Source organism: Quercus robur, chromosome 3 (genome assembly GCF_932294415.1).
Source record: "Quercus robur chromosome 3, dhQueRobu3.1, whole genome shotgun sequence".
NCBI lineage: Eukaryota > Viridiplantae > Streptophyta > Magnoliopsida > Fagales > Fagaceae > Quercus > Quercus robur.
In genome coordinates, this window is record NC_065536.1 from 2,093,621 (window position 1) to 2,154,568 (window position 60,948).

Sequence of the window (60,948 nt, forward strand, 5' to 3'; positions counted from 1 at the left end):
AGTTTTATAATGGACATGTTGTAAATTGTAGGTGATAGTTGAAGTTCCCTATCTCTTCATCGAAACTGTTATATTTGTGATTGTCATATATCCAATGATTTGATATCATGGGTCAGCTTATTAGATTTGCTGATACTTCTATTCTAGACTTTGTTCCCAACTATACTACAATTATTTGGGAATGCTACTTATTTCATTCACACCAAACTTTATGGTAGTTGCAATTTTGTCCTCACCCTACTACATGATATTCAACCATTTTGCTAGTTTTTAGTTTTTGATTCCAGAATTGATAAACTAAGGTTGCAAAACTGTCTCTAGTGAGGCCATAGTGTATTTGTGAATGTGAAAACTTATGAATATATAGTTGAACTTGATTATATATTGTAACACTCTTGCAGCAAATTCCAAAATGGTGGATATAATTGTATAGTTTGACCCTTACATATTGGATGTTGAATGGTTTGTTTACATCGCAATATGGAGCCATAAATAAGGACATTGTGGTATTGGAGTATTTTAAACAATAAACTAGTAAATTTAATGAAAAGACATGGAAGTTTTATACAGTAAATGAGGAGTTAGTGTTTTAGTCAAATTTTGAATCCCCAGTGTGAAGATTTATCGAGTCTAAGTGTAATTTTTCTTTTAACTGTATTCACTAACATTTGGCCTTTGAAAAACCTAAAGTTGTTGTTGCAAGATCTATTGTCGTTGGTGTTCTGAGTTTTCAAGTCCATTTTATGTGCTTTGGGTTCTTCATAGATCATTGAGAGCTATAACATGAATATGCTGATTTTATGTAACTTATTGGAAATTAAGGGTTAACTTATAAGGTTTTCTAGTATTTCTATGCAACATTATCTCTACTTCAATTATCTGGCAATGCTACTTGGTTCATTGATACCAAACTTCATGGTAACTGCAATTTTGTGCAAACCTTTTGCAAGTAATTTGTTGATTGACGTACTAATCAACGATGATAGGAAAATTTGTTGTGTTTAGTAAGATTGGTTGTAATTGATCAAGTTACAATGCAAGCAATCAATCTCAAAATAGACACCAAATTTACGTGGAAAACCCTTTAATGTAGAGGGAAAAATCATGGGAAAAAACCGACCAATCCACTATAAGGAAAATAGAGATTACAGCACTTAAATTTATGCTTACAACTTCGAGTACACAACAAATTGGGAAAATACAAGAATATTAATTCTCTAGGAAAAAATATAATCTCACCACAAAACCTAAGAACTTGGTCAAGTACCTACCCTACCTCACCTTTCATGTTTCACCATGTGATGTGATACGCAAGCTCTAATGCCACTATGAAATGGTGAAGGAGTTTCTTTCGTAGGTATTTCTCAAAAGTGCATCCATGAGTTAAAATTTGCTCAAGTACAAAATATGCTTCACCACATACTAGAATTTGAGTTCTAGTTTAAATCTGGACAAAAGAAAAATTTAACATGAGGGTTTGACATACACAAAAAACAGTATGGAAAAGCATGTTATGATAGAAGGTTAATAAGAATATGATAATTTAGCTTACATTAAAAGAGCACAAATAAATACAAATAAATTGGCCAATTATCTCGTCAAATAGCATCACTTGATAATGATTTTTTGAGAAATTTATAACTAAATTTCTATTCACTAGGCATGAGAGTTATCATAACATGAATAAAATGTGCAAGATTGACCAAAGAGATAAGGGAAGGTAGTTGAGTTGAATTGGAAGGAAGAATCCAAATTCCAACGGGTTGAATATGCAGCAACAGATGCATGTTGATATCTGTCTTAAGAGTTGGCCATGATAGTTTCTTTTTCTTTTTTTTTTTCTTTTTTTTTAGGATAAATGGCAGAATGATAATTTCAAGTTATTCAGTTGCTCAAGGTCCCATGAGAGTACCTTGAAGCCAACGTTGACAAGGAGGCTATCAATCCCTGGAAGAGATTATACAGACCAATATCTGAGGGAATAGGCATTTGCTCATTCTTCAGTCGTAAAGGATCTTGAAGATAGATATGATATTTATGAAAGTTTGTGTAGAAATAATTTGTTCAGAAAGGTATAATATATTGGTGCATGTCAAATTTGCAACTCCCTATGTAAATTCCCAATTACAAAAACTACTAAGATGCTAAAGGTGAGATGCAATCAAGTACTAAAGTCTCCAACTCTGCCTAACTGTGAAGCAAAAGCTGAAGTATGACCCCTCTCAAAAACAGAGGATAATCTTCGAGCAAAATCGATAAGATGGAAAATGTCCTAGGCTGCTATGCATGTCAGAAATGGAAAAAAGCTTATAAAAATGCATTCCATATCCAAATGTCCCAGAGCTGCTAGTTATGTTGGAAATGGAAAATCCAAGTATTTTAGTACAATTACCAACTAGTTGTGCAGATTACCCACTAATGAACTTTGAAAAGCCTAATTTCCACAAGAATAAGAAGAACAATAAGAAAAAAATACCCTAAAAGGGGGAGCGGGGGGGATTTCTTGGCTTTTCTTGAAATTGATTACTTGTAACGAGTAAACTCACACCAGCAATGATTGTGAAGAGGCCAACACCTTTCAACCGGTGACCTTCATGTTGGAACTAGAAAATAGTAACCTGAATATGCATTGCACAGGATCAGAAAATAATGTTAAACAAATGGTACCACAACTGCAGCTTCCAAATGAGCATTTCACCAGCAGGAAATTAACTAACAATATAAAAATGATCATGCCACTATGTTGATTATCAATTCTTTGCAAATTATAATGAATCTTTTGAACTGTTTTAGAATCAAATCCATGGACAGTGGACCAAAAATAGAGCTTGAATTGTACCAGTGGAAAACAAAAATTGGCATTCACTATGCCACAAGACACTACTGCTTTAAAAATTTAAGGGCAAATGCTATGCCAGTTGTTATTTTTACACTTGTTTTGGACTTGACCAGTGCCTTAATCTGCCTTCTTAGAAAAGCTACAGAAAAGCACCTTAAATACAAGGGGTTTTGTTGGGGGGGGGGGGGGGGGGGGGGTGTGTGGGAAAGAAGAGTAAGGAAAAAATAAAGTACATGAGGACACAATGGACAATATTGGCTATAGCAGACCAATATTTTCCGTGCTTAGAACCTTAAACACTGGCTGGCTACTAGCTTAGCGAGGTTCATCTTTGATCTGACCCAAATTAATGTAGAGAACGATAAGAGTTGCAAGCCAGAAAGAGCAGTAATTGAAGGACGAAATTTAGAAGTGGTCATTGGCAATAGTACCATGTAAAAAGGGAAAACTTACTTCCTTTGGCAGTTCAAACTCCATGCTTGCATCCTCAAGTGCTTGCTGAACATATTTTCTCCGTCCTCTGAGATCTCTTGTAAAGTGACTAACTTTTTCCTAGTGGCAGGGATTTGGGGCTTATTCAGGGTAACAAACATCAAGAGAAGCACGAACTTTGCAAAGAAAGCATACTTTTTTAAAGTATTAGAATTATATTACTTTTAATCACAATGAACAACAATGTTAACGGTCTAAAATAAATATATATAGCAGTCTAACGTCTATTGAAAGGAGCTATAACTGTTTCAAAAAAAAAAAAAAAAAAAGGAGCTATAACACATTAAGAGCAATTTCAAAGTATAAGCATTAAACAAGGGATGAGCATCAGGAGCAACACATGAGAAATTAAAAAGTAATCAGAATGACTCGTTATTTTTTTGGTTGTTTTTTTAATATTATTTTTAAAAATTAGGTTCACTAGAAGGACAAACTATTTCCTGCAGCAGAGTATCAATTATATGGTAAACTTTACTACTACGCATCGCAACACATTTAATTCCTAAGAAGATTCAAAGCATAAAAATAACCCAGAAAATATCATTTTAATTCCTATAAAAAATAGAGCTACCAAACACTTTATTTAAATGAGAAGTAGCAATAACTATGGAATTAGAAATTAAACAAACGAAACAGAAGTTAAGGGAAAAATATATTTATCAAAAAAAAATTACGGGAAAAATATAGCATATATGATATTTTGAGTGGCTTTATCTTCCTCACTTTCCTTTGGGAGTGCATGCATAGAGCTCATGCTCATTTTGTTCCGCAGCTAAATCCTCGACCTTCCTGATGGGGTTTTATCTTTGGGTACGGTATATGTTAAATCTAAAAGGCTTTGTTTATGATCTGATCAGGAGTGACAAATAGATGATGATTGTTTTGAGATTTAATCAGAGATTACACTAGGAGATGAGCAAGATATGACATTGTCAGTGATTTTTGGAGGTTCAGCCACAAAAACTTGTGTATTCTGCAAATTTCCTACAGAGAAGAGTACTTTTTTTAACACAAATTTCAAATGTATAGTAAATTATAATTTTGCAGCAACTTCTTGATATTACATAGTCCAGTCCTTTCAAAATTAGGGAACTAAAAAAACTCCAATTTTAACTCCATAACACAAAAAGCTAATAAAAATGGTAAATCAAATTGCAATATCTCGTAAACCACAAAAGCCACTCTTGAGCTATGTGAAAATGATTAGTTATCAAACAGATATATTGGAGCAGTTTCCAAGGTAGAGGCAGCTATTTAAAGTTAAATGTTAAAGTTAATAATGGCAGGGGAGGTCTCTTTAGTAGATTACTGGATCCTGAATGCCGTAGACCGTATCAAAGGTGCCACTAACATCTCACGCTCTCCCAATTATGGTGCCATAGAATAAAATTTCAGTCATTAATATAACAATTCCCTTTGAAGCAAGCTGTGCTTACCATATGGACCAGAGTTTTGAATTAAACCTGCAATAATAAACAAGTTAAAGGAATGAGAAAATAAACAGATAGCATAAAATAATTTATGTAACTAATAAGTAAATTTTCTATTTATGCAATATCTTCATTTTAATTGTTAGCCATAGGCCCAAATAAATCAGACTTCTACTCTTGATACTGTTTGTCTTTATTGTCAATTATAATTAGTCTGTGTCTAACACATAAATATTGAAATTGCAAGGAAATTTTGAATTTTGAATTCTAAAGATTGGTGGAAAAGTAAAGGAAATCATAGATACAATGTAATGGTATATTGTTACATTCAAAAAGTCGAGGGATAAATTGATAATGGTCCTAACCAAAGTGAGGTAATTTGTCATTTACCCTAAAAAAAAAAATATATATATATATATATATATAATAAAAAAAATCTAGAGATGAGCCTTCTATACTCTATAGTATAAGAAACAAGTGAATCATCAATAACACAACAAAGTCTTAATCCCAAAATTTGAGGAGTTTCAGTTTTTAGAAACAATAGAAGGCATCCTTCCAATATAACACACACACAAACAATAACAGAGTCAATCTTGATAAAGGTAGACTTTAGCTTGTTGGAACTGGTTTTTTCATCTTGCAGGGAATAGAGAGTTAAAAATACTGTCACTTGAAAGGGCAAACATGGTCCTCATGAAGAAAGGTGTTCAATCAATTACAGGATGCCTTAAATCTAGCAAAACTTTTCTGCTTTAAATAAAAAAAAAATAAATAAAAAGGCATTTTAGTGTCACATTTTTAACTACAAATATGCAACATTATATTATATCTTCATCAGCTTACCAATTGGTTGAAGTCTAACTGAGTCTATGTGCATCCATTGGTCAGCCATGGTTGGACTTCAGATAAAGGGCAGGTGGTCATGGCCATAGCCAGCCCCTGTAGTATGGAAGCGATGGATCAAGGGGACAGGAGAAATTTTTTGTCACATTCTTTTTAATTCATTATGAAGAAAATATACTAAGATAGAAAGATAGAAGCTAACTACTCCGCCAAGATGCATTATAACTGTTACCAGAAAAACATTTGATAAAGAAGTTTCTTTTGTAGCGCTCTCTAAAATGTGCATCCATGAGTGACAATTGGCTCCATCACAAAATGTACTTCCCGATATCTGATGTTTGGTTGAAATGAGGCCAAAAGAGAATTAAATATTCAGCATGAGGTTTTTATGGATGGAGAAAAGGGTAAGTAAAAACATAAAAAAGATAAAGCAGAAATATTGAGATATGCCTTACAGTAGAAGATTAATCCAACTAACAAAGCCAAGGTAATTTGTCACTTCTTCTTGTCTTATGGTCACCTCATGCATTTCACACACTTCCATGTAACGAAATATTTCACTCCAGCAGCCCCAACTGCTTCATCAAGTCAGCAAACCTAACCTCCAAAGCCGCAAGCTTAGCTTTAGCCCTTGCACTGAACATCAACCAGGCTACCCCATGTAAGTGGTCAAGAAGAAAATCAAAGTCAAAGCCTGCTAACAAAGCCAAGGTATTTTATCGCTTCTTCTTGTCTTATGGTCACCTCGTGTTCTTCACGCACTTCCATGTAACGAAATACTTCAAACTCTAAGACAAGAAACAAGCATTCCATATTACTTTATCAATTGATAACTAGTAAGTACCTAACAATATAATTTTAAAATTTAATAAATAACAAAAAAAAATTTAAGCTTTAAAGAAGTATTACTCATAGAATTGTTGTCACCAATGCACAAGGATCCTGCTTTCGCCCCGACTACACATTGTTTAAGTAGAGGACACTTTCCATGGCACCAAGGTCTGACTTATAGTATTACCAGCATTTTTGAAGTCATAACAGAGCTTTTCACAAAAAGCCCTATGATATGAGGTTGAGATTGAACAAGGGCCAAAGAGTAAGAAATATTCTGCATGATGTCTAGACTGAATGAGAGAAAAATATTCCTAGGACATTAATAGGTTGAAAACAATAATTATTGACTATGAAACAAGATACAAATGCAGCAACTGAAAGGGGGAAAAAAAGGCAGAAGAAGAAAGGACAGAGTTACCTATAGAAGAATTAACATTTAAGTGCCTACATCAAGTAATTTTTGGACTCGTCCTATCTTCTCCTCTCCACTCTTTATGGTGTCCTTTTCACAATGGGCAACTATGGCTTGCAACAAGTAGGAAGTACTTATCAAATTGTCGCCATCTTCATTGACAAGAAACACATCACTAAGACAAGAAGTCTACTTGCATCTAGATTCAAACTTTTAAACCTGTAACACCAACGCCTGATAATTAGCAACTATAATTTCAAGCCCTCAAAATTAAGGATAGAAGGTTGCCATAAGTTACAATGACCACGTTTCTACCTAACCTTTCATGTGTCATACGATAGGCAAGCTTTACTGCCACAATGAAATGAAGGAGTTTCATAGTAACAAAATGGAAGTTACTGGGGGATTAAGAGGTCTACAGACTTTTATTACTTTAGGTAGTAAGTCATAACGTTGCATAGGTGCTTCATTGGCCATCGTCTGAACAACTATCTCTTCTACATCCTTTTTTCCCCCCATATTACCTCTAATGCAATGAAAATCCAATAAATTTTCTTGTACTTCATGCATTAATCAGAACTATTGTTTCGAATCAACATTTGTTTCTTGATCAGAAAAATTCTTTCTTAATAAATCTTAATTGAAGTTATAATTGTCTTAGCCGGCTTCATACACTAAACAATTTAGTAATGAATATTCTGATTACAACCACTATATGTAGACTACTGAATTACACGCTTATATTAGCTTGTGCACAAAAAATTGTATATATATGACATGTGCATCAAAAGTTGGGCTGTTACAACCAACATATTTATAAAATGAGTGTAGCTGAGAGGAGAATGTTCAAATGGATAAGTGAAAATACACATAAAAATAGGATTCAAAATGAGGAAATCTACTTAAAGGTAGGGGTGGCCCCTATTAATAAAAAGATGAGGGAAATTTGTTTGAGATGGTTTGATCATGTGTAAAGTAGAGCGATTAATGCATTGATAAGAAAGAGTGAGTTGATTCAAGTTGAGGGAACCAAAAAAGGTAGAAGAAGACCAAAAATAACATCAGTAGATGTAGTTAAAAAGGACATGTGAATTAAGGAAGTAACAGAGGCTATGACCACAGATAGAATAGAATGTAAGAAAAGAATACACATGGCTATCCCTAACTAATCTTGTTGAGGATTCACGAATGACCCCAAAAAATTTGGGACTAAGGCTTTGTTATTATTGTACATTTGTATCAATACTGGTACAAACCTGCCAATAGCTTGTCATTTCTTTGATTAACTTTGACATTAACACCCAGCTAAGTTTGCTTTCCTTTCCTGCATGTAGATGATGTCCATGAACACAACAATAGGAAGAGAAATACTTGAAAGCCTGGGCTAAACTTTGGTGGATATTTTTATTGGAAATCACTCGTGCACTACTTGGATTTACAATATTATTCAACTTCGGATGTATCTTGGCCTTAAGTTTCTTTAAGTGTAAGTTTGACTGTATTGTTATCATAATTGAGTAAACTGCAATGCAACAATAGATGATGACTCATCCTCATTTAATAAACATTCAGCTCCTGGATCATCTTCTGCCATTATCTCGCACGAAAAGCACCCCAAAATTAAGAGCTGTGAAGATTCATGCAATGGTGCCCATGTGGATGTAGATATAGAAATTCTCCACCACAGACTAGTTTAGAACTAAATAAAGGTTAGATCATTTTCTTGTTCTTAATATTATTTCTCCATATTTTGTTAACCTATATTTCTCCAGTGTTTTAATCAGTGCCATGTCCAATTAACAGGTTGGATGGTTCTACCTTTTACACCCTTGACCTTAGTCTTTCAAGATGTGCAATACTATGTTGACACCACTTTGGTAATCACATTTAAGTTCTTACAAAGTTCTGGCAGTTGCTGGATTGATAGCTGTTTACATGACATTATATTAATTGCTTTCATTACTTTTTGGCTTCCAGGAAATGAGAGAATGGGGAAGCTCCTGCAAAAGACTCCAACTTCTTTCTCATATTACAGGTTCATTGAGGCCTGGTGTTCTAACAGCATTGATGGGTGTCAGTGGATCAGGGAAAACCACTCTTCTAGATGTTTTAGCAGGAAGAAAGACTAGTGGCTATATTGAAGGGCAAATAAAGATTGGAGGTTATCCCAAGGTTCAAGAAACCTTTGTTAGGGTATCTGGTTACTGTGAACAAGCTGATATACATTCTCCTCAAATCACTGTAGAAGAATCAGTCATCTTTTCTGCTTGGCTGCGTTTGTCTCCTGAGATAGATTCAAAAACTAAAGTTGTGCCAACCCCTCCATTATGTTCATGGATGAACCAACAACTGGTTTGGATGCAAGAGCAGCTGCAACAGTCATACAAGCAGTAAAGAATGTAGCTGATACAGGAAGAACAATTTTTCGTACCATCCATCAACCAAGTATTGACATATTTGAAGCATTTGATGAGGTAAAATATATAATATTTGAGCATTTTGAAAGTAAAATTGTAAGTATTGTGAAACCATGAGTGTGTTCCATTGCTTCTTGGAGTGCTGTTAATCTTTATAAAACATGCACGATTGCTTACTGTTAGAATTATAGTTTAAATGATTGTATTCACAATTTCCTAATAGCTTAAGATTTTGGGAGAATCAGTAATTTAACACTTACAAGTTAAAAAAAGGTTTAGGTGGATTGACTTTTGATTGCAACGGAGTAAATAATGTACCCTGATGTGGAGCAACCAGATTATGAATTTGTGAGCTCAATTCCAAAAGAGAATATGAGACCTTGTGTTGGATAGGCAGCATTTTTCTTGTTATTGAATCTAGAAGATTTACATATTCCATACATCCCTTGCTTTTGCAGTTAGTTCTATTAAAAACTGGTGGACGCCTGATATACTCTGGACCATTAGGACAGCATACAAGTAGTGTTATAAAATATTTTGAGGTCATTTTACTATAGCAATTCATTTATCTTTTGCATTTGTTCTGCATTTATTTTCTTTTTAGTAATACTATATTTGCTAAGTTGTTAAGTCTTGTCATTACTAACTTTTATTCTGACAGGGTATTCTGGGAGTTCCAAAGATTAGAAATAATTACAACCCTGCAACATGGATGTTCAAGGTCACTTCTACATCTGTAGAAGCTGCACTTGGTGTAGATTTTGCCCAGAAGTACAGGGAGTCTGCTTTATATATGTGAGTTTGCTGAGTTCAATTAGGATAGTCATTGGTGTCAATATTGTAAATGTCAAATAATGTGGATATTTCAAATTGAACTCTAATGCTGCAGAGTCTCTACCAAAGGTTATTCCTGACATTACATAATAATATCCAAAGATGCAAACCTTTTCTTGGCTTCATTTTTTTTTTTTTTTTTTTTTTCCTTTCCTGAAAAGCATGGAGGAATGTCCTAGCATTATGTTTGTCCTTTCTTACTTGATCTCAGTGGGATCTCTTAGACAAAGGGATCAATTATAAAAACACGCACTATATCTGGGACCTATAAGTTTAGGACATAAAAACGAAATGTAGCAATATGACAGATCTAGGTTTATAAGGAACATTTTTGCATACAAGGATTTTTCTTTTCAAAAACATAGAGGTACCCCAATATGCAATCTGTTATGGTCATTTTCATATGTCCAAAGTGTGACTGATTCTGAGGAAGACAACTGCACAGAAATTATAGTAAAGGCTCATAATGAAAATCCATGCACATCCATATGTCTGAGTTGTGACTGTATGATGTGTAAATTGAGTATCAACTATTTCAAACTAGCTTTTGCTAAAGTCCAGGTCAAAAATTTGGTTTTCTAATTCAGAACCAATTAATATGTGTGAAATCAATTAACAATATTTATTTGGCTTATTTTGTATCTTTAAAACCTTGAATGAACTCCTACTATTGTCCTATTTTCAGGAAAAAACAAAGAGTTTGTAAGGCAGTCTAGTAGTCCACCTCCTGGTTCAAGAGATCTGCATTTTATTACTCGCTTTTCACAGAATACTTGGGGACAGTTGAAATCTTGCCTATGGAAGCAGAATTTGGCTTATTGGAGGAGTCCTGCATACAACTTGATGCGTATCCTGCATTCACTTGCATCATCTTTAATTTTTGGGATACTATATTGGAACCAAGGAAACAGCTTGTAGGTTTCAGTATATTTGGGGATTATACTCTATTTTGAAAAATGTTTATTACATCTGAAATTACTAGTCTAAACTAAACTCGTCCAAATTGAGTTTGCATTGTAATTAAGGGTACAACTAGATTATCCCTTATAAAGTGTCTGTTTAAACATGATTCTTATAGTTCTGGTTCTTTGCTTTGCTTAAGACAGACTACTATCTGTAAGAACAGATTCTTTTTTTTTTTTTTAAATATTTGGAGGATTTTTGCAAGTATCTCACTTTTTTTTTTCTCCTCCAGAAATAACCAACAGGAATTATTAAATATATTTGGTTCAATGGATGCTACCGTGATCGTCTTGGGCATAAATAATTGCTCAGCAGTTGTACAATATGTCGCAACAGAGCGAACTGTTATGTATCGGGAACATTTTGCAGGGATGTACTCTTCATGGGCCTATTCAATTGCGTAGGTATAATATTCTTTGGAACAGACTGAATTTATTATAGACTTGAAAGGAACGTATGAGTGATGCCAAATGAATTCAATTTTATGTACTTTTGAGTTCTTAGTAGATCTTTGAGAATAATAACATGAATATGCAGTGGAATATGGGGCTGCTTAACAACGATGTTCGAGAGAAATCTATCTCATCTTTGTCAACCATTTTCACATGTTCTACTTGTTAATGTTACTTTTGTAGTCCATTATCACCATTTGATCCAAAAAATCAAGAGAGAGGGAGCAGAAGTTAAGCTCTTGATGGGGACCTATTGGTTGCCATTTTCTTCAACTTATATAGTTTAGACACTAATTTTGTAGGTGATAGTGGAAGTTCCCTATTTATTCATCAAAACTGCTATCTTTGTGACAATCACATATCCAATGATTGGATATTATGGATCGGCTTGTAAGGTTTTCTGGTTCTTCTATGCAACATTTTGTTCATTGCTGTACTTCAGTTATCTGGGAATGCTACATGTGTCATTGACACCAAATGCCATGTTAGCTGCCATCTTGTCCTCAGCCTTCTACACAATATTCAACCTATTTGCTGGTTTTTTGATTCCTAAACCGGTAAGCTAAGGCTGCTAACACCTCTCTATCATGGCCATAGAGCATGTTGATAACTTATGAACACATAGTTGAACTGATCATGTTGTACTACTCTTGTAGCAAGTTCCACTTAAATTTTCAAAAAAATTTAAGTAACAAAATATGTATAAAACTTGACATTGTTATTGTCGGGTTCTACTTGTAACTTGATTTTGTTAAAATCGAATTTTAAAAATAGGGTCATTTTGCTAAATACTTTGAAAGATGGATATTTTGTTATATAGTTTTAAAATTAAGAGTATTTACCAATTTTGCTCAAATTTTCTTATAACCCTCATACCAATTGAAAATTATTAGAAATTCTCATAGCATAACGGGATGGTATTCCCTCCTCTAACATGAATAAAAATCTCACCCTAAATTTAATTAGTAGAACTTACTATTATGTAAAAAGAAAATATATGATATATCACATTGCTACAGTGCTATAGTAATATATCACATCATTTTTACTTTTGAAGTGCTAATTATTAATTACTCCATACCATTAGTGAAAGGTAACTCTATGAGAGAATACTTGGGGACACGTAATTAGATTCTCATAGTAATATGTAATTGAATACAAAACGTCCAGGAATGGAAACAACAAAAATTTACAACACTACTTTTTTTTTTTTTTTGAGAGAGAATTTACAACACTACTTGATTTGCCTAACAAATCACAATTGTACCTACCTCAATTTACCATTTAAGAAACAAAAAGTTTATAGGCACAACAAAATCTGAGGGCATTTTCATAACAAGTTTGTTTTGAATTGTGATGGGTCCAAGTGAATCTTATTTTATTTTTTTTCTTATTTTGACTTACATTTTAACTTCTTGTGAGATTTTGTGGTATTCGTGAAATAACTCTTTAACGCAAATTATCAGACAGAACCATGATTTGAACTCTGTGGGGCTGGGGGGGCTGGGGGGGCTGGGGGATGGGGATATTGGGGAAGGAGGGCAGTCAAACATGAACAATAATAAACAAATTCACGCAAATCCAAGCTAGCATCTATTAAATATGAATAAATTTTCGAAAAAACACAAAATAAGTTATTTCTTAATACCTTTCAACTAAATTATCTATCAAAATGGAACTTGATGTTATTTACTTGTCTTAAATTTTAAAGATTATCTATAGTCAACTTTGTATTAAATTTAGTAGAATTTATCTTTCAATGTTAAATAAATTAAGAATACGTGAAAAAATCATCTTCCATTGTTAGTAAGATATCTGTTTAGTATAATCCCACAGAATTAACAAAATTAATCTTGATTAATTTGTTCACATTTCAAGCAATGAAACATTGTTATAAATTTAGGGATTGGCTTACCTCTAGTACTTTTTTAAAATGAATCTCCTTTTATTTTAATAAGAGATTGACACATCACTCACTCATTAAATAAAATGTGGGGATTAACACCACTTCTACTTGTCATTGTATATTTAAAACAAAAGGACATATTTAGTTAAAAAAAGTACTAGAAGTAAGCCAAATCTATAAACTTATATATGTTACTTGTTTTGGTAAGGGGAGGGGGGGTTTTAAAAGGTGACACCAATATTATTTAGTATAGGTTTTTTTTTTTTTTTTTTTTTTTTTTTTTTTTTAATTATTACAACAATGCAATGTATTATGGAAACCTTTAACTCTTTAGTATTTTTGAAGTTCAACAATGTTGTTACATGATATTCATTTCTCTCACATGAATTGCGGGTTCTACTAATAAAATTCACAATGGAATCTACTATTCACTGAGAGGAATGAATATCATATTACTATACTTCAAAAGTACTTAATAATTTTTTATACCCTTAATGATTGATATTTTATTTGTTCTCAAGCTTCATTAAGTACTTATTAATTTAATGGACAAATTCATAGCAACAAAAACTTAAAAATTTATTGAACTCGAAAACAATGATTTTATGAGAGGCCCATATTTTTGCTTGTAAATGATCCAAGTAAAATGATAAGTATAAGTGTATAACAACCACGGAAGGTACTAAAGAAACCCTTGTACCACTAAAGAAACAAGCTGGAGCACAACTATTGACTCATCAACTAATATATTTCTTTTTTTGATACAAGATAGAAATTCTATTCTAACTTAATCTAAGTATATGCGTGTGAAACTCTCTCATAGAGATTTGAACTTTGGCCTTTGCACCCCCCCCCCACACCCCCAGGGGCGGCTTGATGCATTTGGGGGCCTAAGGCGAAAATTGATCATCTTATTTAGATGCAAAATTACTACTAATTAACATGAACTACATAGAATTTTTTTTTTTTTTTGAATTTTTAAGAAAAAAAAAATTTGACAAAATTTTTCATACTTGTTGATGTGGTAGATTGATAGTGGTAAGTAAAACAGTGGTGTTAGTGGTAGATTTAGATGAAAACTAGTAAAAGTTTGCTAATTAAACTCTTATTATTATTCTTTTTTTTTTAGAAGTGCAACATTCACAATATTTTTCACAACAAATCCTAGATTTTAAACTGTTTTTTGTTTTTTATTTGAAAATATCACTATAATTATTTTTTTGCCATCAACAATAGGCTGTAATAACTTGCTACTTAGCATTAGTTGTACAAGTGTTGTGAAAAATATTGTGGACGACGTTGCATTTTTCTCTATTTTTTATTTTTTTTTCATCTAATAAAAAAAATTATTTTATTTATTGATTATAAATAATCCTATTGGTTAAAATTTAGGGGCCTTTTTTTTACTTGGGGCCTTAGGCGGTTGCATTTTTTGCTCCACCATAGAGCCGGCCCTGCACACCCCACACCCCATAAACACTTATATTTGTGGAGTGACTATCGCATTAAGAGTGTAAGGTGTCAACTAATATATTTCTAAAAAGTTGAAAACTAAGTGGTAGGGGTTTTGTGAAATCTTCTAAGAAATTAATGGGCAAAAGGATTGGAGTTGGTTTAATGTATTTCACAAAATAACCTAATCATTTTTTATTAGGACCCGCCTAGAAGTATGCTACTTACGTGAGTAAAACTAAAGCAATAGTAGTATTTATATCATTTGTTGCCATACGTATTTTAATTCACATTACCTTTCTCTTAAAAAAAAAAAAAAAAAAAATCTCATTACTAATTTTATAATTTCACTATGGCTGTTAATGGGCAATCTCTTGCTTGGCAGATAACAACTCTTTGCTGGGACACATCTTTGAGGATATTCATAGCCATATTAATGGGCTGCAATTTGCTTCAATCAGTTGCATTAAAATGGATTGGGGGGGGGGGGGGGGATGAATATGGTAGCACATTCTTTAGCTCAACATGTTAGGAATATCATTGATGAAATGAATTAGTTAGAAGATTCTTCACCACCTAATGTGGATACTTTGTAGCAAGATTAATTATTTACATGTTAATGAATGAACGAATTCTTTGTTTTCAAAAAAAAAAAAAATTTGAGCTTATTTGTATTAGAATCTCTCTCTCTCTCCTGAGTTTGTGTGTTTGTTTCTCATAAAAATTTCATAATTTCAGACTGACTTTATTGCATAAATAAAAGTGAATTTTACCATATTCCTTAGTATTTTACTTAACCAATAAGTTTTCTCCAAAATAATAATAATAATAATAATATTGTGTTTGATTGGAGTGGGAGTAATTAATGCACTACAGCACACGTAAAATTGGAATCATTACCATCATTTTAATACCATACCTGTGCTTTTACCATATTCCGAATCCTAGTTGGACATTAAGCAAACTAGGTAAGTTTTAAATTTTGTGTGTGTGAGTGTGGGGATTTTTTTTTTCTCATACGTTTACAGATTTACAGTTCACAAATGTTGAAAGAAAAGTTTTAAAAGGTGAGAATCTGACGAGATTGTAATCTTGATTCTCTCCTCGTACATATATAAATACCATACCACCCCTCCCTTCTAGTTTCTCTCCTCGTACATATATAAATACCATACCACCCCTCCCTTCTAGTTTCTCTCTTTCTCACTAAATTCACTTTCTTACAAAGTTTAATTTCTAGGAAATTTTTCTCTCTAAGAAGGTTTTCTCAAATCAACCCAAGCTAATTAGGTACTTACTCTTTTCTCTTCACTCTCCCTTCTAATTCTTTTTTACTTCATTGTTTATTTATAGCAGCCAATGCTATGTACTATGTTACAAAGTTTTGATTTTGAAAGGAAAACAAATTAAGGTTTGGTTCTATATATTTACAAAGAAAAATTTGTCCACCAACTTACAATTGAAATAATAATTCAATTTGGTACGTGAGGTCTATTCAATATTACAATGAATAGCCTAATTTCAACGTGCTTTTGTTTTCTGTAAATTATGTTTGAATTTGAATGTATGTTTTATGTTTGTACTTGGGCTTTGTTGATGTGTGTTGGTTGGTCTCCTATATTAAGAAGGAATCTAGTTTTTTTTTTTTTGAATAAAAAAAGTGGGTCCTAGGTATGGACTCATCGACTTCATATTACGTGACAACAATGAATAATAACATGTACCATTGAGAGTCTGTACTTTATAACATCCTATAGTCAAAAATGGATAATATTCAAGTAATCAAGGTTTTTTTATTTTTTATTTATTTTAAATTGTGTAAATTTCACTAACATACTCTGAGATTTGGGTTAATGCCAATTAGATCCAACATTTTTTAAAACTAGTTTTGTTCCCTAAGACCAACTTAGTTCTTAAATACTGTTAAACCTGTTAATCATTTTTCTCAACCGTCTTGGGGACTAAGTTGGCTTTAGGGACTAAGGTAGATTTAGAGACCAAATTGATTAGTTTTGAAAACTTTTGGACCTTATTGGCATTAGCCCCCAAACCTCAGGATATGTTGATAGAATTTAATTACCCTTTTAAATTTTATTGAAGCTCTTGGATTTAATATAGCGGAGTGAAAGGTTGATTATAAAGACCATCATAGCCTTGCTTTTGACTTGAATCTAGGGTGACAATGAATAGACAAACAAGTAAGATAGGGGTAAGATAGTCATTGTCTTAAACAAACAGAAATCTTGCATCAATATTCATCAAAAAACTTTATAATTTTTATTCTTTAAAAAAAAAAAAAAAAAAAAAAAATTTAGGATTTTAATTAGAATCCACTCCATTGGAGAAAAAGGATCATAATACCCTTCTAATCTATGCATAGTAATTGGCAGATGACAAGGTTTCCGGTCTCCCTAGCCCGTTCTATCTAATGACTCAAACACTAATGCAAGTTTTTTTTATTTTTTTTTAATAATTATTGAAACTTTATTTAATCGAAATAAATCTAAGGTATTTGTCTTGCTAACTTTAGCTTTATATTATAAGAGAAAAGCTTTTGGATGACAAAAAAATATGGTACTATAATCTCTAACACTTAACTAAATATGATTTGCTAAGAGTTTTGTAATTCAACTGATTAGTATCTTTTGATAGTTTTAATAGAAAAATCTATGATTTAAATCCTACATCTCTCAACTATTGAATTATAAAAAAAAAAAAAATACTTAGATATATTATTAAATTACCCAAAATACATAGCTCTATTTTTTTTAAAGAAAATATTCTAGTACCCCATTTTTTTATTATTATTATAATTATTAAATTGTCAATATAATTTTGGTAAGTTTATCAATTCTTTTGGTAAGAATTATTGCTATAGGGGTCTTAAAGATTGTCTATTAATGGTGCAAAACTTCACCTGATTTTTTTATTTTATTTTTCTAGGACTCCATTAAATATTTTTTCTTCCAATTTTAGATATATATATATATATATATAATAAAATAAAAAAAGGTCCCACAAAGCAATTGTGGGGCCAGAGAATTTATGGCCCCGGCCCACTTTACATTAAGGCCCAAGTCCCAAGCCGAGAAGAACTATTGCCGAGGACGCATAACAAAAGTCCAAAAAAGGCCTAAGGATATGGCCGAGGACGATCTTTTGCTTGACACCCCACAGAACGCCTAAAGGAAAGGACGAGCTCGGTGCAGGGGTAGGACAAGTGAAAAGTTGCCAAATACTGTAATAAAGAACTCTGTATCTGACAGGTCCATGCTCTTCACCATGCTATTCAGCTTTTACAACCACTCCTAACCACTTTAGGTATGGGCTAATAGGACAAGTCTCCACCCAAAAAAGTGGAACTTCCACGTGAACACTGGAAGGAGGGAAAATGCTAATATAAAAGGGAAAGAGAACCAATGGGGGAGGGGAGGCTCCAGACCAAGAAGTCTGGAAAAAGGAAAAGGAGAAGAACATTAATCTCCTCGGACGAGGTCTGAAGATCGGAACTACCCAAGCCGCACCAGAAGAAGGTTTTGCTAGACAAGCTGAGTTCACCCTCATACAAATTTCCATAGAAACCATGACTAACCATTGTCTGGTGACTGAAGCCTAGCCTTACAAGCCCTCGCTCTACAAATTGTATTGTATGGATCCTATACGTACCAGCCCAATATCATTTGGGGGTCGTTATTAATTGTGTCCTTACAATTGGTGCTGTCTGTGGGAAGGCTTGTGCATTGGCATGGACGGTGGGTCGAACTCCTATCAACCCAGGGCCTGCGAAAGCCCCTCCATTACATCCAGCAGCCTGATGTTGTTGCCCTAGTATAAAGTTCTACTATGGGTTATGCTTCGAAGCACTAGCAACAAGGACAATTCTAGGGGCTTTCACCATCAGTTCGATGCCCCATGCCTTGGCCAAGGGGCTAATTCTCGGTACTTGAAAGAAAAAATACAAGTTTTGGACAGAACCAAGGCCTTGTATGGTCCTCGGACTCAAGCCTATGGGAAAACCAACTACTTAAAAGAAAAAAATACAAGTTTTGGACAGAATCAAGGCCTTGTATGGTCCTCAGACTCAAGCCTATGGGAAAACCAACTACTTAAAAGAAAAAATACAAGTTTTGGACAGAACCAATGCCTTGTATGGTCCTCAGACTCAAGCCTATGGGAAAACCAACTACTTAAAAGAAAAAATACAAGTTCTGGACAGAACCAAGGCCTTGTATGGTCCTCGGACTCAAGCCTATGGGAAAACTCAAGCCTATGGGAAAACCAACTACTTAAAAGAAAAAATACAAGTTTTGGACAGAACCAAGGCTTTGTATGGTCCTCGGACTCAAGCCTATGGGAAAACCAACTACTTAAAAGAAAAAATACAAGTTTTGGACAGAACCAAGGCCTTGTATGGTCCTTGGACTCAAGCCTATGGGAAAACCAACTACTTAAAAGAAAAAATACAAGTTTTGGACAGAACTAAGGCCTTGTATGGTCCTCGGACTCAAGCCTATGGGAAAACCAACTACTTAAAAGAAAAAATACAAGTTTTGGACAGAACCAAGGCCTTGTATGGTCCTCGGACTCAAGCGTATGGGAAAAAAGAAAAAATACAAGTTTTGGACAGAACCAAGGCCTTGTATGGTCCTCAGACTCAAGCCTATGGGAAAACCAAATACTTAAGGGAAAAATTACAAGTTTTGAACACAACCCGGGCGATGTAAGATCCCCAGACTCTGTCCCATGGAGAGGTTAAGTCCTAGACCGAATGGAAGTCCCGGTTTATCCTCGGATCTCCAGTTTTAAGGAAACTAGTGCGAATAAGTGTTTGGGCCCGGTATAACCACACCTCAGTCCTCGGATCAGAGGCCAGGTGTTATTAAGAATGCGGCCAAAGTCCCTCACTACTCGGCAACCCTCTCGGGTGGTTTATTTTGGGTTACTCATTCTCGGATGACTGCCTCATACGCATTACAGAACACTCAACTGTTACCTCGTTTAGTCTCGTAAGTTTAATCTACTGTAAGTTGGTATTATTATGCTTGATAGTCACAATGAGTTCAAAATAATAGCTTTTTGTTACAAGGTTTTCTGCCCTAAGTGTCGTTAAAGAAAAAATACACATGAAATACATCCATTCACAAAGTAACTACTACAGAAAAGAAAAATATTTAAAATGAAACAGAATCATCTTTTATTAAGACAAAGAAATAGTATAACGTACAACGTACAATGAAGGGGCTTAAGTAAGCCTATGCTAAAAGCTAACTGCATAAACAAAAAGAAAAGATACAAGGAAGAGAAGAAGAAGACGAAGAAGAAGAAACAGAAGCAGAAGAAGAAGAAACAGAAGAAGAAGAAGTAGAAACACCAGGGTGGCCCGGGTGATGGGAAAGAAGAAGGGGGGGGGGACAGAAAAGGACACCAGTGAAGGAAGAGAGGAAGAAGCAGGGACACTTAATCCCCGCATCAACCCTGACTCCTAACATGAGGGTGCCATATTAGTAGCGCTCGCGAGAGAGCTGATGATATTGACGACGAGGAACCCCACTGCTGTCACACCAAAAATCTGATGCGACCAGCACCTGCTTCAGATTTTGACTGAAAGAGATGGAGGCGTCGCCCCCACCTTGTGAAATCGGAGAACTGTCTTGAGCCTATGTCTCCCTTGTCCTGACCGCACCATCTTGAGTCTCGGAAGGACCCAGTGCCTCTGGAGTGGGTGTGGTTCCTTCACCCCCATTCGTGTCTCAAATATATCACTCTAAAGTTTGATTGCACTGGAGATGAAGACTTGGAGCACAGTTGAAGGACTAGGAATTTGAAGGGACTAAAGGATCTGCACGTAAAGGGAGTGATTCCCCACCCTGCTTCTTATATGGAAGGCAAGTGAGCGGTATTTAATCTATGCAGATTTCCAAGAAATGCCATAGACGAGACACTTTCTACTCGATTCCCAACACCGTCCACGACCATAGGATTTGGGTGGCCTCGTGAAGGGGACATATTAAAGACGTATCTCGAGCATTGAAACGGCGAGGATGCCGCGTGAGTAAATCTAAAGGAATGTCTCGTGATCCGGCGTACCTCCCAAATAAACGAAGAGACGCCGACATTAATGAAGGGTAGAGCTGGGCCGGCCATGATGTGGGCCGGACATCATCAAAACCCTCCTCCCCAATCAAGAGGTCGGGCAACAGGATTTCGAGGGGTTATTGTGGGGCCAGAGAATTTATGGCCCCGGCCCACTTTACATTAAGACCCAAGTCCCAAGCCGAGGAGAACTATTATCGAGGACGCATAACGAAAGTCCAAAAAAGGCCTAAGGATATGGCCGAGGATGATCTTTTGCTTGACACCCCACAGAACGCCTAAAGGAAAGGACGAGCTCGGTGCAGGGGTAGGACAAGTGAAAAGCTGTCAAATATTGTAATAAAGAACTCTGCGTCTGACAGGTCCATACTCTTCACCATGCTATTCAGCTTTTACAACCACTCCCAACCACTCTAGGTATGGGCTGATAGGACAAGTCTCCACCCAAAAAAGTGGAACTTCCACGTGGACATTGGAAGGAGGGAAAATGTTAATATAAAAGGGAAAGAGAACCAATGGGGGAGGGGAGGCTCTAGACCAAGAAGTCTGGAAAAAGGAAAAGGAGAAGAACATTAATCTCCTCGGACGAGGTCTGAAGATCGGAACTACCCAAGCCGCACCAGAAGAAGGTTTTGCTAGACAAGCTGAGTTCACCCTCATACAAATTTCCATAGAAACCATGATTAACCGCTGTCCGGTGACCGAGGCCTAGCCTTACAAGCCCTCGCTTTACAAATTGTATTGTATGGATCCTATACGTACTAGCCCAATATCATTCGGGGGTCGTTATTAATTGTGTCCTTACAGCAATGTTAAGTGAAAATTTGAAATACGCCTGTTGTTTTATGTTTCCTTTTTCTTAACATCTTTAGGTGGTTCATTTTAATCTTTGGGTGGTTAGTTGAATTAATTGATGCACTTTTATCCCTTGCGTTTTAACTCAACTTTTCTAGTCAATTAAAATCATCCATTTTCAAAGAAAAAAACTGTTAAAAGAGTGAATTATGCATGGTTGATATTGTCTCAACCAAATATATCTGAATGAACACAATTTCTTGTTCGATTCTACCAATTATTCTTGTATCAATTATGAGTCTAGTCTTAGTTTCTTGCTTTTGCTTTGAGCTTGATTTATTTCCTTTCTTTTTTCACTTTTGTTTGATTAGTGTTACAAAATTAACTAACTCAATTTCATTTAACTATGGTATATCGACAACCACCTTAATTTAGGTCCCTTAAGCATGGAATTCAACCCAAAAGAAAGATTTGACGACAGAGATACAATTAATGGTTCTTATGATGTATGGCTGGTAAGCACACACTAAATTTAATGACCAAACCACTCGAGATACCGATAGTTTATCATGTGATGCCTTATGTTACCATTTTGCTATGAATCTTTGATTAAAAATTTTCAAGTTTTCAACTCATTACAAACTATCTTTTATACTTAATTTCTTACTTTATATACCTTTCTCTTTTCATTGGGTATACATTATTGTGTACATTAATTTTTCTTTAAGAAAAAAAAAAAAAACATATTTAGCATATTTGTTTATGCACCATTTCTTAAATGCTCAATTTTTTTTATAGGTACAAATATATTCTTATCAACTTTCAACAAATAAACAAATCAACACACAAAATTAAAAAGCCAACCCAAAAGCACATTAAAACTTTGTTGTTGTAGTAAATTACTAACAAGTTTTTTGTTTGGCTGCTATAGAAAAATCATCCTTCTGCCTTAAGCTCTTTTGATGAAATAAAGAGAGTGGCTCATGAGAAACAGATTGTTGTATTTTTGGATTACGATGGAACCCTCTCACCAATTGTAAACGACCCTAGTCAAGCTTACATGTCTGATGCAGTAAGTACTTTATCGAAAAAAAAGTTAGAACATGCATTAACTGTGACCACACATACATTATTAAAGATTATATTTTTGTAGTAAAAAATCCCCACAAAGTTTATGGAGGAAGAACTAAATTGCCAAATTTTTTTTTTTTAACTGGTTCATGTTTCGTTTGGAATTCATTTGACTGAAATTAAAACATTATAAATTTATGCCTATTACTATGATTTGAACATTTTTTTTCTTACTTTGTTGGTTAATCCTTGTGCTATAGAAGTACATGCATGGCTATAGTATATAAAAAGAAACAGCTAGCTTTTTTTTTTTTTTTTTTTTTTTAAGATAGTTTCAACGTATAAAATCCACTTTTAATAATTTTTTTATTTTTAAAAGTAACTTAAATCAAAACTATTAACATCTTATTTTTTTAATCATTGTTTTTCTTACTCCAACAATACACATTATAAAAACGTTGCAAATTGACAGTTATCATTTTAATATGGTATATGCAAGTTTTTTTTTTTTTTTTTTTTAATGAATGAATTTGTTCCTCCAAAAAAATGTTGTCTTATAACACTATAATGGTGTGCCTATCGATTGACAGATGCGTTCGGCGGTAAGAAAAGTTGGTAAACATTTCCCAACTTCAATTATCTCTGGAAGGTCTAGGGATAAGGTAAATTGCTCTAACAAAATTTTTTATATGAGATAGAAATTTTATTACAGTCGAATCTAAGTCTAATTATATCGGTGTAAAACTTCTTTTTAAAGATTTGAACCCTAACCCTTATGCTCCCACTCTACTTATAATTGTGAAGTGACCTATAGCAATTAGCGCAACAATGAGCTAGATCTTATATACAATTTTTATAAAAAAAAAAACTAATTAACACATTTGTGATATTAACAAGTGTTTTTTTTCTAGGTGTTCCAATTTGTGAGATTAAATAATATCTATTATGCTGGAAGTCATGGGATGGATATATCAACCCCATCAGTTTTTCTCTATTACGGTTACCACAAGCATCAAACTAGGACTATTGATGAAAAGGTATATTTCTCAATTGTTTGTGGTTTATTTTCTATACTTGGTGCTTGTCATGGAAATTGCATTTTTTATATTGTGTTCAAAACCTGTAAATCAAAACTTAAATTGCAATGAAAATATCCTAAACGTTTTCCATTAATTGTTTGATCTTGTAGGGTAATGACATGGTTAACTTCTGCCCAGCACAGGACTTCTTGCCTAGAATTCAAACAGTGAGAAATGATGCACTGTTTACAAACTTTGTATCCTCTTTGTCAAAGATAAAATGGCAAACTGATACGAAAATGCATGGTTATAGTATCAAAAACTCCTCCTTTTGTTCCTAGCTAGGACTTTGTAGTATTAGAATGCAAATAAATTGTCTCTTTTTTTTTTTTTTTTCTTTTTAAATTTCAATAATGCTTTGCTTCTCTTGCAGATAAAGGTTATGTTGCAAGAAATAACAAGAGGCATAAAAGGTGCCATGGTTGAAGACAATAAATTTTGCCTCTCCGTACACTTTCGATGTGTGAATGAAGATGTAATATTATAATGCAATAATGATAATTTGATATGATCAAATAAAAATAAATGCAATATGATAGCAAAGATATTGTTAACACATAAAAAACATGGTAAAATATAGTAGTTCTCAAATTTGTAGATAATAAGATTGCATGTCAAAATTAATATTGCAGAATGTCGGCGTACTTAAGGAGAAGGTGGAATCAGCAATGAAATCCTATAAAGACTTTCGTATATCCGAAGGAAAAGAGGTATAAAATTTTTTTGTTATCTTTATAATAAATTTTAAGATTTCTCCCTTCTTAAAAATATAATTTTCCATTAAGTAGTAGTAAAGTTTGGAATAAATCAATCATGAAATCATATAATTCATCTCTCTCTCTTTTTTCTTTTTTTCTTTTTTTTTTTTTTTGGTGTGGAAGATAGATCATAGTATATGCATGTGTTCGATCCTAATTATTCTGTAAAAAATTTATAACCAACTCCAAAATTTTTTAATTAAGACTTAGTTGTTTTTGTTAATGTTGTTATTTTTGTTATAGGTCATGGAAATCCGACCTAATATAAACTGGGATAAAGGTCTTGCTTTGCAATATTTACTTGATACTCTTGGTTTTGAAAATTCTAGCGAGGTCCTTCCTATATATATAGGAGACGATAAAACTGATGAGGATGCTTTTAAGGTATAGATTATCTACTTGATGGTACTTTATTATTGTTACCAATTTTAAAATGTGGTGATTCTTCTTAAAGCCTAGCAAGATAAACCCAATAAATATTGATCAAACCCCCTCTTCTTCCATTTGCTTGGTGGATGTTGCCAAAACCATTGAAATCATGCATTTAACTCTTTTTGTTAATTTTGATGAATAATCAGGCTTGTATTTAGACCCACACTAATGTAATTTGTGTATCAATGTTTGCAGATGATTAAGAACATTGGAAGAGGATTTCCTATAGTTGTTTCTTCTACTCCAAAGGAGACAGAAGCCCTATACTCTTTACGTGACCCTATAGAGGTCATGTCCTTCCTAATACGTTTAGCAAAGTGGAAAAAGGATTGTGGATATAAAAAAACATCTTTGTTTGGTATGTTTAGGAGGTTAATTAGGTAGAGAGATGCTAACTTCTCAGTATGAGTTATGCTGATTGGGCACAGGTGAATCGGTTCATACTAATTGGATATTGTTACATTGTTATCATTTATAGTCAATTGTTTATAATTATAATTATATATAAGGGCTATTTCTTCTTATTTGCCTTTCCCCTATGCCAAGGTTCTAAAAAGTATGATTTTTATATGTACATCGAGTCTCGATGACTCATGAAAATTATGTTAATTGTTTTATTAAAATCAGTTTTTTTTTTTGGGCACTTAATTTGAAATTGGTCTTCCTTTTTGGTTGATCAGATCGATCATTCTTCTGTTTTTTAGTCCTTCTTTTTCTTCTTTTCTATTTCTCTATTTTTGCTCTTGATATTTGTTTTTTATCATCAGACTAAAAACATCAATTAGTTTTTTTGGTGTAAGGGGTAGATGCAGATCAGAATTAGAGTATCTAAAACTGGTTTTGGGTCATAGTTCTCTTGTAACCAAACAGCCATGAAACTTGTTCACGAACAATTGGAATAGTGCTGTCCACAAATTGGAATAGTGCCTGTCCCTATTTCAGAAGAGTGACATCCAACATGCATGACCAAACAACAATGATGAAATAATGCCATCCCTATTAAAGTACTTATTATATATATATATATATATATATATATATATATAAAACTTATTAACTCACTAGTGAACTTGCGGAAACCCTTATATGCATAGCTCATGGCTTAAATCCATTAGCAAAGTCGTAATTTTTTAGTAACATTTAAGGAATCCAGGCAATTTTAAGATTTTTTTTTTTTTTTTTTTTCAGATAGAAATTCTATTCTAAAATAATCTCACCTAGAGACTTGAATTTCGCCCTTACCCCCCACCTCACAAGAATTTATATTTATAAAGTGATCATTATGTTAAGGTTGTGCGGTAATAATATTACATTTTCAAGATATCACAAAACTTTTTTTTTCTCATAAAAAAATTAAAAGAATTAAATAAATAAAACATAAACCTTAAAGAACAACCAGGCTGTTTATATAGAAATGCCTTATGTTTCCCAAAAAAATAAAAATAAAAAAGAATGAGAAATTCCTTATTATATTTATATATCAAAAACTTTAATAATTTTTTGTCATTGTTTTCGCACCTAGGATGTGCATGCTTCCACATGACTCTATCTCTTTGATTCCAATGCCCAATCTTATATTAATTGTATTATTTAATACATCAATTATATATGTTATTTTTTAGAGTGATGTAAACCCTATGACGTCACGCACGCAGCAAACAATGTTTTGTACACGTCATACACATTTGAGCTTCTTCAATACACCTAAATAAATAAGCATTTTGATGTGTACTATTTTATTTTATTTTATTTTTTTAGATAGTTTCAACTTATGGTGTCCACTCCTGATAATAGCTCTTTATCGTTAGATTAAGATCGATATCAATCGGTTTTTGGTGTAAGCGGGAATTAAATCCTGGATCTTTTATTTAACCATCAGATACTTTACTAGTTGAGTTAACTGGAACTCACATTTTAAATTAATCTTAAAATCTGTCATTATTAGACGTATAAAACACATTATTTACTAAAATACATAGATACATAAGTTGTTTTGCCTTTTTTTGCCTTTTTCAATTATCCATGAAAAACTTGTTCTCTTTTTTCTCCAAATGATTACATGTGTCCCTTTATCAATATATTCGACAATTATAGATGTCATCCTTAGATATAGCTTCAATGTCAATTAATTTTTTTAATATAAAATATAAAGAAATATTAATATCCATACAAATATACAGTATATAGAATGGAGGTTTAGTACTTAATTTTGGTTTATTGACTTTTCATTCTCCCTATCATTCTTCCAACCCCTTTTCTCCCTTTCTTAACTCTTCTTCTTCTCCCATAATTCTTCACCATACTGTTACTCTTTTTCAAACTCTTCATCTCTCTTTTTTAAATCTCCTTATTCCCATCTTTGTTTTTATAAATTTCATATTACTTCTCTCTAATTCATTCCACATTCTTCCTACAAATATATATATATATATATATATTACTCTCTCTCTCTCTATGTTTTCTTCTTTTTTTCTATGTATTTATTATTTTATTTGCCTTTTTTGTAGCATATTTTTTATTCTTTCTTGCAACTTTACTTTAGGTTGATACATTTTAGCGTTTTGAATTCCCATCACAAGCCTTCTTTCTTATGAATTTGGTTTGAACTTTGTTTGGATTAATATATATATATATATATATATATGTGGGGCCCAATAATTTGTGGCCTTGGCCCATTTTTACATTGGGGCCCAAGGCCCGAGCCGAGGAAGGGTATAGCCAAGGATGTGTAATAAAATCCAAATAGTCTTAAAACACAGCCAAGGATGATTCTGTCCTCGGCATATCTGAGGTCCCCCTGGAAGAAAGAGTAAAAACGGTATAGGAACAGTTTTGAAAAAAATCTAAAATATCTATGTCAATAGAGAAGGAGACGCTGGATAGTATAACGACCAAGGACAAAGGGAAAGCTGCCATTATTGTCATTCAATACTCTGCACCTGACAGAGCCATGCTCTTCAGCTTTTACAACCACCCCCAACCACTCTAGGTATGGGCTGACAGGACAAGTCTTAAGTCCTAGGAAATTGAGCTTATACGTGGATGTTGGTGAGAGGATAAATGCCCGTATAAAGGATAAGAGAGGCAGTATGAGAGAGGGGGGGGGGGGGACAATTCGTCCTCTCAGCCATGATGTCCTAGAAACAAGGAGAATAAGAAGAGCATAGAGCTCCCCAGACTCCTCGGACGAGATTCACTGACCGGAGCCAACCCGAACTACCGTCCCGTGACCCAGACTTAGCTTTTCAAACCCACGCTCTCCAAATGATATTGTTTGAGCCCTCTTTACGTACGAGCCCAATATTATCTTGGGGTCGTTACAAATCAAGTCCTTACAATTGGCGTCGTCTGTGGGAAATGCTTGTGTCTTGGCACAGGTGGTGGGTTGAGACAATCTCTCACATCATTTCCAACAGCCGGATGTAGTGTTCTAGCGTAAAGTTCCACTAGGGGCTACGTTTCTTCAATAGGGGCTGCGCTTCGTAGCGTCAGCAGCACAGATGGTTCTAGGGGTTTGGCCGAGGAGCTAATCCCCCTAAACCAAGGTCCCACGCCATAGTCGAGGGGTTAATTCCACCAACTACTTAAAAATCAAGTTTTGGACAGAACCAAGGTATTGCATGGTCCTCGGACTCAAATCTATGGGGAAACCAACTACTTAAAAATCAAGTTTTTGACAGAACCAAGGTATTGCATGGTCCTCGGACTCAAACCTATAGGGAAACCAACTACTTAAAAAATCAAGTTTTGGACAGAACCAAGGTATTGCATGGTCCTCAGACTCAAATCTATGGGGAAACCAACTACTTAAAAAATCAAGTTTTGGACAGAACCAAGGTATTGCATGGTCCTCGGACTCAAACCTATAGGGAAACCAACTATTTAAAAATCAATTTTTGGACAGAACCAAGGTATTGCATGGTCTTCGGACTCAAACCTATGGAGAAACCAACTACTTAAAAATCAAGTTTTGGACAGAACCAAGGTATTGCATCGTCCTCGGACTCAAACCTATGGGGAAACCAACTACTTAAAAAATCAAGTTTTGGACAGAACCAAGGTATTGCATGGTCCTCGGACTCAAACCTATGGGGAAACCAACTACTTAAAAATCAAGTTTTTGACAGAACCAAGGTATTGCATGGTCCTCAGACTCAAACCTATGGGGAAACCAACTACTTAAAAATCAAGTTTTGGACAGAACCAAGGTATTGCATGGTCCTCGGACTCAAACCTATGGGGAAACCAATTACTTAAAAATCAAGTTTTTGATAGAACCAAGGTATTGCATGGTCCTCGGACTCAAACCTATAGGGAAACCAACTACTTAAAAAATCAAGTTTTGGACAAAACCAAGGTATTGCATGGTCCTCGGACTTAAACCTATGGAAAAGTCAGCTATTTAAGAAGAATTCTAAGTCACTTAGTCCTCGGACCAAATACCAGAAAAGGCTAAGGCTATGAAGGTCATTAGGAAGATGGCGAAACACCTTATTTCTCAGCGACCTGCAGGGGCTGTTCATTTTGGGTTATATATCCTCGGATGATTACTTCTTACACGGCATCAAGCATTCGGCCATCATCTCGTTCAAGTTTGGGCTATACAACCCATTTTCAGGTCGGTCTTATTGAACACGATAGCTTCAATAAGTTCATAATAACATCTTTTTTCTTGGTAAGGGATTTCGGCCCTAAGTATTGTTTTCTCAGGTCGGCGTTATTATGCCAGACAGCTCTAATAAGCTCATCATAATATTTTTTTTCTTTTTTCTTAGTAAGGGTTTCTGCCCTAAGTATCATTTGTTCAAATCAGCATTATTATGTCGGATAGTTTCAATAAGCACAGAGCATGGTCTTTTTATTAACTGGGATTTTGGCCCTAAGCATCGTTCAGAATGTAAAAATAAAAAAAGAAGTCATATGGTAGTACGTCTATTCATGGCATAACCATTTCAGAAAGAAGAGGTAGAATATACGAAATAAAGCAATGATGACTTTTATTAATATAAAGAGGTATTGCAGCATACAATGAAGGGCTTAAACAAGCCTATATAGAAAACGAATCACAGAAACAATAAAAATAAAAAAAAAATAAAAAAATAAAAAAAAAACTACAACAACAACAACAACAAAACAAACAAATAGCCAGAAGTCTTTTTAAGCTCTGCTCCGAGGTCTTTCCAGATTCTGCCCCAGTAGCACCCATATTGAGAGGAGGACCTCCCTTAGTGGAAGAGGAGAAGAAGAGGAAGAAGGAAAAGCACCAGGATGGATCTGGTGATGGGAAAGAAGAAGAAGGGGAGGCAAAAGGAGGCACCAGTGAAGGAAGAGAGGAAGAAACAGGGATACTTTGTCCCTGCGTCAGCCCTGACTCCTAACACGCTGGTGCCATGTTAGCTATGCTCATAAGAGAGCGGCTGGTACTGATAATGTGTGACCCCAGCTCAGTCGCACCAAAAGTTTGACGCGACGAGCCCCTGCTTCGGATTTTGGCTGAAGGGAGGATGAGAGGTATCTTGAGTCTCTGCCATCCCTGTCCTGACCGAGCTATCTTAAGCTTCGGAGGGACAGAACGCTTCTGAGAAAGATGTGATCTTTTCATCCCCACTTCTACTTCAAATGTGTCACACTATAAACTATGGTTATGCTGATAAGGAAGGCTTTGAGCACAGCTTGAGGGTTGAGATTTTAGGAAGGTTAAAGAGTCTTTACGCGAAGGGAATACCCTCTCATTTGGCTTCTTATATGGAAGGTGAATTCAGTGGCATTTAATTCGAACATATCTCCAAGAAGATCTGCAAGTAAGGTAGCGTCTGTTCAACTCCCCAATGTCATCTGTAACTGTCAGATTTGATTGGCCTCGTAAAGGAAATTTATTAAAGACACGCTTCGTACTCTGAAACGACGGGAGCGCATCGTGTGTAAATCTAGAAGAATGTCTCGTAACCCGGCGCATTTCCTAAGCAGATGAAGAGACGCCAATATTAATGAAGGGCAGAGCTAAATGAACTGTAATAAAGGCTTGGCATCATCAAAACCCTCCTCTCCGACCAAGAGGTCGGACAGTAGGATTTTGAGGGGCTATTGTGGGGCCTAATAATTTGTGGCCCTGGCTCACTTTTACATTGGGGCCCAAGACCCAAGCCGAGGAAGGGTATAGTCGAGGATGTGTAATAAAATCCAAATAGTCTTGAAACACAGCCGAGGATGATTCTGTCATCGGCATATCCGAGGTCCCCCTAGAAGAAAGGGTAAAAACGGTATAGGAACAGTTTGGAAAAAAATCTAAAATATCTATGTCAATAGAGAAGGAGACGCTGGATAGTATAACGATCAAGGACAAAGGAAAAGCTGCTATTATTACCATTCAATACTCTGCACCTGACAGAGCCATGCTCTTCAGCTTTTACAACCACCCTCAACCACTCTAGGTATGGGCTGACAGGACAAGTCTTAAGTCCTAGGAAATTGAGCTTATACGTGGACGTTGGTGAGAGGATAAATGCCCGTATAAAAGGATAAGAGAGGCAGTATGAGAGAGAGGGGGGGACAATCCATCCTCCCAGCCATGATGTCCTAGAAACAAGGAGAATAAGAAGAGCATAGAGCTCCCTAGACTCCTCGGACGAGATTCACTGATCGGAGCCAACCCGAACTACCGTCCAGTGACCTAGACTTAGCCTTTCAAACCCACGCTCTCCAAATGATATTGTTTGGGCCCTTTTTACGTACGAGCCCAATATTATCTTGGGGTTGTTACGAATCAAGTCCTTACAATATATATATATATATATATATATATATATAAAGTTTGGGTAAATACTTGTTTTGAAAGTGAGAATTTAAGTTTATATTATAACATGCTTGACTTGGCTATGTATTTGAATGTGTTTACCAATTATTTGAATAATTGATTATTGCAAATACTATATCTTATGACATTAATTTCATTTTAATTTTGGTTTGAGATACTTTTTCTTTATTTTCGGACATTGGGGAGAGAAATTTAGAATTTTGATGTTATTTTCGCTTTCATTTTTGTTTCAATTTGTGTTTAGTGTATTTTCAAAAAGCAATTCTAGATTTATAAATTTGTAGATAGGTAACATATTTTTTATGGATATAGGGTGTGAAATTTGGATTTTATGAAATTTTTTTAAAACAATATTAATTGCCAATATCTTGTGAACTTTGATGATGTACAAAATTTTGTAAGTAAATAGTGTTTAGAAATAAATATTTTCTCTACTTACCTTTTGAGTTGTTGAGAAAGTTTGTTTTGTTTTACATATTTTATTTATTTATAGTTACGATAGTATTACAATCTATAACGTCTATTGCTTAATAATTTTTCTTTATCGTCAGACCAAAACACCAATTAGTTTTTTATATAGACGGGATTCAACCCTGATCTCTCTTTTTCGTCGACAAAATGCTTTACTAGCTAAGCTAATTACTGGAACTTATATTTTACTTTTAATCTTCTTAATAAAGAAAATTTTTAATTATAATGTGTTATATATATATATATATATATATATATGTGTGTGTGTATTAACTTGAGGAAAAAACTTTCATGCACATCACATAGTTTACAGCGACTAGCTTCTTCTTAACTCTTAGCATAACCTTTCGTTGTCCCTTTTTTTTTTAATAACAATAACCTTTCCTTGTCTGTTCCTTGCATATGTGTCTCCTAAGATAACTTTGAAAAATCCTTCTCAACTATTATAATCCAAGTGGTGACAACCGACAACCTTGAATACTGATATCAAGGAAGACATAAAGAAACATAGTTTCTTTATGTCTTCCTTGATATCAGTATTCAAGGTTGTCAATATAATTCATGAGTGTACTGTTAATACATGCTAGATTGTATAATAGTTTGAAGTCCATCGCCTATAAAAAGCTTGGTATATTGAGGCAGAGAAGCAAAACTAGAAAGATAATACAGCCCTATCAATATAACTGCACTGTTCATCTTCTTTCTTTTGTTTCAGTTCGGTCATCCCTCTATACCTTGTGTGTTTAAGTGTGTTTATATATACATGTTAAAATGTAATTTGTAATTGAAAGAAAGAAGCAATTGAAATCTAGATGTCAACAAATAAAGAATCCAGCAGCAGCAAAATTGAACAAGCATGCAAATGACACTTCATGGACAAGTGTCAATTAAAGAGAAATGAAGCAAACTTCTGTAGTATTCTTGAAGCTTGTAGTCATCCTAAACTCCTAACATATTTATATAAAGATGTGAGTTGTAAAATGAAGTATGTAACATCTAGAAAAAGAACAATGAAAATTACAATGAAATATTTGTGCTGCAATACTTTGTTTTTCCTTCATGTCTAGCATAACATTAACATCTCTACAAAAGTTAAACACTAAATTCTACTTCTAGCCATATAATTAAGAACTTGCACCCAACAATATATATGGAATCAATCACCGTCCAGCACGTGGCGGTGATACCTTTCCCATGCCAAGGCCACATCAACGCCATGATGGGTGTCTGCAAGTCATTATCTTCAAAACAAGGCCATGGAATTCTCATCACCATCGTTGTCACTGAAGAGTGGCTCAGCTGCATCTGTGGCTCCGACCCCAGCAAGCCAAATGATAACAGTAACAACACTATTCGCTTCGCTACCATCCCTAACGTGGTCGAGCGTGAAAAAATGGGTGACTTTGGGCCCTTCAACGAAGTGGTGAAGGCGAAAATGGAAGCTCCCGTTGAAGAACTCCTGGATCGACTCGACCCTCCGGTGGATAGAATCATAGCTGACTTTGAGCTGCAGTGGCCACTCGACTTTGCGATTCGAAAGGAAATTCCAATTGCCTCGCTTGGGAGCATATCAGCTTTTTTTTTCTCCATGCTTCATCCTTACTATGTTTTCACACAGCATCATCATTTGCCGCTTCACTTTATAGGTACTTCCTTTAGTAATAATGCATTAGTGTGAAATAAAAATAATAGATCACATCTCTCACATTTTTTGCCACAATTTAACAACATATGTGACTGTGATTTAAGATTCATCACTAAGTGTGCATTTGAATGTCTCTTATTTTACTGAAAACTAAAAACTAAAAATAATAAAAAATTATTGTTCATGCTTGAAAGTACTATTCATATACCTGATTGCACTTTTCATTTCCCATGAACAATGCAATAGGCGTTGGTAAAAAAAAAAAAAAAAAGCTGAAAACGCCATACGCGTAAAACGTGGACGCAGACGCGCAAGGCAAATGCACCCTAAACCTACCATTTTTTGTCTTTCACTCACAATCAGCATATATTATGGTTGCACTAAAAATTGTGGAACAAAAATTGTCCTAATCAAGAGTTTTATGGCTCAACTAGGTTTAGCACAATCTGATATTTTCAATAGAAACTTTCAGGATTTAAATGAATTTCTCTTGTTGCAACCATTAAATTTTCAAAAGAAAAAAGGTTGGACCCGTAAACTTTCTCTAAAAATGATATTCCTTCAAACACAAGGTGACATGATATACTCCTTAGGACACAATATTTTGACACAATATTTTTGTAATTCTTTTTTCATATCTACTAACATAGTTTGTTGTGATAGGTACCATTATTAAAATAAATTAAAAATTAACCAAAAAAAAAACCTAATTGGAGTAGTGTAATAATTGTTTTTATGAGGTTGTTTCTATTGAAGATGTTCAAATGTTCAAATTTCTCATTTCCTAATTAACTAACGAATATATATAAAGACCCCGAATATTGAATCAATAAAAAGTCAATCCAATTAAAAACCTACACTATTTTATTAAGAAAACTATTGTAAGTAAAGTATGACAAATTATTATTGACCATAAAGATGATCAATAATTTTTATGCCAAAAAGTAAGAAGAGTGTATTAGTTGTTATCAAATTAAAAGAGAGATACACAAATTTAATTAATAATTTTGTATTTCAAAATCAAGAAGAGTAATTTTTACATTAAAAAATTAAGATATATAAATTTAAATAGATGTTATTTAATTTATATCTAAATATAGATAGGAATTCACTTAAAATCATTGCTTTAGGTGTCAAATTCTATTGGGTTAGCTTTGACAATAATTGGTATATAACATAATAAAAGTAGTGTCAATGATAGACTCAGATAAGAGTAACGTCACTCTAGTCACAATAAGTCATGTCAACATTTTATAAAAATGATGTCCTTAGGAATAAAATCATATGTTTTACCCTTATTCTTATGTTCCAGTTTATACTCTACTATATGTCCATTTTTTTTCATTTTAAACTTTGATTATTATTATTATTATTATTATTATAAACATGTGACAAATTATAATTAGTAGAGCATATATAAAATGGACTATTCAATATGGGACAAAAGATTTTTATTCATGTCCCTGGTATTACTTGAAAAATCTCCACTTCCTTGCTATAATTTTAATATATGTATATGTTTACTAGTTGGACACCTCATAGAAATTAAATTTAATCGGTTTGCATGTTAGTTTCAAATCACAAGAGAGAATCCATTTCACTGTACATTTTATTTCTTAGATCAAACGATATATTTGCCGCATCAGAATTTTAAATGGTAAAGCAATTGATAAACTTTTAAATTTATAATATTTAATCCAAACCATGAAATATGTTCATTTTTAAGTGGAGAGGATTGTTTTCCTGGCTAACTATTCACTTTGTTTTTCAATTAAGCCCACCTATTTCAAGTGCAAAAGATTGATTTGCAATTAGTACATATTAGTCGGTTTCATAAGAGATTATTTTGTCCTTCTTTGGTGTGATAGATGACGAAGACAATCATGTGGAAAACATACCCGGGATTTCTTCAACTCATTTAGAAGACCTACGAATCGTATTTCATGAAAACAACCCAAAGGGAATGGAACAAATCTTGAATTGCTTTTCAATGGTGTCCAAAGCACAATATCTTCTTGTCAATTCCTTCTATGAGCTTGAAGCTCAAGCCTTTGACTCTTTGAAAGCAACATTCCCTTTCCCTGTGTACCCTATTGGTCCTACCAACCGTTACTTGGAACCAAAACTTGATCAACATAGTTCCTTTACAACTACAACAACTATTGAATATCTAAAATGGTTGGATTCCCAGCCTTCAGCCTCTGTCTTGTATGTTTCATTTGGAAGTTTTTTTGAGCTTTCCAGCACTCAAATGGATGAATTCGCAGTCGCGCTTTGTAGTAGTGGTGTTCGGTTCTTGTGGGTGGCGCGTGGGGAAGCTTCTAGGCTGAAAGAAACTTGTGGTGGTGATAAAGGGTTGGTAGTGCCTTGGTGTGACCAACTAAGAGTGTTGTGCCATCCTTCTGTAGGTGGATTTTGGTCCCATTCTGGATGGAATTCAGTCCAAGAAACTATTTATGCAGGCATTCCTATGCTTGCTTTCCCCTTATTTTTGGACTAAGTTCCTAACAGTAGGAAAATTGAGGAAGATTGGAAGATTGGGTGGAGGGTTAAGAGAGCAGAGATAGGAAGTGAAATTTTGGTGGCAACAGAGGATATATTACAACACATACAAAGGCTTATGGATCTTGAAAGCTGTGAGGGAAAAGAAACTAGGAAAAGAGCAAGAGAACTTAAAAATATGTATGATCAAGCGACTGCTAAAGGTGAATCATTTGATTCTCACTTGGATGCATTTGTTAGTGACTTTTTAGAAGGCTATTTGAACCATTAAGAAGTTTCGTTATTATATGCGATTTATGTGGGTTTTTTTTTCTTTTTCTTTTTCTTTTTTTTTCAAAGAAGAGAATATGTATGGCTTGCTGAACATAATTATGGAATTAGTAGTAAATGTATAATACTATTATCTCAATTAAGTTAATGTGTCAATAAATTTGTTGCAAGTGGTTGATCTAGCCAATTCAATGTAATTATGACCTTAAGTTGCTTATGATGATTAATGGAATCATCAATATCTTTGTAACAGTAGTGATAGTTACATACTGTGTATATAAAACACAGCTGAAAATTCATGTTTTGAAAATGTGATTTTAGCTGGAGTGTGTAAACGTGTGTAACAATAATTAGTGTTTTTTTTTTTTTTAAATAGTAATTTTAAGCTTGTATATTTTGATGAATCTCAAGACAAGTGGTTGCCGACAATAGCAAGCAATAGTCAGCAACATTATGTTGATTTGTAGTGGCAAATCATTGATGTTGTTGGTCACTTGGTCCCAAATGGGAATGGCTCATGGCAGTTCAATTAGGAAGTGAAAATTATGTATTCAACCAAAGAGGCGTTCCAAATGGGTTGGATTAGATTCGAGGGGAACTGCTAAATAAAACCGTTTTGACATTTAGTTTAAACTGCAAGTAGTTTACGAAATAAGAGAACGCTGGGTGTCGTTTACATCTCAGCCTTTTAAAACTGAAGGACATGTCATCTCTTCTTTCTTCTTGAAAATAGATGACAGGCTACATGAACGGTCTTGCAGTGTTTCAAACCAAAGGCATTGATTAGGACTTGGGACAAAAGAAGAAATACAAACCGGTAAATTAATGACTCAATATTATAAGATAGAACATGGTAGGTTTTAAAAGCATTGGGAGAAAACCTGACTTTGCAATGACAATGAGCCCTACGGCCTAAATTTTCAAATTCAAAGCCTACTGACTTAAGCCGGTATCACAAATGACTTGAAATGTTTATTTTAAGCCTTGGTTTGAGTGAATCAAAAACCATTGAGAAAGCCATAATAAGAATAAACATATTTAAAACCCTTCGAGGATTTAACTATAATTTCAATATCACCCATTAATGCTTGAAGTGGGAGAACCTTGTGGCCCAAGTTTCCAAAGGGCCTGTGCTGAGTCCCATTCTCCACTTCCTAACGTTTTTGGACACATTATTGTTCTCAATTTCACGCTTAAGAGTGGATCAATAATCAGAATGTCAATGCCAACAAACGAATTCATGATTGCATGAATCAATTGAGGCTGCTCTGCAGCTGATCCTTTCTTCCATGTTGTAATCTAGTAAAGTCCATCCAAATGGAGGCAGCAACATCTACAAGTTTTCATCAGCTATGACTCAAGTTCATATATATTCTTTCACATGGCCAAAGGCATATAAGAAGAAGCGAAGAACATTACAGAAAGGGTAAAAAAATGAAAAGAAAAAGAAACACAATGGCAAGCAAATAATAGGCACCCTTAGATCGGAGAGCAGTTGCAAAGACCAATCATTGGATCATTTGCAAACAACTGGCACTATCTTCACTCTTGTGGCTTTTCCCACTTGAGGGGCTTCACTACCTCCCATGTGAAATCAGCGTCATCTCTTCCAAAGTGGCCATAAGCGGCTGTCTTCAAGAACCTGCCATTTCCACCTCTCTTAAGATCTAGGTTAATGGCAATCATTCCAGGCCTGAAATCAAAGCTCTCCTTAACAATCTTGAGAATCTCCTTGTCTGGAATCTTCCCAGTGCCGTAAGTGTCAACAAATACAGATAATGGCTCAGGAACACCAATGGCATATGAGACTTGCACAATGCACCTCCGAGCAAGCCCATTGGCAACAATGCTCTTTGCAGCCTGCCTAACAACATATGCTCCACTCCTGTCAACCTTGGTAGGGTCCTTTCCAGAGAAGGCACCACCACCATGGGCTCCCCATCCACCATAAGTATCAATGATGATTTTGCGGCCAGTGAGACCTGCATCACCATGAGGTCCACCAATGACAAAGCGCCCTGATGGGTTCAGATGGAAGATTGTCTTCTCATCAAGGTACTTCTCAGGGATGACAGGCTTGATAACATGCTCTTTAAGATCAGCAGCAATCTCATCATTAGTAACAGTTTCATCGTGCTGTGTGGAAATAAGGACAGTGTGTACTCGTACTGGAACCATAGCACCATTGTCATTGTAGTATTCCACGGTGACTTGAGTTTTACCATCAGGTCTCAACCAGGGGCAGGTCCCATTTTTACGAACATCAGTAAGGCGTGCACCAAGCTTGGTAGCCAAAACATGGCTCAGAGGCATAAACTCAGGGGTCTCATCTGTAGCATAGCCAAACATGTGACCCTGGTCACCGGCACCAATTTCCTCAGGCCTCTTAGTCAGATGGCCATGGACACCCTGTGCAATATCAGGGCTTTGTTGCTCAATGTTAACTAGAACCTTGCAGTTGTCAGCATCAAGTCCCACATCATCAGAAACAAATCCAATCGTACGGCATGTGTCGCGTACAATCTTCTCATAGTTTACATTGGCTTTGGTGGTAATCTCACCAAAAACCATAACCATGTTGGTCTTGGTGCATGTCTCACAGGCAACCTTGCTCTCAGGGTCTTGTTCAAGGCAGGCATCAAGCACTGCATCAGAAATCTGATCACAAAGCTTATCTGGGTGACCCTCATTCACAGACTCGGAGGTAAATAGGAAGGTATCCATTATTCCAAAGCTGCAAAGGACAATATAACACACAGATATGTCAGCATAGGGATGAGCAGAAGCCAAGCAGAAAATTGGTATATAATACAGAAGTAAGGGTCAATCTATTACTAAAAATACCTACAACTGAAATGCTCGCTCAATTCATAAGACAGAGCAAGAAAAAAGCATCTGAGATCAGTGCTTAAACGAATTCCCAAAAGCAAATATTCTAAAGGCAAATAATAGTAAAGAAAATAGCATCAAACAAGCTTCCACTACACACCAATTATGGTGTAAAAGTAAAGAAGCACCAACAAGACAAGTATCAAGTAATATTCTCTAATAATTACATTAAAATGAAAGTCTACCAGAAGAAGAATATGATCCTGCAATTCAGAGATTGAGAAAAGCCACTCTTGACACAAATCTAGAAAGCATAAAGACTATGAGTCTGTTTGGCATCAACTTCAGCTTTTATCTTTTATATACATCTTTTTGAAACCTCTTTTTTTTTTCACTTTTTCTCACTTGTTCTAAGGTATAAGTATACTTTAGCACACTTTGGGGAAAAAACTAGATAAGTTGTTCCAGCCAGACACTATATATCCATACTTTCAAATCAAGCAAATCCCAAAGAGTTAAACAGAATCTTCCATGTGAGATAGTAAGAACAAATCTATATGCTAAAGCTGAGTACAGAACAAGGAAAACCCATGAAAGTAATGTCACTTTGAACCCAAGAAATTGTTGCAAACAACTTCAACTGTAAAAGAATCACACTTTTTTTTTTCTTTAAAATTTCCATAGAACAAAATAAGGTATCAAAACTCAAAAGCCTCAAAATTTTTTGGTAATACCTAAGAACAAAAATAAGAGCACAAACAAAAGCACAAGTTTCTCTAATTTTGAGCCCAATGAAGAAATCTGCATCATTTCTACGCAAACTATAAGTAAAGACATATTACACTGCTCCAAAGAGTTCTGCAACATTCGCAACCACTCCATAACAAAGATTTTACTAACATAAAAATCCCAGCAAGTAAACACATATCAAGCATTATTACCCAGAATCCAACAAAAAAACAGAGACAAAAACAGAACTTGCCAGCAACCCAAATCATACAACAAGTAACAAAACAAATCCCTCCAACTTAAAACTTACACTAACAAGAAAAACCAAAGCACTAAAAAGGGAAATTAGCAAACACAAACACTTGGGCTAAACCCAGATGTGTGGTAAAGGCAAAACCTGACCTTTGAGTGTCCAACCGTGTCCCCGTGTCTAAAAGGACTCTTGTGTGCCTCTTACACTGAGACTCGGGTCTGTATTTATAGGCTGATAGTAAGGATTTTTCTATGTGACCGAAAATGACCGCTTTGGATATAATATACGGGATTATCAAAAAATAAAAAAGAATGGACGGTCTTGATTTTATATTTTTTTAGGTGGCAAATGCTACTATGGCATAGGCACTTTTGTAAGTTGCATGAGCTCTTTTTCTTTTCCATCGAAAAAGAAAAAGCTCTTTTTCTTTTGCATCAAATTTTTCCTCGTAACGTGATTTCAATTAGTTTAATTGATTAAATCTTTAATAGTTAAATAAAAAATTTAAGATTCAATCATCGCTTACACAAAAACTTATTAGTATCTTATTATGATAATAAAGAGCACAATCATAAAAAACAGACATCATAAGTCAAAACTCTATTAAAAAAAAAAAAAAAAAAAAAACATTTGTTCTAATAACATCAAAGGTTTTTTTTTTTTTTTGGAAACAAATCACATCAATGGTTAATGTTACAAATTAGGCTAGTATACTAGTATTTATTCCCTTTTTATATTTTGGATTGTTTCAACACTTTTAAGTATTACAAGAATAACCACTGCACACTTTTAGTGCAATGGTCACTTTACAATAATAAGTGTTTGTGAAGTGTGAGGGGCAATGGTCGGGGTTCAAGTCTCCTAGAAGGAGTTTTCACACACATGTACACTTAAATTAGTATAGAGTAGAATTTCTATCTTTAAAAAAAAAAAAAAAAAAAAAAGTAATAATAAGTGTTTGTGGGGTGTGGAGGGCAATGGTCGGGGTTCAAGTCTTCTAGAATGAGTTTTCACACACATGTACACTTAAATTAGGTTAGAGTAGAATTTCTATCTTATAAAAAATAAAAATAAAAAGTATTACAAGGAAAAAAAAAGTATTACAAGAATATCAAAATGTTTCTTTTGTCAACGTTCGGTAAATGCTAATCCACTAAAAAATGACAATATTCTAAAGAAAAATGGTATAAAAAAAGTCTTTTCTAATAGGATTAACAACAAATGCAATGATGCATAATGGAATGAGTGTACTGACAATGTTATAATAATCAACTGTACAAATTACAAAATTTAAAAAATCTAATAATTTATTTCGAAGCAACCTAAAATTTAGAGGGTGTAAAGTAAACTTTAATCTACAATTTTTTTTCCCCAAATTATGTTGGTAAGAAAAGTTTGTACCAAAAAAAAAAATTTATCTTGATAAATAATATAAGGAAAACTATATGATAAGAGATAAAATAGTGAGTCACTTCTTTTATTATCTTTCTTGTATCTCAAAAGAAGTCTAAAGGAAATGATTTTCTATAAAACAAAAAATAAAAATAAAAAAACGTTTTATTATAACTTTTTTTATGTTTGGATTAGCCTATTTTCTTTAACCTTTAAAAAAAAATCTAAATAAATATTTAGATGCATCTAGAAAAAAAATTAAAAAGTACCTTATTAATAAGCCAAATTAAAAATAAATAAATAAATAAAGCTCACCCAAGACTTGCCATCCCATAAACAAAAAAGTGTGCGATTTGCTTACTTTTATAGTTTTACCAAAACTTAACTTTTTGACCAACATATGTAAACTTCATTTTTGGGTTAAATAATATGACTTGTACTTGGAGCATTTTACTTTCTAATAATATATACATGTTACACCATATGTAATAAACATGAAGAACAAAAAAGGCTGAATAAATATATTTTGTTGAAATTACATAAATAAGAATGTTCATGGGAAGCAAAATGAGAATGTTGATGATGACCCCCAAATTGTTGGAGAGCTCATGGGAAGCAAAATGAGAAAGTTCCCATCATAACACTACTCTGTCTAACTAGCTTTTCGGTGTTGGGGTCCAGATTTGAAAACGTGTATATATGGAGTCAGATATGGGCCGTTGGATGGGGTTGAATCGGTGGTGTGGATTGGTTGGAGTCGGTGGGAGAGAGTGACAGAGCCACCGATAGAAATAGGTTTTTTCTTAATAAGTATGCTTTAGATATAGTATTTTAAATGCTGTTCTTTAAGCTTATTTTTTAAGATTCTGTTATGAAGATTTTTTCTTACGGGAATAAAATTTATTTTTTAATTAACTAGACATATAATTGAATTTTAAGAAATGAACTTAAAGAACAGCAAACAAGACACTGTACCTAATTTTTGCCATTTCTTAATTTGTCTTCGCGGTTTGGTGGGTCACCTTCTGAGCCGGTTGGTTTTTTTTGTGGAGTTCACCCACCTTGATGTAATTCTTAGCTTCATTTTCATGGCTTAGCTTAGATAAGGGGCTTGGCTCAATTGACTTTTATTTTATTTTTTTCTGACTAAAATACATTTTAATCCTTTTAAGTTTTATGGGGCTGTTATTTTGGTCCCTCAAGTTTCATAACTTATAATTAACTCTATAAATTTCTTCTCAAGTCCAAAAACTCGGTCTTTGATTTCATTTTTAATAAGAGCGACTCTAAAGTTGTTGTTGAGACTCTTTCAAAGATAAAGCTCGAAATCCTATAGAGAATTCACAATACCTTCTCTAAAATGCCTCTTCTACTCTCCCAATTCATAGAAGTTTCTGTAAAATGGGTTTCTAGGATTTCTAGTGGTGCAGCCCATACTCTGGCCAAATGGTCACATAATATATTTGGTTCTTTTGATATAGGTTGTTGTCCTCCCTGTTTTGAGTCTATTATCAGGGTCGAGGCAAGCAGTCCTACTTCTTTATAGTTCCTCTTTTTTTTTTTTTTTTAATAAATTCTTCTTAAATTTAAACTTAAACTGCACTTGGCTTGACTTAAGTTATTAATTAAGTTGAGCTCGAGTTCAATATTAAGTTCAAACTACACTAATAAATTCATATGAAGCATATTATTAAGTCCATTTGGTTTGGACTATTGGTATAAACTCCTAATTAATTAAAGACTAAATAAGTTACGAGTTTATTCTTCAAGTCTATGTCAAGCTTATTACCAAACTTATCAATGAGCATAAACTTGGCTTGTTTTTTATCGAACCCCTATTATTTACAAGTTTTTTTTTATAACTTTTTTTTTTTTTTTTTTTTTTTTTTTTTGCTTAGGCTCAGCTCATTTAGTAAAGAAGCCTAAAACAACAGCTCCAAATTGACTTTTTTTTAATAAATAAACAAGCATGAATAAGCTTTATATTGAGCCAAGACAAAGTTGTTTTGTGAACAGCTTATTCATTAATTTACCTCCCTAGATAAAACTCCCTATTTATTATTGATTATACACAGCTCTTAATGGATTTCAAACACACGACTTCAACCTACATTCTTTTCTAATGGGAGAGAAAGAATCATTAAAACGTTACTAAAGTTTTGTTAGAAATTAAACACTTCATAAAATAATGTACATTTTCCCATCTTAATTTTTTGTCTGTGTTGGAAAGTATAATTTACTTTTCATGAAAGTGAAGAAAAAATCAAGACATTGATTGCCAAAGAAAATCATGGGATTGGTTAACAAATCAAAGGATCGATAGCTAAAGAAATTATCGTTGAATAATATGTATAATTTCTATTATAAATATGAATTTATTTATAATGTATACTATCATGAAAACTGTATGAGAAACTATAGCTATTTGGGCTCTTGTCCCATAAATATAGGCCACAAGGCCGCACCACATAAACTTCCATGTTTTTTTTTTTTTCTCTCTCTCTTTCCTTTTCCACCTCACATCATAGATTTCTACAGTCTATTTTCATGGTTGAGTTTTTTAGTAAAGCTGATTGACATAAACTAAAAAACATAGGAGCATGAAATCCCATGTTTGAAAGCTGGGAAAACACATACACACCCTCCTAGAAGCAAGAAAGGTAAAAAAAATACAAAACCTTGCATATTAGGTTTTGTATTGTACAGATATCATGTTTGGATCCTACGTACCAACAGTCCTTAGAAGTGATGAATGTTTCTTTGACATTTATTGCTCACATGTCTATGTACTTAGGTTCCGTTTAGGAACAGCTTATTTAGCTAAAATTGAAAATTTTTTAATGAAAGTGTAAAAAAAAAAAAAAAAATTAAAAGTTAAAAATTAAAAATTAGCTGAATAGTACAATGAGATAGTACCAAAAAATACAATAGGATCCATAAATAGTACCAAAAAATAAAAACTAAAAACTATATATATATAAGCTAAAGCAAATAAGCTCATCCAAAACTAATCCTTAGTGAAAGAGAGAGTTATGCCATGTTAGACAAGTAATATATGCAAGCATGGCTAGGCTAGACAAGAAGGGATGCCCCCCACATGTTTGTGTATGCAGCATGGCCAACCATCAGCTTTCCCTTGTCATGAGCTAGCTGTAAAACTTTTTGGCCCATATCATTAAACCAAAAATAGCAATCCCTTTTGATTTCTTCTAACATTTAGTGAAGAAAAGGTCTAATAATTTCAAGTGTAAAATATTATTTTGGTTTCTAAATTTTATTAAAAGGTTTTTTTTTTCATCCTTAAATTTTAATAATTTTTATTTTCATCCTTAAAATTTATATATAAAAAAATAATAGTTCAAAGATAAAAATATAGATGAAAAAAAAAACTATTTTTCAATAATTTAGAGACAAAAGAGTAAAAAACAAACTTTTGGTAAAGTTTAAGGATAGAAAGTAAATCATTTTTAATAATTTAGTGACGAAAAATAAACTTTTAAATAATTTAAGGATGAAAAACAAAATTTTAAAAATTTAAGAGTGAAAACAAACTTTTTGGTAAAGTTTAGGAACTAAAGTACTATTTTACTCTAAACTTAATGATTTTTTTTTTTTTTACAATCGTTAATGAATCATGTTATAATTAATATATAATAAATATAATGTTAATAGTAATTGTATGTAAAACTAATTTTATACCAATTATAACTTACAAACTTAAAACAAGTTGTGAAAAGATTTGTCCTAGTTAACATTGCTGATTTGGGAATATTGCAGATTGTAGTATTACAGCCTCACTTTTGAGCTGAAACCAAAGAGCGAGACTCCAATGAGCTTATGAGTTATATTAGCTATTTAGCTCCATTCTTTAATGGGGGAGGTTCTCCAAAGATGTTGGATACAGACACGTGGCAGTCTATCGTAGTTGGTGAATTGTTGGTGACTACTGAGAGGGGCCAGAAGTAAGTGGACAGAAGTAGGTAAATATGGAGAGGGGAACAAAGAGAGAGACTTTGCCTCTGTTATTGGAGGATCTTGATGATGATGAGTTGGTCACCATTCTCATTTTAGAATTTAATTAGTGGCACAGATCTATATATATATATATATATATTACTTCATAAAAATAACTAGTGGGACTCTCTTTTTTTTGGAATTTTCACCAACTTTCCACTTCTTCCACAAAATGATGGCATGCCCCGTAATTATGCTAGAAACACAATTTTTGGCACAATTTTTCGTCACAATTTGTCACATGGCGAGTTGTAATTGATAAGAGTATGTCAGTGGGTTATGTGGAGACACTCTCTTAGCAATCACAACTCGTCATGTGACGAATTGTTATATAAAATTGTGCCAAAAGTTGTGTCCCTAACATAATTCTATGCTCCATGTTGGTGTTGGAAGCTGAAACATCAATGCCTCAAAAAAAGAACATAAATTGCTGATTCAGCCAAAAAAAGAAAACAAAAACAAAAGAAAAAAAAAACCAACTACTGAAAGTAGAAGATTAGAACTAGGGAATGAAAGGAATGGATTGAAAGAGATTTTTAAAGAATATTCTATTCATTCCCTTGTAAAAATTCCTTTCCAAAGTAAGAGAAACACTTATCTATTGAATGACATTAACTTCAACAACCAACTCTATTCCCATTTTGAGAACAACCAAACAAAATATAAGTGGTGACTTGTGAGTAGTACAAGCAATAAATTCTCATCCTCATATAAAAAATTTAGACTTTAAATTTTGTCTACACAAAAAACTTAATGTTTTGGTCTAAAAATAAAGAATAATCATTATGAAGTAGACCGTTAAAATTCTATCATATCTTTAAAAAAAAAAAAAGTAACATATAATAGTATAATTGTATTTTTTGTTTATTTCCATTTCTTATTTTAAAAATTCGTAAAGCCTTCTAATTCACTCAAAATTTTAGCTAAATATGAGACACGTGTCATTTATAATTTTGTGTAATTTATCCTTTAAAACCATTTGATTTTTTAAACGTCACTTCGTGTTATGGATTAAAACTAATTGGAGGAAATTTTGTGTGATGATTGTCCATTACTCATATTCAACCGTTTCAACAAATTACGACAAAAGTTATGTCCAATTGTCCACACGCACTTATATCATAATAATTTCGTAATAATTGATAAACGAACTTTGCTAACCCTTTTTCTTCTCTGAATGTAATGGAAGGACAATGCATCTACAAATAAGATATCTAGGAAGAGAATTATTGTCATTCTAACCCTTTTTTTTTTTTTCTCTATTCTAGGCAAAGAGTCTCATGTGAGATTAACACCTTTCATAGTAGACATCTCCTTATCGAAGGACCCAATACTCCCTTACCTTTTAAAAAAAGAAAACTAAAATAAGACAGTTTCCATAGAATGAGACCAATATTTACAAGCATCGAAACTCAATAATTAGATTCTTACTATGGTATTCTTCTCCAAAATAATAATAATAATAATAATAATAAAACATATTCTTACTATGGTAGATTTCGATAGAATAACATGTGCTATTACATTCTCTCTTTTTGACTTATCTCAGCATATTTGACTCTTTTGGTAAGTAAAAATATATACTTTTGAATTCCCCACGTTTTAATGCTTTGGAAATTTGGTCATTTATTCCTTTTGCCACCATCACTACATATGCAAGCTGTATTCACCAAGATTAGTATATTCAACAATCATTGTGCTTCTAAACGTTTCACGATTTCTTTGCGTAACAATTAATTGAAAAATGCATCAAATCTTTAGAATTAATTGGAAAATGAATGTGAGTTAAAAATGTTTAAAGTTTGTGCTATGTATCAGGGACGGAACTAGAATTCGAAGTCGAGGGGGGCAAATATAATTTTCTTGAGAGGAGCAAATATAATTTTTCATGGACTTATTTTCTAAAATCTCAAATATATACCTATTATTTAATATTTTAAAAAAATTTGGAGGGGGCCACAGCCCCCCTCTTCTTGAACATAGTTCCGTCCCTGCTGTGTATCCAAGAGTTAGGCCATTTTGAATATACACCACTGTAAGTTTCTTTAAAAACTTTTTCTCCTCTTCCCGCGAGTGTGTATCAAAAATATTTAGTGTTCTCAAAATAAAAAAAAAATGCATCAACTCTTAAAGGACACACACACATATATATATATATATATATATATATATATCTTAATTATTTATAAGATCAAGGGCAATCTAAATGTTCATGAGGTGTTGGAATCCACTTTGTCAACACATGATGAAAACTGTGTCACCTAACCACTTTAATCTACCCAATAATAATAATAAGACGAAGAAGAAGATACCATATAGTTGGTAGGTTGGTTGGTCTAATAATTCTGATTAAGAAATGAGAATGGCTTGTTTTCTAGTTGAAGCAGCTTTAAGCATGATGTAATAATGATGCTAATTAGCGTGTGTAATTAATTGTATTTGATTATACAAGCATGCAGTGTCTCTATCCACTTTTACTTATTAAAACACTCTTTTTAGTCCATTTGCTTCTCTCTATAAAGACCAAACTAGATAAAGCAGGGTGACATCGACATACAAAAAATTCCAATTCATGCAAGATTTGGATCGTGTTGCATGCCTTACATATTGGTTTGTATATTTGAATAAAATTATATATATATGCATAAAGATGACACCTAGCTTTCCAATCTTCTTTGTATCAAAAAAGAGCTTTCCAATCTTCAAGTGGCTGAACTCATCATCCACATTGGTAATGTTCTTTTGCCCAACTCAATTTCAGCAGTGGAGTGCCAAAAATTTCTATTGCAATTTACTAAAGTACTAAAAGTTATTTATTAACTATGCTGTCCTACCAATCAATTTACTGTTATTTACTAAAAGGTTCATGTTATCTCATTCAGTTTGGCATTCATTACACTTGCGAGATCAACATATACTTACACATCAGTAGTCTTAGCTGACACAGTTTTCACCTCCTTTAAGATTTTCTAGCACTATCATCAAAATCATCGCTCTTTTTGGCTGACTAGTTTCATATTCTGTATCTGAATACGTGTATTATTTTCTTGGGGGCAGAATGAATTAAAAATGAAGATCTTCATTTGCTAAATGGTTTTCAAATCAACCACTCCATGCGATTAAAGCATGCTAATTAGTTGAAGTCAGAAAAGCCTATTACCTCTGGTTACTGATGATAAAATGATCAACACTAATAAGGTAATCATAACCATTGACTTTCTTGGCACAATGGCTACAAGAAAGGTGATTTGAGGAAAATACAGAGGTCTTTTTAGTTCCATATATTCCCCGCTTAAGAACAACCATGACATTTTCATCTATCACAAGCAGCTATACAGATACGTGCTGAAATTTAAAGGGCAACTTTTTTTATGAAACAAAACCAGAATAAAAAACACAAGCCTCAAGTTCTGAGGAGATTAACCTCTAATCAACAATGTATTATGTATGCCGTAACAAAAAAGACCCAAGTCACGTTCAAGTTGGCGAACTTCTTTTAGCTTTTTAGCTTATGTACAGATTTTAAGGAATCACCTTCTCTAGGTAAAATTATACTTTCAACCAACTTTCAGCAAATAAGCTTTCAACAAAAAACTGCACCAAAGGGACATCCCCTTGTTCAAGGCAATTTCCCTCTTCTAATCTGACCTCACAAGTCCATTAACAAATAGAAAAATCCAGCCAGTGCTGCACAAAATATACGGACCAAGTTGGAAACACAAGGACAAATGATATTTAAAAATAAAAATAAAAATGGTAGCATTCTTGTGTCTAAGGTGCCAGCTATCCTATACTTAAAAACTAGTACTTCTCCATTTGGATTAAACAGAAAATTCATCACTTTCTGGGGTCTCTCTGGGTAATTGACACAAGTCTCCGCCCTCCAGCATTTTTCCAAACTCCACGAACTGGCCACCCTCCAGGCGGCTCCTTACCTCCATCTGATTTTTCTTCAGTCTGACCAGGACCAGGATCAGAATCACCAAGATCTAAAAGTTCTGTGGCATCATTACCTAGACGGTTTCTAAGGAACTTAGAAATTTTTTTCTTTGGCTTATTTCCTACTCCCCCAGTCTCCACATTTTTTGTTGATCCACCACCCGCTAAATGAGATCCATTTTCAGATTTTGGCTCCATTCTTGAGTGATGGGTAGAAATTAAGTTGGACAGTTCATCATCCACAGAAGCTTTTAATTTGCCTTTGGTAGACCGATACCCATCTTTTGATAAGACCTCCACCTCATCTTCAGAAGGCTTATAATTTGATTGGAAACTCTTCACACTGCTGATGATACTATCTGCCAAAGCATCCTTTGAATTATGGAACCCATTTGCTTCACACTTCTCCTTACCTTTCTTGGAACTTTTTTTGTTTTTGGACCGACCACCATCGCTACTTGAAATGTTTTCAGATGAACCAACAGTCATGTTAAAATTGTAAGTCTCAACAAGCTCTTTTTGCTTCCGAGGATCAGGACAGAGTCTAGCTAGCTCAAGAACAAGATGTGACAGACCAAACTGAAAAACATAGGCAAGATATTCCCCTGCATCAATTACGCCCTGGCGATACTCTGTAGATATTTCTCTGAATGCAGCAAATTTGTTCTCATCAAATTCTAAAGCAGCACGAATTTTCTCCACCAGATTCTTGTTAGCATTTTGAACATCTTCCACCTTTGGCAGTGGGTGGCTACTTGAGGGTGCCTTATTAGTTTGAGAGGAAGAAACCGGAGGAAAACTAGAGAGAGAAGTATCAAAAGACCGTCTATCTACAAGGTTTGGATTCGAAACAGAGTGGCCAACCTGATTGGTGCTACCTGAAATCCTTGGCAAAACAGCAAAATTAGACGATGCAACTAGATGAGCTGTGGCTAGTCTAGACTGAGCAGGGCTTGTATAACTAGATGATGAAGACTCATTAACCTTCACAGGCTTCCTCTGGGAAGAACTAGGAAGATTAGATAATGAGCTACTGGTTGATGAGCTGGTTAAATGACTTGCTGCTGGCCAAGCTTGAGAAGAATGAAGAACAGTTACGGTTCCATTGTTCCGGCGACGAAGGCAAGCAGCCATAGTGTTCCCTTCTGAATGATTTCTAAATTTCTGTCGACTTCTCCTTGAAGCCACAGGTAGTGGAGGAAAGGATGATTCTTCCAGTGTATTTTGTGCTGAAGCACAGCTTTGTCTTGAAGGTGTCTCAGATTCTGTGGTAGCTAATGATTCAAATGCATTTGTGATTGATGCAGTATCCCTTGCTTGGTGATTGGAAACTGCTTGGGCACTTGATGAAGCATGATGATGATGTTCTGTATTGGCTGTCTCAAGACTAGCTTGAATGGCCAAAGAAAGTCGATTGTCTGACAAATCCGAATGAGAGACACATCCTCTACCTTGACGATCTTGCTCATTTCGCCGGTACTGGAAGCTTGTTCGTATCTGGACATAAATAAGAAACAGTAGAGACACCCATATGCCCAAGAGAAGAAGGATTAACAACAGACAGTGGAAATATTTTTACTCCAAACAGGTCTACAAATTGTCAAGATTGCAGCAGACGGTGGAAAGATAACAGACAAGACTACAAAAGGAATTTAAAAAATGCATACAAACCTGAAGAGCGGCATTCCTCTTGCAGTGAGACATGTGCCCTCCATGCTCCATGGCATTATGCCTCTATATATATTGGATTTAAGTGAGACAATAGAATCTACAAAAAAAAATAACAAGCGGAAACATACTCAAAACAAAAAGAAAATGTAGAGCATATTTAGGCCGACAAAGATGTCACCTTGAGTTCAGATTCGTTTGTGAAAACAACAAATTTTTTAGCAATGCAGGCCTCATTCTCACATATATGATGGTCTTGACGAAAATGGATCTGCAAGATTGTACTCTTGATGTAAACATAAATTTCAAATATGACTATTCACTGAAATGCATACATGAAAGAACACAGAAAACAACTGGCCTCCAAGTCATCATAATCCTTGTAGTACTCATATTGTCCTGGATGGCGCCTGCAATGAACAAGGTAAATTGGATCCATGGTCTGTATGTTTGCTTAAACTTCAAGGAAGTTACAACCTTCTCATAAACAAAAGCATCATTTACCTTTGGCATATATGGCAAGTATAATGTTCAGTGGACATGTGCAAGTACAGCTCATTATCTCCATAGAATGGATTTTGGCAAAATTCACAGATAGGATGTCCCATAAATCCACCTCTTTCACTTTCAGTGCCATCAACCTCCGAATCACCCGTCTTTATATGCTGATTTAATTGTGACTTTTCATATAACTTTTGCTCACTGATAAATATCTGGTACACAATTCAAAGTGAAGTCAGTCACATTGTAGTGCAAGGTAAGGTACAACATTCATGCTTCTAAAAAAAGAGAAGAATTTCAGCAAGATAGTAACAATAATTTTCTACAGAAAATTTATAAGGTACCAAAACCCAAAAGATGGAAAGAGAAGAGGGTGCTAAGGTTAGAACTCAAAAATCTGCATAAAAATTTAAGATGTGGAATTCTACAAGCAACCCCCTTGTGTCCTTTCACAAACCAGTTATACGGTGAGTATTCAACTAAAAGAGAAAAAGATAAAACCAAATCCAGAAGCCACATTGTAAATACTTTATATGCAACTCAATATATTACCATGTCATGTTTGACAAATAATAATAATAATTCGTCAATGTTTATTTCATGCAAACATATCTCACCTTCCTACCTTCCAAACATAGACTGCACATGAACAGCCTATGTTGGTGGAACAAATGGCCTCTCAGCTGCTCAATGTTCTTGAACCCTGCTCTCCTCTTTGACCCTTCATTCCTTTGTTCATTTTTCTTATCACAAACAATGCATGATAGTCTGCACATGGCCTTTATCATCTTGTAGTGATCCATATCATCAAAATACGCTTGTGTTCCTTCATGATACCAATATTGTCCAACTTGACCCTCTATTGGATCAGCTGGAAAAACTGAAAAGTCATTAATCATCCTTGTATAATCTCCTAAAGCCTGGAAAAAAGGGAAGTAATGAACAAACATTACAACCAATAAGTATATAAAAAATAAATCACGTAATAACTCATCAAAAATTGCAGCTAGAACTCAGTGAAGTGTGAAAATTGGTCTTTTTCTCTTTCTTAGCAGTGTCTGCAAGCAGAAGATAGACGAACGGAATTAATTGTGGAGAAGTTACCATATAACAACAGATCTCGGTTGGATCCAACAAGGATGAACATATAAGTCTGGAAGAAAACTTTCTAATTCATCAGAGTTGCCAATTCTCCCAAAACCAAGCACAGCAATCATGTATGTAAGTCAAAGAACTTACTGAAAAATGCTAACCTTAGTGACAAAGATGATATTTGATTCAGACTTGCAAAGGCAGCAACGACGATCATCACAGATGAAACGGAGACGAATGACACAGGTGGAGCAGACCTCCCGATGGCCACATGATCCATATGCAACCCACAAAAGTGTCTCAGCACAGACAACGCAGCTATCATCCATGGTATATCTCTTCCTAAATGGAAAAAAATGATACGAGAAAAGTGATTTTATGCTCTGATCACCCATTTACATTCTGACCATAACCAAGTAACCAAATAGATATACAATATGCTTTTTTCCCTTAATTTGCAACAGTTCCCACTAAGGACTCATTCATGTTCAGATCATGACCAAGGCTAATGCCAATAAGGTTACAGATTAAAAGTTGTTTATGATGGGCCTTCATTTGTAGTCTGGCCACTCCATCATATACTCATGTGAATTATATTCTTATTACTGAGCACTAATAATGAACAAAAGTTTACCTATCAAAGACCAGTGAATACATGGCTCCTTGAAGATTTATTTCAATCAGTGAAATGACTAAAGAAAAAGAAGACTCAAAACTTCAAAACTCATAAGCTCCCATCACGAGTAAATACAATAATCTCATAGATCTCAGACCATAAGGAATTTAATAACTAATAACAGTGAATTTTACACCACTCTGCATCTGCGATATCAATACACGTTAATTATCACAATCAACACCAAGAACCTTGATAATGCAAATTAGACCTCAAAAACCAATTACTACTTGCAGGGAGCTCTGCATCAAACACCAAAATCAGCCCAATAACTATGTATGACCTTTCAAACCTATTATAGCAACAAAGCATATTAACCCACAAAAACAATATACATTGAATAATGAACATCCAAAAAATGTGCTTCTTGACTGGATCTGTACATGAGCTTCTGTATGCATGAGCATATATGTACATAGATAGGGTCAAATCACTTTACACCTAGCATAATTCTTCCTTACTTTTACACCATCTAAAAACTTTTTATTGAAGTAATATTTTGAAAATCCCATAGTTGTATTACATGTTCTCTATGTTATTAACACATTGATGTGGACAAGAAAGAGTTCAAGGAAAAACAAGATTAAATACCAAAAGATTCAAGATTTGTGGTCTAGTTTTGATGTGGGACTTTCTTGACACTTATCATTGGTTACTTTAGTTATTATCGAGTCTTGTTATTAAGGGTTTTTTTTTTTTTTTTTTGTTAGGTTATAAAGTTTTTCGTTCGGTCTTAATAGTTTTACTAGAATATGGGCAATTTCGAAATTTTCAGATTCTCAGGAATGGGCTGTTCTAGAGGAAAAAGTATTTTGTATCAAATGATACCACGTCAACCGTATCAAAATCCAATAAACAAGAGACGTGTACAAAAATAACTATCTACTAACATATGTCTTTCAATAGTTAGTGGGTTAGTTATTTTTTGCTGATGTCTCACATTTATTGGATTTTGATACTGCTAACATGGTATCATTTCATACCAAATACCTTCTCGTTATAGAGGCCCATAAGTCTTACTTTACATTCTAAGTCCTTTTCCTATTTGGTTTACATGTTAATAAGTCTTTCTAGGAACAGGTTATTTAGAGTACTTGTCCTTCTAGGAAAGGGTTTAACAATAGCCTATATAAAAGGCTATTGTTGTCAATAAAATTGATAGTGAGATGGAAATTATTAATATTCCAGAAGCTTGTTTAAGCTTTGAGGGTGTGATTGTCTTCTTCTAAGTGTGATTGCTTAGGAAAACCTATGTATGATTGCCTAGTGTTTTACTTTTATCTATATTATTTCTTGTTCTATTCCCTGTTTTGACACCTAACAGCCATCAACACATTCAAGATTCATTATTTTCTTTACCTAAACCCTTAAACATCAATTCTTATTCAAGAACCCTTCAAGATCTCATCAACAAATTTAATTTAGTGCAAACCCCTTCAAGATCCTACCTCAAAATTGGTATCAAAGCCCAATCAAGCTTATGTCCTTCGTCACATGCACACTAATTTTCATATCAATCGGATGTTGTTTTACTTTTTGATCTATAGACTCACATGCTATATTTACAAGAACAACAACAAACAAATCCTTAGTTTCAAAATTTTAGGGTTAGCTATGGATCCTTGATAGATTAGTTAGGGTCGATCATATGTATTCTTTTCCTCCATTCTACCCTATCTAAAGTCATACACTCTATTACTCCCTTAATTGACACGTCCTATTTTAGTACTTCTAATAATGTGAAAAAATTGAATTTTAAACATTTTTCAGATGTGGTAGTTATTAATCTCCAATCATCTTGATATTTTGCGTTATTATAGGGTATAAGGGGATAATGTAGTTTAACATACAAGCATACAAATGCACATGCATTTAACTAAGCAAAATGCTAAACCAACCAATTTCACCATTTCAAGAAAAACCCATTAAAATTAGCGATCCAATAACTCTGTTTGCACGACTAAGCATCATAGAAAACAAACACCTATTACTTTTTTTTTTTTTTTTGATAAGTAACAAACACCTATTACTACTAAGCACAAATAGCCACAAAATGCATAAACTTCATCAACCCACTTTTGCTAATCCTCATATAGCTCCAAAGTTCAAGTCTTTGCATCACAACTTCTCTAATTTCATCCACAGCAAACTCATTGCCACTGTTTTCACTCCTAAATGCAATATCACACGCACTTTCCCATGCTCTATTTGCCAAGATTTTACACCAACAACTCACAAATGCAAATAAAGTCAAACAAAAAGCAAACTAAACCCTTCATACATTTCATGCAAAACCCACAAAAATTAACCAACCCACCACTCCTTTTACCCAACTAAATTGAATAAACAGTGCCACAACAACCATAACCCAGAAATTCTTTCATACACATATACACAAAAAAAAAACCAAAAAGATCAAAAATTTCATTTCATTTACACACACACACACACACACACATATCTATAGACAGAGATAGAGTCTTAGAGAGAACCTGAGGGACTTTTGATTAGTAAGAACAGATCTACAAGAGAGAGAAGAGGGCTTTGTTAGAGAGAAATACAATAGTGAATGAAATGCAAATCAAATCTTTTAATGAGAAAAATGGTTTTTTGTTTCTGACTAACAAAAAAAAAAGGGGAGAATTTTGTCTCCGGGCAGTGTGTTTCTCGGGGCCTGTTTTTCAGTTTGCTTTGTGTTTTTCCCCTGAAACCGAAAGAAACCAATTTGATGATGGGGACTGTCACAGACACAGTCACTGTGAACTTATCTTTGTCAAAGGGAAAGTGACAAAGTGACGTCGTTTCTTACTTTGAGAAATTGGAAAACTCTTTAGATTTTCCTATGCTTTTTTTTTTTTTTTTGGATCGAAATATTTTTAATTTTAAGAGAATCGTTTTGGATTGCAATTTTTAGTGTCAATGACTTTTTTTTTTTTTTTTAGAGAGAGAATTATGAAAAAAAATTTGTTGTTAAATTGAAAATTATATTATCTAACTTTGACTTGTTTTCAAAATTCTTTAATTTCCGCTCTTTTTTTTTTCTTTTTTGTGATAAGTAATTTCAACTCGTTTCTAATATAATCCTTTTGTTTAATCCATGTAGTTAACTTCACTAAAATGGCATTATTTTGAAAATTGAAAATACTCAAACTAATGATGAGATTGAATGAATCTAGATGGAATGATTAAATTGAGAGCATATTTAAGTTAAACAACTAAAAATAATAAATAAAATAAATGGTTGAATTTAAAATATATCAAAGTTAGATAGGGTAATTTTTTTGCTTAAACTTTGTTTTTATAATGATATAAATTAATGGACGGATTTGTGCTTTAGAAATGCATATTGATGTGGATATGAAATTATGAAATATAAGTGTGGGGCCCAATAATTTGTGACCCTAGCCCATTTTTACATTGGGGCCCATGGCCCGGGCCAAGGAGGGATATAGCCGAGGACGTACAATAAAAGTCCAAGTAATCTTGAGACATGGGCGAGGATGACTCTTTCCTCGGCATCCCCGTGGCCCTCCTGAAAGAAAGGGCAAAAGCGGTATAGGAATAGTTTTGGGAAAAACCTAAAATATCTGCGTTGATAGAGAAAGGACCGCTGAACAATATGGCGACCAAGGACAAATGGAAAGCTGTCATTACTGCCATTGAATACTCTGCATCTGACAGAACCATGCTCTTCAGCTTTTACAACCACCCCCAACCACTTTGGGTATGGGCTGATGGGACAAGTATCAGTCCTGGAAAGTCGAACCTACACGTAGACGTTGGATAAGGGGCACAGGCTAATATAAAAGGAAAAGTAAGCAATCCAGAGAAAGAGGAGGCTGGGAAAAAAGGCCAAGAACCAGAACCTTCCAGACCGCCTCAAGGAGAAAAACTTCTCGAGCGAACACGGTTTAACTCTGTACGAACACCACGACCAACCACCGTCCGGTGACCAAGGCCTAGCCTTTCAAACCCACGCTCTACAAATGATGTTGTTTGAGCCTTTTTTACGTGCGAACCCAACATCATTTTGGGTCGTTACAAATTGAGTCCTTACAATTGGTGCCGTCTGTGGGAAAGGGCTTGTGTGTTGGCACAGGCGATGGGTTGAGACAATCCCCCCATCATTTCCAACAGTCGGTTGTAGTGTCCTAGTATAAAGTTCCACAAGGGGCTACGTTTCTTCGATAGGGGCTATGCTTCGTAGCGTCAGCAGCGCGGATGGTTCTAGGGGCTTAGCCGAGGAGCTAATCCCCCTAAACCAAGGTCCCACGCCATAGCTAAGGAGTTAATTCCCCCAACTACTTAAAAGCTAAGTTTTAGACAGAACCAAGGTATTGCATGGTCCTCGGACTCAAACCTATGGGGAAACCAACTACTTAAAAACTGAGTTTTGGACAGAACTAAGGTATTGCATGGTCCTCGGACTCAAACCTATGGAAAAATCAGCCACTTAAGGAGAATTCTAAGTCGCTCAGTCCTCGGACCAAATACCAGAAAAGACTAAGGCTATGAAAGTCATTAGCAAGATGGCGAAACACCTTAGTACTCGGCGACCCGCATGGGCTGTTCATTTTGGGTTACATATCCTCGGATGATTACCTCCTGCACAGTACCAAGCATTCAGCCATCATCTCGTTTAGTTTGGGGTATGCAACCTGTAATGACTCAATTTGTTATGACCCAAAATGATATTGGGTTCGCACGTAAAAAAGGCCCAAACAACATCATTTGTAGAGCGTGGGTTTGAAAGGCTAGGCCTTGGTCACCGGACGGTGGTTGGTCGTGGTGTTCGTACAGAGTTAAACCGTGTTTGCTCGAGGAGTCTTTCTCCTTGAGGCGGTCTGGGAGGCTCTGGTTCTTGGCCTTTTTTCCCAGCCTCCTTTTTTGGCGCATCAACCTTCACATTATTTAGCCCTTCTTGGTTGATCCTAACCCTCCACTTGTTGGTCAGGCAGGTGTCTACTTAAATACCCGTCCCATCAGCTGCCTCCCCTTGTTTTTTGTTAGTTTCGATGACCGAAGTCACCCTGTTCAGGCGTCTTTTCTCATTAATATGGTTAGGACGTTTGCGGGCGCATTTAATGCGGAGGGGACGTATTTACCTTGAACTAGTTCCACACCGTACTCCCACGTGGGTCCCATTCTACTCGCCTCTTCTTCAAGGGGCTTTTTGGGGGCAGCCTTCAACGAGATGTTGCTCTTCCCTTTGAAGTCTTGGAATGCTGAGGACAGGATCATCCACGGCTGTGCCCCCAGGCATTTCGGTCTTTCCCTATTCGTCCTTGGCAAATACCTTCCTTGGCATGGGCCCTGGGCCCTAGTAGAGCGTGGGCCGGATCATAAGACTTCTGGCCTCACAATAGCCCCTCAAAATCCTGCTATCTGGCTCCTCGGACGGATAGGAGGGTTCAGACATCTATCAATGCCTGTCAATCCTTATCACTTATCGGTTCCCAAGACTTTTCGTCTGCCCGAGACACGTTCCTGGAGACTTTGGAAGGTGAAACATGGCCTCATTAAATGCGGGCGGCTCTGTGTTTCCCACGTTCTACGGCATGATGGAGATCTAACGGTGGAGATTTCTTTGCCTTTATGGGCGGGAAAAATCGTGCAGTTACTCTCAATGGGAGGCATAAATGATTTTTGGAACGGATTTGTCTCTTCAGTTTTGCACTTAAGAGTTCTAGCATATATACCTTGGGTTCATCTGAACTTTCGTCCAAACTCAAGTCTATCTCCAGCACAAAAAGCTTGTTCGAAGCGCCTTTCCTCTTTTCTGTAAGTTCTCTGCCTCCATTAACTCGTGCTTTTTCTTTTCTGGGTTTATTTTTCTTTGGTTCCCTTCCTTCTCCCGTCACTGGTTGAGTTTGTTTAGTAACTCGTAGAGATGGTTAAATTGAGACTGAGGAAATTTGTTGATACTGAGGAGGCGATGAAAAAGTTCATCGCCGATTACAGGATTCCTCCCAACGTAAGTCTGAGGCATTGTAAAATGGGGGAGTGGTACTTTCTAAGGAGAATGGGCGAGGTGGTAATTCTTGTCCTCGCCTTTGTAGAGGGGGGTATAAGAATCCCCATGGGGCCGGTAACAAAGGGTTACCTCAGGCACTTCCGATTAGCCCCCACCCAGTGCACCGGCAACATGTTTAGGATTCTAGGTTGTGTGGATGCCTTAAACGAAAAGATGGGGCTAAGATTGACCCACCACGATGTGAATTGGTGTTATAATCTCCAAAATTTGAAGGGGAAATCCTATTATATGAAGACGAGAGACGAGAGGGTTCGACTAATTCAATGCCTCCCTGATTCCAACAAGGGGTTAAACAAAGATTTCCTTATCGTATCCGGTGAATGGCATGATGGCGATCCGTGCCCCACGGTAGAGGGAGAACCAGGTGGGGTATAGAGAATGGAAGGGTGCCGATCCTTTGTGCCATTTTAATTTGATGTGGTTTGGTAACTAACCATGCGCATGTGTTTTTCTTGCAGATCCACACGCTTTTCACCGACACTTTCACCTAGTTAACCGGGTGGACTTGGAGACTGTTCTTCAAGCGGCAGTTTTCGTAAATGACGGGGATGGTCAAGTCCGAGCCGCTCACAAAATCTTAGGGTACGCTCCCCTTCAGAAGTCATTCGTCGACCCCAGGCACGTGATCAGCGCCAGCCGTCCTCGACTTCCAAAAATTACCGTGGTCGAATCAGGATTTTTAATCTCCGAAGGATCATCTGTCCCCGAGGGGATCCCACTGGTGGACCTCTCCTCATCTCACCAAGCAGCGGAAGGCGAAGGCGAGTTAGAACAATCTGAGGAGGGATTTGGGGTATTTGACCTAGCCGACCAATCCGAGGATCCTTCTGGTGATATAGGTGACCCGGCCTTGTCCGAGACGGAATTGTCATCAGTAGGCACATCTTCCCAAATCGAGATAGGACTTAAGAGAAAGCCCCCAACCAGCTTATTCGACCTCCTCGAGGGTCAACCGGGGAAGGGTGCGCAGGGAACACCGCAGTCCAACGCTCCGTCTCCATCACCTCATCCCCA

The 60,948-nt window shown here is 34.8% G+C and overlaps 3 protein-coding genes, 1 long non-coding RNA gene and 2 pseudogenes across 5 annotated transcripts; 3 read left to right on the plus strand and 3 right to left on the minus strand.

The window, feature by feature from the left end:
* Positions 1-4,023: 4,023 nt before the first annotated feature.
* Positions 4,024-7,233, minus strand: LOC126716638 (uncharacterized). The gene is made up of 6 exons (XR_007652204.1): positions 7,174-7,233; positions 6,517-7,072; positions 5,840-6,395; positions 5,608-5,703; positions 4,768-4,794; positions 4,024-4,180 (listed from the first exon to the last, which is right to left on the minus strand). It is a non-coding gene; the product is annotated as an uncharacterized LOC126716638 (long non-coding RNA).
* An 8-nt stretch (positions 7,234-7,241) lies between these two features.
* On the plus strand, positions 7,242-11,471 carry LOC126716522 (pleiotropic drug resistance protein 3-like; annotated as a pseudogene).
* A 10,740-nt stretch (positions 11,472-22,211) lies between these two features.
* LOC126716523 (probable trehalose-phosphate phosphatase 3) lies at positions 22,212-25,489 on the plus strand. Its single transcript, XM_050417339.1, has 9 exons — positions 22,212-22,280; positions 22,697-22,837; positions 23,427-23,498; positions 23,748-23,873; positions 24,026-24,082; positions 24,289-24,390; positions 24,548-24,625; positions 24,917-25,057; positions 25,301-25,489. The coding sequence occupies exons 1-9, from the start codon at positions 22,212-22,214 to the stop codon at positions 25,487-25,489; spliced, it is 975 nt and encodes a 324-aa protein (XP_050273296.1).
* Positions 25,490-33,540: 8,051 nt separating this feature from the next.
* On the plus strand, positions 33,541-36,850 carry LOC126716644 (UDP-glycosyltransferase 87A1-like; annotated as a pseudogene).
* Positions 36,851-38,051: 1,201 nt separating this feature from the next.
* On the minus strand, positions 38,052-40,923 carry LOC126716645 (S-adenosylmethionine synthase 3). Its single transcript, XM_050417564.1, has 2 exons — positions 40,768-40,923; positions 38,052-39,541 (listed from the first exon to the last, which is right to left on the minus strand). The coding sequence occupies exon 2, from the start codon at positions 39,529-39,531 to the stop codon at positions 38,350-38,352; it is 1,182 nt and encodes a 393-aa protein (XP_050273521.1). The 5' UTR covers positions 39,532-39,541; positions 40,768-40,923; the 3' UTR covers positions 38,052-38,349.
* Positions 40,924-49,619: 8,696 nt separating this feature from the next.
* LOC126716646 (E3 ubiquitin-protein ligase HEL2-like) lies at positions 49,620-56,645 on the minus strand. 2 transcript variants are annotated; one of them, XM_050417566.1, is made up of 9 exons: positions 56,527-56,645; positions 56,393-56,422; positions 53,386-53,566; positions 52,750-53,052; positions 52,136-52,344; positions 51,993-52,041; positions 51,813-51,902; positions 51,635-51,697; positions 49,620-51,460 (listed from the first exon to the last, which is right to left on the minus strand). In XM_050417566.1, the coding sequence occupies exons 3-9, from the start codon at positions 53,551-53,553 to the stop codon at positions 49,862-49,864; spliced, it is 2,481 nt and encodes an 826-aa protein (XP_050273523.1). In that variant the 5' UTR covers positions 53,554-53,566; positions 56,393-56,422; positions 56,527-56,645; the 3' UTR covers positions 49,620-49,861. The 2 variants fall into 2 exon arrangements, with proteins under 2 accessions (XP_050273523.1, XP_050273522.1); XM_050417565.1 differs by having other exon boundaries at positions 53,386-53,562; positions 56,526-56,640.
* Between the last annotated feature and the right edge of the window lie 4,303 nt (positions 56,646-60,948).

What these genes read in the sequence shown, in the direction of transcription:
- LOC126716523 (XM_050417339.1), top strand. Translation starts at nt 22,212, where the DNA reads ATGGAATTCAACCCAAAAGAAAGATTTGACGACAGAGATACAATTAAT. An exon ending in CTGGAAGGTCTAGGGATAAG is followed by an intron (nt 23,499 to 23,747) that starts GTAAATTGCTCT and finishes TTTTTTTTCTAG; the next exon opens with GTGTTCCAATTTGTGAGATT. An exon ending in GTATATCCGAAGGAAAAGAG is followed by an intron (nt 24,626 to 24,916) that starts GTATAAAATTTT and finishes TTTTTGTTATAG; the next exon opens with GTCATGGAAATCCGACCTAA.
- LOC126716645 (XM_050417564.1), bottom strand. Translation starts at nt 39,531, where the DNA reads ATGGATACCTTCCTATTTACCTCCGAGTCTGTGAATGAGGGTCACCCA.
- LOC126716646 (XM_050417566.1), bottom strand. Translation starts at nt 53,553, where the DNA reads ATGGATGATAGCTGCGTTGTCTGTGCTGAGACACTTTTGTGGGTTGCA. An exon ending in CAAACGAATCTGAACTCAAG is followed by an intron (nt 51,698 to 51,812) that starts GTGACATCTTTG and finishes CAATATATATAG; the next exon opens with AGGCATAATGCCATGGAGCA. An exon ending in AGAGGAATGCCGCTCTTCAG is followed by an intron (nt 51,461 to 51,634) that starts GTTTGTATGCAT and finishes ATTTATGTCCAG; the next exon opens with ATACGAACAAGCTTCCAGTA.